Source organism: Glycine soja, chromosome 20 (genome assembly GCF_004193775.1).
Source record: "Glycine soja cultivar W05 chromosome 20, ASM419377v2, whole genome shotgun sequence".
NCBI classification, from domain to species: Eukaryota; Viridiplantae; Streptophyta; class Magnoliopsida; order Fabales; family Fabaceae; genus Glycine; species Glycine soja.
Genome location: NC_041021.1, coordinates 45,562,659 through 45,625,394, shown reverse-complemented (window position 1 = coordinate 45,625,394; position 62,736 = coordinate 45,562,659). Strand labels below are relative to the sequence as shown.

Here is a 62,736-nt window from a genome sequence, read left to right as displayed (position 1 = left end):
CCATGACTTTTTTATTAGGAGTGTAAGTAGGTGTTGTCACCTACAAACTCGAATTGACCAAATCCAATTCAAATCGTTTGTGTTGAATAATTTTTGTGTTTGATTCAAACCCAAATCAAACTAATCAAACTTGTTGAATTTTTGGTAGGGTCATAGGTTTTAACATCTGAACCTGTTGACCCATTGATTTGTATTAAATTATTATTATTATTATTAATATGTGTAATATATAACATATATATTTTTAAATTTAAAAAAAATCAAATACTATTAAATATTGATTACATAGACTTATCGACCTGGATTGAGTAAACATCAACACATCTTTAACCTTCAGGATCAAAGCGAAGAGTTTTATTGATTAAAGTCACTTCAAATGGACTTCTAAAAATATTTTGAATCTATTTACAATAAGTAGACCTTGTAATATCCCATTGATTTTGATAGAAAAAAAATATTTGAAACTCATCCTCACTATGCTTATTGAAACTCCTTATCTCGAATATGGTATGCTTAATTTCTCATCTCCCATTAATAGATAAATAGATCAGAGTTAGTGAAATAGAGTCGAGTGCGGTAGCATCACAATTTTTTTTTTAAAAAAAAATCCAACAATAAGCAATTGTGTCTGATTCATTTAATAAAAAATTTAGCTTATAAAAAATATTATGTTTAAAAAAAACATAGAAAATTAAATGTTTTAACCCGTTGACCCAACCCAACCCAAACTGTTTACAAACGGGTTGGTTTGAGTTGGGTTTCATTTTTTTCTTAGAAAATCGACCCAAACTAACCCATTCAAATTTGATTGGGTTGAGTCATAAGTTTAACCAAATCGACCTGCTTACACCCATATTATTAGATTGATTTGGTATTAATTATAAATATTATTTTAGTATGAGTATTTCATAAGATAAATGCTTATTTTTATGTAATGAAAATTGATAATAAATAAATATTTTTAATATATAAGAATATTTTCAACTTGGATGCTTACATGAGTTGCTTAATGAGTTGCTTAATCAGTTGTTTATATTTAGATATTGTTGTTCATTAGATATGATCTACGTGTCATGTTGGGTTGCTTAAAATTAAGCTTTGGTTGCTTCTATAAGCAAGGATTGCTATAAGTATAAAAAAAATCATTTTATTTAAGGTTCATTTAAAAGGAGTCATTTAAGGGTTGCTTAAAATTATATCATTAAACTAAAATACATGTGAGTTGTTCAACAATGATGTGATATTGTGTGGACCAATTAGTAAAAAAACTTAAAACAGATGCTTTAATTACACCCATTAGAAATGCTCTTAGTAGTGTATTGCTTAAATGAATTGCTTAGAGCATCTCCAATAAAGATTTCTTAAGTGAAGAAACTTTTTTTTACCATTTCTTTTCCATCGAAACAAATCTATGTGACAGAGAGAGTTTTTTAAAAATAAGATTTGTATCTTTTGCAAAAGAAATTATTTCTTAACAATAAAAAAATATTTATCTGACATATAACAATATTATAATTAAACTATTATTTAGTGGAAAAAAAATATAAAAGTAAATTTCTTGAAGTTTCTAAGAGTTTCTTACAATTGAAATAAAATTGTGTATGGATTGCTTATAATAGCATGACGTTGTGAGGACTATAAAAAATAACTTAAGGAACTTATTTAAAAAAAAAATGATTAAAGATGCTGTTAGATAATTACTGATTTGTATCAATAAAGAAATCATTTTTTAAGTCACAAAATTTAATGTAGCTCAATCAATTACTTTTAACAATTTAACATTAGAATAAACTTTTGTGTAATTAAAGTTCTTAAATGTAGCGATATAAACCATATAAATTTAAGATAAATAACTTATTTAAACAATCATGCATTATATTGTAGATGTTCTAAATTATATTATAATTAAAATTTATAATAAATAAATAAATTTGAATATATAAATTGTATTCTGGATTTCTAATAAATAATTTAAACTATTATATAAAATTAATAAAAGATGATAGATTGAAATCAATAGGTGGTACATAAAGACAAAAGGAGAACAATTTGATATCATCAGAGAAATTTTGTAGCGAGTTGCTGGTAATGTGTGAAATAATGCAGACAGAGAACAATTTGAGGCATTCATTAAATTATATATATTATAATTTATAATATAGGAATAGATTAACTAAAATGTGAATTAATATAAGATCTGAATTGAAATTACCTTTTCAGTGTATCTCATATAAATGAAAAAAAAGTGTAAAATGTATATAAAATAGTGATTAGGAAACGCAACTTAAGAAGCAAAAAAAATTAAAGTTTGAGAAAGAGACAAAATTAAAGTGTGCATTATTCTTGTGAAATTCACGTTAAAACGTAGAATTATCGTAGGTGTCTCGATCGACTTGGAGAAACCTAAGAAAGTTTTGGTTTGCCTTTGCTTTTATGTTAAGGTTACAAGAATATTCCTTATCATAATTATCTAGGGGAAGCTTAATACACGTACCGTACCCTTTGTCTATACGTTGTTTTTCCTAATTTTAAGAGAACATTAAGGGTCACTTGACCTTAGATCCACTCAAGGGACAGATTTAGCTTGACTCTTTACAACTGTACTCTTCCCCGAAAAAGAAAATCTCCATTGGTTCAAGTCCATGTTCTAATGATCCAAGTCATACAATCAACAATAACTAAAATTATAATACCATCGACTTATCAAACACAATTAATATTTTTTAGGCCAACACGTGGTTCAATCAGTCATCAAAAAACAAGTCCTTCACGTCTTCACCCACTATAAATGATTGAGATCTCGTATACGATCTGAATATATCTAGAGAAAAAACCTGTCAATTTTGTGTTAATCCAACACTTTAATTAATTAATTAAAAATAGGTTAAATTACAAATTTAGTCTATATGTCTAATACTATTTTCTTAGTCTTCATATGAAAAAAATACACTTTAATTTCTACATATAGATTACATGCATTTTACATTTTATTGTATTGGAATATACTTCATTAGTTATGACTTTACTTCTTTGAAATTACCACAAAGATTAGTATAGAAATGTATCACAAGGAATTCGAATAAGGAATTTCCTTCACTAATGAAATTTACACACCATGCGTCCACGCATATATATGTCCGCTAGCTAGAAAGCTAGATACCACTCTTATATACACCAAATTAATACCACTGCTAGGTTAAATTTCTGAATGATGGCAGAACTAGAAGGGTGCCTAGGTTGGAGAGATCGGAATATGTTTGATTTGTGACCGTTACCTAAAAGAAGATAATATAAAGTAACAAAGGAAAATATACTATGACATGCATTCATTAGATATTGATATTTAAAATAATATTCCTCTCATTATCCTCGAATATTCCTGATGGGGACCATATATATTGCCCATAGGTGACTTTGACGACAATCCATATATATATATATATATGTGAGTTGTTTTCTCCTTCGCTACGTAGATGAAGCTATGTATATGCGCAAGCGTAATTAAGCAATACATTATGATACTTGGTGACTCACTGCTAATAAGGGCAAATGCATAATTAATATATAATTGAGTCTAGTTGGTACATGAATATTGAATTCTCAAATTAAACTTTCCATTTATATATATATATATATATATATATATATATATGGCACCCAGATCACCGCCATGCAAATAATAACAACATCAAATACTGCAGTGCAACATTTAGATTAGTTTCAGACAGTTGCTCAATTGCCAGTTTTTCTTACTTTTTCTTCGGAAAAAAGATGCTTGGAATAGGGGAATTTGGGTTCTCAAGAATAACAGTTCGTGTGAGAGAGAAAGTAAAGATTTTGTATTAATTTTATTTTAAAAAAACAGAATTACATAGTTACCCCTTTTATTTATACTGGTTTAAATAAAGAAAAAAAAATGATGTTTTTGTAAAAAGAAAAAAGTGTTGGACGGTAACATAGAACTCTTAATTTTTAAGTAGATTTATGTTAGTAAATTCCTATATATACTTTTTTCTCTAATTATAAAATTTGTTCAACTAATTCACGCTCCTTAAAAAAAATAATTAATCATATTAAATATATCAATTTTTTATATTATTATTCCAAAATTATCTTTTTTTTATCTGTCTAACTACTTAATTATATCTAATTAATATTTGGAAAGAAAATAATTAACTAAGAGTATATAGGAAAAAAATTAATTAATACACTTAGAAATTAGAAAAAAAAATCTTATAAAAAGAGACAAGCAAATTTCTAAAAAAAATCTTATAATTAGAGATAAATTGAGTATATTGGAACCAACAAGATCCAACACATCCAACACAGTTAGTATTTGATAGATTATTGGATTCCTTAAACATGGTAACAAATATTTAATTTTTTAACCCTAATTATGAAGAAGGCTTTATAACTTTATTGGAAGAGATAAAACTCACTTCAAGGTTAATCTGATTACTTTTGATTATATGGTACGTTACTTTCAAAATATATATATATATATATATATATATATTATAAATACTGGAAATTAACTTTAATTAATTGATTAATCTAACTAATAGAGATTGATTAATTTTATCCATGTGATCGGAGGGAATATTATTGAGTATCCACACCTAACTCGCAATATAATTAGAAAGGTTGGATGATTGAAAGCTTTGACTTTTTGTGTGCTTGTGATTGTGCATGTACACTTGTTGTGCTTTTAAGGTCATTTTGCATAAAGTAATGTATGTAGGGTGATTAAAGAGGCAATGCAAAGGGTGCTGAGATTGGAAAAAAAAAAAAGAAAAAAAAAAAGAGGAGGGCAGGGTAAAAGAATATTATTGACTATTCAGGGGCAAGTAATCTTGTAAAAGATTCTAGTAATGAGCAATGGAGCTCCAGATTCAAATAGAAGTAGTTTACCCAGCTAATTCTTAAAAAAGATAACAAAAGAAAAAATAACCAAGGTTTTGTTTAGCATACCTAATAATGTAAGACCAGATGCTATCTATTACTTACTGTTAAGTACCCTCATACAATGCACCAAATACAACTTTTATCTGTTCATATTGGAGAATGTCAGTCACTTTAGACAGGTAATAAATCTCAATCTGAGGAAGAAAACAAACATTTCCTAAAGAGATTTGATGTGACTTAAGTTGTTCATCTAGAGTGGATTTGCACTGCACGTTTGCATTGTTTAAAATATAGTTTGGTAATCTATCATAAAAAATCAATAACTTTTATACCAATAGTAGATTATAAATTGTAGGGTAAGATTAAATGAAAATTAAATTAAAAATGATAAATATCTTGTCTTTAATTTTCATCATACATAACATGTTAAAACATCTTTAAGGCTCATTATTTTTAAATTGTATTACTTAATTCTTTTTATTATGAGATGCGATTTACGTGTCATACTGGATTGCTTAAAATTAAGTCATGATTACTTATATAAATAATGGTTATTTATGAGAAAAAATATTTTCTTGTCATTTAAGGAGGTAATTTAAAAGTTACTTAAAATTATACAATTAAAGTAAAATATGAGTTGCTTAACCAATTAATATAAAATAAAGAATTCAAAATGAGTTGTTTAAATTACATCCATTAAAAATGCTATTAGAGTTGTAATTTTATAAAATTATTTATGTGTATTTATGTAACTTATGCTGTTAGATGAAAAAATATAAATAGTTTTATTTACGAATGATTTTACATTACATGTTTCATACAAAGTACCAGTTTGCTTAAGGAGAGCATACAAAGTGGTTCTGGTCCATATCATCCTCCATGCATCGCTGCCATTCTAGGAAATGGCGCTGCTGCTACCTCGTTAATTTAGTGGATGATTGTCTTGTTTAAGTCATTTTCCTTGTTTCTATTAGGCTTGTGGCCCCGACAAACAGTTAACAGATTAGCTTCATTTCAGAAATTTTAAGTGGAAATTTAAAAATAATGAAAACAATATAAGAAATCAATTACTACAATAGTCATATTTTGCCATGTAAAGACTAAAATGGTAGTTTGATGAGGAATCAAATTTAGAAGATTCCAAGGCAGAATCCTGCAGTGCAAATGACTTAAATATGTATGCAAATTTTGACTGCTTGTATTTATTTGGCAATCTCTTGTGCAACTTGCAAGCTCATTTGGGGCCACTCAACCAAAAGGAGAGACAAGGGCGAAAAAAAATTAATGAGGACCCTCCAGCAAAACCTAACCTTTGCTGTAATCTTTAATAATCCACAACAGTCACTTGGTCATAATCTTATTAGTTTCATAACTGACAGTTCTAAGGAAGGTCTTCAGAAATACTATGGTAATTCACAGTTGCTGAAATTGGCATTTTCAAACCTGACACATGTCTGCATCTTCTTTTTTCCTATGTAGGTTGCGTTCGTTGCATCTTCCATTGGATATTCTTAGATCCTCCTTCATAGTCATCATGCTACAACTATCATATCATCCATTAATTCTCACTCCAACCAAACAGCCAACACAATGTAGGTGCTTAGGTGGACCACTTTTAATTCACAACAAATAGTGGTGTAATTAATAGTTTGCTCAATGTGTAAGGAATATGACTAAGTCAGAATAGTAACTTTTAATTTGTCACAATCTTGAGAAGCTGGACCAATTAAAACATTGAACATGCTTCCAAATTTAAATTTTGAAATTTCAGTTCACCTTCTGTGCCAAGGAGATAACATGGTAACCAGCTAGCATCGAGGGTGGGACTTTATTTAACATCAAAACTGTCACTTTCTGTGTAACCTCTATGATTTAAATCCCAGATAACAGGAGTAAAGAACATTTTAGTACAAAAAAAAAAGTCAGAAGAAAAATATCAGAGGACTTTCTACAGCAATTTTGGTCACAAAACTTGTGCAACATCTTAAAACTCAGTAGCCAGGGGAAGTAGAGGTATGTGTGGAGGAGGATGAGGTAGGGGAATTTGAATGAACAGCTCCTTCACTGTGATTAGCCCTATCATCTGAATTTGAAAGCTCAAACAGCTTTACTTTCTTAAACTGTGGCTTCTTAATTGAATCATCTGGTGGGTGTGAAACAGGTGTAGGATGTGTGGCCACTGGTGCATAAATTCTAGCAGGTGCTGCAACTGTGGCCACTTCTCTTGATGCTGTTGAGGTAGCTACAGCTGCATATTCTGGTGATTGGACAAAAATGTTCCCTACAAGGACAAAAGGTGCTGTTTGTGGATCGGAACTGTTGTGAACCATGGGAATTGGCCTTCTAGTGTGCAAACGGTATTTCTGTCCAAAACCCCAAAAGATAATTTTAGACTATGGATTCAGAATATGGAACAGTTGGAACCCAAGAATATATTAAGTTACTGTAACTCTGTAAATTCCACAACAAAAACTTATCACTATTTAAGATTGGAGGGGAGGGTATTAAGAAACAAGAAAAACAGTTAACGATGGAAAGAACAGGAGAGACCAATAGCTAAGACTCCAATTATGATTTTACTAGTTAAGCCAAATTTGATAGCCAAACGATGGGAAATTGGGATATATAAATCGTCTTATATAACTAACATACCTGCAAATGGCTTTTGACTTCATCATTTGTGAGGCCATCAACATTCATCAGCTCTCTGATTTGCTTTGGTGTGGCAGCTGCAGAAACAGCCAAAATTATCAATAAGCAATTATAGTAACATCTCAAACACAACAATCAGGACATACTATATATTCATCATTACCAAAAAAAGAACATACTATATATTGAGATACTCACAATCTGCACCCCCAAGCTGCTGAAGGGCATGCAAGAAGCGCTTATGCAAGTCCTGTGACCAGCACCTGCGAAGCTTTCTCTGTCCCTCATTCAGAGATTTTTCTTCTGCGGGTTCTACAGCGCTAGAACTCGTCGCAACTACCGGGGTTGAAGAGGGTGTTTTACTCAATGATTCACTTGGCTTTGAACTTTTTTCTTCCTTGTGGAGTGGCTGGAAAGCACCACCACCACTTCCACTTCTCTTCAGTTCCACCCCACACACTATCTTACTCACATCCTGAACAATTTTCCACGGGAAAATAGAATTTAGACACACATAAACAAGTCAATTCAACTCATCTCTTCAACACAAAGCACAAAACTCACTCAATTAAGCTTTTGATTGACAAAGCACAAAAACTCACTCAAACAATGACAAATTGACAATTAAGCTTTTGATTTCCTTACCTCCTCAGCTGGGGGATCTGGATTCCACAACTGAACAGATCTAAGCCAGTCTGATTTCCTCTTATCACTGTTATTATTTTCCTTTGAAACCCTTTGCTTGTGAGAATGTTGCTCATCATCTTCATCACAACAAGGGGATGATGATGATGCCCTTTTCTTGATTGGAATAAACTCCTCCAAAACAGGCCCTTCCGTTGACGTTGTCTGCTCCGAACACTCCGAGTGGCCATTCAAATTATACTCACTCGTAGTTCCAGACAATTGCTGCTTGCAAGTTTCAATGGCTGACAAAAAAACAAAAAAAATCAACAACAAACCCCAGAAACGAAAACAAACCCAGAAAAGAAAGGAGGAAACTTTATGATCCTCATGCCAAACAACAAAAGGGTATGATTGGTTTGGTAATTGGGTTACCTTGAGTAACCAGTTCCAAGGAAAGAGGAAGCTCTTTGGAGAACACCTGAATCTTACGGCGTTCTTCTTCTAATGTTTGGATGTAGTCAGGGAATCCCATCTTCAAACTCTGCATTTTCTCAGTGAAAAAATACATTTTATGGAAGCCAAGGTGGCGTTAAGAAGAAGAGCGAGAAGAATAGTGAGAGGGAGAAGGGATATATAAGGAAATGTCGTTTTGTGGAAGCAGAGAGAGAGAGAGAGAGAAGAATATGGAATCTTAGAATCAAATTTAGGAATAAATAAAACAGACTTGTAAACCAAGCAAGAAAAAACAATTGAAAAAAAAAAAACAAAAGAAAGAGAAAATTCCCAACAAAGATGGAAGAGAAAGAGAGAGACAGGTCGAGAAAACGAGAGACATTGAAGCGAACGGCTCGGGAAAATATCGCGGTCGAGGCGTCGCATACAAAACAAGAATCTTTGATGCATTTTATATTGCTTTTTTTGTTTAATATGTTCTGCTGCTGTTCTTGGCAGACGGATAAATATTAAATAGTTTTTTAGTTTTGGAAAAGAATGAGAAGATGAAACTGCTATTTATAAAATAAAAATAAAAAATAGAAATTAAAGTATATGAAAAAAAAATTACTAACAAAATAATTTAGATAGTTTTATAATCCCTTAAGTTTGACTCAATCATATTATTTTTAGTCCATAATTTTATAAAAATTTATTAATATAAGTGTATCAAAATAAGTTTGAATAATTAGATATATGTATTATATTAGAATGTCATTAAAAATATATTTTAAAATACTTAAAATCAACTCCAGAAACTAAGATTAATAAAAAAAATGTAAGTACATAATATTTCATAGATTTATCTCTTGAAACAAAAATAAAATAGTATTTCATAGAGAGTGATATAATATTAATAATGATAATAACAAGTAATCAATAATAATCGATCAATAACCTCTTTCATTTCTCGGAATGCCCCCTTATGATTTAAATGTACTATTTTGGTGTTAAAAAAAATCAAACAATAATCTCTACAAATAGGAGGGAGAGAAAGATATTTTATTCGCATTTTCATCGTGCGTTAGCAATTGCGTTACTCTTTCCGGTCTTGTCTATCTATTCACTAATCACTATTCTAGTTTAAGGATAAGATAAAAAAATTCTCTCCTCTATCCTTTTTCTGCCAACCTTTCTATTTCAATATTACACTAAATCATCTTATGAAAAGTAAGTTTTTGTCAAATTATACTAATTAAAAAAATTATACTAAATCAGTTTATAGCTAATACATTCACATTTTCGGTGAAAAATAAATTTATATTATCATTTAATCATTAATTAATATTAATATATTAAATTTTAATATTATTTTATAAAAATTGATAAAATTCTCATAAATAATAAATTCTAATTAGATAATAATATAAAATTATTTTACTTCATGTATAATATTTTTTTATAATAGTTTTCATTATTTTAAGTTTAATTTTATATAGTGTGATCATAAAAAAATTATATAATCAACCAATTAAAATTATAATAAATATGACTTTTAAATTAATTAATAAAATTTATTTATTTTTATCTCTAAACCCTTTTTGAATTTTTGTTTTTAATTTTAATCTAAATATTAATTTATTAAAGTTTCAAAACTTTTTCTTTGATGTGACTTTCTATCTTTATTATCAGATAACAATAACAATGTAAAAAATGAGATAACAATGACATTAATAATTAGACTAATGTCATCAATTAGTCTAAACAAATAAGAAATTAAAAATTATATATGACTGTTTCATAGATTCATTGGATTAGATTACCAATGTGTGTTATATTATTAATTAATTTTTTTACAAAATTAATTAATATTGTTACTTGATTAAAAAAAACACTAAAGTTGTTAATAAAATAAAAAATACAGACACAAATAAGCCAAGAAAAATCATTGTTTAAAGACTAAGAATAAAAAATAAAAAATGCTTAGAAAGATTAAACCTAAATATATGTTGAAAGATATCTATCTCTTAATCTCAATACTTAATACTTCAAGAGGTTAATTCTAAATTAAAAAAAAAAAATACATATGCAAGAATATACCCCCATGAGTTCCAAAGAAAAGGGAAAGACCACGTTGCAGGCGTGTCTTATGCGGTAGTATTATGAGTGGTAGGCAAGATGCATTAAATTGGCCTTTCATGCGTTCCAATGGCCAACCCTATTGCTATCATTCTCAATGCTCCTATGATTCTCTCGCGAACCGCTGGTACCAGCTGTGCGTGACTTTTGTTACGTCTCGGTTTCTAAAAATATTTAGGAATAATTGCAAATTCGCAATGACTTGACATTAGCTTATTATTATATTTTTGGGTGTCTAAAATGACTGGACATTAGCTTAGTTTATTATTACACACAACAGTCCTGTTTAGGGCATGTTTAGATGAATTAATTTAGTCCTGCCTACGATTTGCTTATTCTAAAAATTAAGGGACTAATCCTTTATTTGGGTAATGAGAGAGAAGTAGAGAAGGAAAAAAAAAATAGGGGAGAAGAGAGAATGCGTAAAAAATAAATAAATTATTAAAGTTTTTTAATTGAAAGCAATATGAGAGAAGTAAAAGAGAAAGAAAAGTTGAATTTTTTCTTCGCTCATTTGGTTAAATAAAAAAGTGGAGAGAAAGAAAATAATTTTTTTAAAAAGACATATTTACCCATAATTTCTGTTCATATCCATTTCTCTCTTTACAACTTCTCCCTTCTCATTTTCTACTAATCTTATTAAATTATATAGAGTATTAAACTTATTTTCTCTAATCTTTCCAAATACTTTCAATTCAATAAATTAGCTTATTAGTTTTTAACCTTTCAAATAGTTTTTATGGTTTAACTAGCTTGTAGACTAATTTTACTAAATATTTAATAGTTTTATGATTCTTATAAGTGATGATTCTCATACTTTCTTGTACTAAATGTTCCACTAAAGTATTTTATCCCTTCTCTCTATTTATCTCTCTCCATATAGATTAAAGATATAGAAGGGATAACAAGTAGATGATTGCCTTTCTTTGGGAAATGAATGATAACAAGTAGGATATTTCTGGTGTTTTATGTATATGGCAGTTCCACTGCTACAAATATTATGTTTTACGACACTATTTCTAAGGCGATTCTTTGTGGATCGTCTTAAAAAGTATCGCGGTGACAATTTTGTAATTAGTGAAATTAAAAAAGCTTTTTACGACTGACATTCTAAGGCGGTTATTAAAAACCGTCTTAAAATGTATGTTAGTGGAAATCCTATCATTTTATGGAATGAAAACTAGGACGGTTTTACTTAAAAATTGTCTTCGTTCTCATCCCCAAAATTAAAACCCTACATAGTTGTTCGTGTTCTTTCACATTCTCTCATATCTTAAATACACTAAACCCTAGTCAAACAAAACGACAAGGTGGAAGAGCGTTGCTGTCGCTGCCAAGAGGCCCTCCTCCTCCCCCCTCTTGCCCTCGCCTCGAACCCTTCAATCACAAAAAGGTACTCATTGTTCCATCTTCTTCTTCTTCTTTAAGAGGAAAAAGGTTCGACTTTTCTACTAACAAAACCTAACAAACTAATATTTTTCGATAAAAATAAATAAAAGTCTTCCTTCCTTTTCTTTCAGACACGTCCGTTATTGTTGATAGTGTTCACCAAGATTGGGAGTCACCATTCCATGGAAGACTTTGTCGTCAGAGGCAAAGAGTCCAAAGATGAGGTTCAGATTTACACCTGGAAGGACGCTACTCTCCGAGAACTCACCAATCTTGTAATTTCTCAATTTGACCTAATGTGTCTTCACTCCATTTTTTTTCTTCCTTTATTGCCTTTTATGCTTATGGTTGGCTCACTCAGTGTGTTTTGCAAAGGTCAAAGAAGTGGCTTTGACTGCAAGGAGAAGAAACGCCAAACTCTCCTTCGCCTTTGTATTCCCCGACAAAAATGACCGTTTCAAAGTTTAAGAGGTAATTCGATCTTCTCTCTCTACTTAGGGTTTGTTGCCATCACTTTTTTGTTTTTTTTCCCTAGCATAATAATAATAATAATAATAATAATAATATACTATGATTATGTATCCAAGTTTGAGGATGATGTCCCATAATAATAATAATATACTATGATCAGCATTTTTGCTCTCACGAGTTCTTCTTTGCCGTTACCCTCTTATTCTTTGCTGTCTTTGGAGCCTTCTTTTGTGTGGAACAGAGCAGATTTCACCTCCCGGGGTTTTTTGAACCGTGCCCATGTCTAAAGTTTTCATTGCTCTGCATTGTGTTAGTTTGTTTTATTTGAATAATAATGCCCTGCTTCTGATATTATAGTAATGTATAAACAAAAGATTTTTTAATAAATATTATTAAGTATAATTCACGATACAAACATGCAAATAGAAACACATGCATTACCTTTGTTCTATTCTATTATTTCTTAAAAGAAAAAGAAAAAGATCGGAAGAAGAAGAAGATATAAGAAAAAGAAAGCTGTGAGTATGTGTATTATTTTTTTTTCTTTCTAACTATTCGGTTTTTATGTCAGAGTATATTATGGTTTTTATGAGTGAAGAAGTATTACTCTAAAATTTTTATATGCGTGATAGAGAGACTATTTTTTTTTTTTACATCAAATTTTGCGAATTGTGGTTTGTACTAGGAATGAAAATATTGAAAGATGTATAAATTCAATGATTGTATATGTTGTGGATCAGACTTTAATTTCCGAGTCCCGTGAGAACCATGAAAACATAGAATGAATTTAAAGAGTTTAGGGTATATAGTTATTTTCGTTTTTAAATGTATAAATTGTTGATAAATTTATTTTTGAAAGATTAAAATTTAAAAATTAGTCTTCTAAAGTGTAAAAAATACGATAAATTTATCGGACCATTAACTTTCGATCATTATCGTTAATAAAATAGTCTACGTAATACAAATGAATGAATTTATCACAAGATTGATTGTCAACGTAACCATGTTGAATAGATTAAACGAAAATGTTAGTAAGTTACTATTATTAGACCTAAATGTCAGTAACTTTTTGTTGGACGATAATGTCTATAATATTTTTTTGGACAAAAATATTAGTAATTTTTATTTTTGGAACAAAATGTCTGTATGTTTCCATTTGATAAAAATGTCAGTAAGTTATTATTATTGGACCAAAATGTCAGTAATTTTTATTGGACTTAAATTTCAGTAATTTTTTGTTGAACCTAAATATTAATATGTTTCTATTAGTCTAATTTGTTAGACTCTAAATTTTGTTTCATTTAAAGGTAAAATATAATTTTAGGATAAATTTCTCCCAAATTTTGAATTTAAATCTTGCAAAGATAAATTTTTCAACGATTTACACATTCAGAGACGAAAATAGTTATTTATCATTTTTTTTATTGGTAACTCAAAAGGCGTAACTCATTTAGCTTGAATTTGTAAAACTAATATGATATACATTAAACAAACTTGGGAAGGAATGAAAAACTTTCATTGTGACTATGTTTAAAATAGGATTGTAAGGTTATGATTTAAGAAAAAAGATATACCTGTGCATCAAAAAAATTATCTAAAAAACAAATAGTTTTAACAAATTTACGCTTATTATTATTTAAAATTTAGATATACTCATTGATTTCAAGTAAACTAAAATGATAGTTAAAAAATTATAAAATTTAAAGATGACTTTAATATATAATTACTTTATGAATTTATTTCATCTTAATTATGTTATACTTTCATTTGGAACATTATATATATATATATATATATATATATATATATTGCTTTATTGAAAAAGAGTGGACTTTTTTAGATATTTAGTTTTAATATTTGCATATATATTATTTAATTTGTTTCAAAATTTATAATAATATAAAATATCCAAAGAAAAGTGTCCAATGATGTTAATTGGAATTTTATTAGAAGAAGTCTCTTATTTAATGTTTAATATTGTATTATATTTTAGTTTTGTGTTAATTTTTTTAATGTTTTATATAATCATATTAGTATATTTGTTTTACTAATAAACATCTAGGGTCTAATAAATTAGTATAATAGAAACATATTGATATTTAGGTTTAACAAAAAATTATTGACATTTACGTCTAATAAAAAATTATTGATATTTTGATACAATAGCAATTTACTGACATTTTGATCTAATGATGGTAATTTATTGACATTTTTGTCCAATGGAAATGTACTGACATTTTGGTTCTAAATAAAAAATTATTGGCATTTTCGTCCAAAATAAATTATTGACATTTAGGTTCAATAATGATAACTTACTGACACTTTCGTTCAATCTATTCCCTATGGCTACATTGGCAATCAATTTGTGTCAAATTTGTCAATTTGTGTCATATATGTTATTTTATTAATAGTAATGAATGAAAGTTAACGGTCAGATAAATTTATTACACTTTCGGAAACAATATTTAAATTATAATATTTCAAAGATAAATTTATCAACAATTCACACATTCAAAAATAAAAAATGATTATTTACTTAATGAGGTTATTAGTAAAAATACGGAGACGCAAAGAAGAGAAAATAGATAACGGGAGAAAGAGAAACTGCTCATACATTGCTTATACAATGATGCAAGATGTTCTAGCTAGCTAACAAGCAACGAGTTTCCATCATCAAAGGCCTATTCACAGGCTTAGGGAGCTACCACTGATCACTTACTATCAGTTATGATGGATTTGATTTTCCTTGAGGAAGTAGGATAATGTCCCACTTTCATTTGGGTCAATTTCTTAGGCATCTATCTTGTCTATAATGATCTCTACATTCTACCACTAACTAAAACTCTTTGGCATTTGTTCATAGAGAAGAGATTAACCAGGGTGGACAGTGGAGGTAATTTCAAACGAAAATGATAGAAGGAGCACAGGGGTTGTAGAGAGGAAGTTGCGGGTAATTGTCACATATATTAATCTTATGTTTGGAAGAGCAATTTCAAAATTTTAAGAAATTTGAAATGCCTAGAATTTGAATTGTTTTGATTTTAATTTTCTTCATTTTTCAAGTGCTTTGTTTGGATAAATCAATTCAAATTTATTCAATTTTAAATTTTTTGTTTGGATAGGGCAATTCAATTTCCTCCATATGCAAAATTTCAATTTTATATTTTAAATAGATGAAATTTCAATAATAAACTTTATAGAAAACAAACACAATCTAATTTTGAAATACTAATTAAAATATTTTTCAATTTTAATAATTTAAAAATACAAAATATTGATAATTTTAACTAGGGTTGTTTTGCCTCACCACAACTAGTGATGTTTTTAAATCGACATCAACCAAGACTATTTTTCGGTTGACATCAAATAGGGTTTTTTTGGCAAAGTATGTCGAGAATATTTATCAGCTGACGTCAGTCGGGGCTATTTTTCGATTAACGTTGGTTGAGTCTATTTTTCAGTCAATGTTGGCTATGTTTTTTTAACCAACATCGGCTAGAGTTTGTTTGACTGACACCAACTACGGTCTTTTCAAATAACATTGACCAAGGCTATTTTTAGCCAATGTCGACCTAAAAAATCCTAGCAGGCGTTGACAAAAAAATCTAGCCAATATCTGCTAAAAAATAACTTGGTCAATGTCGACCAATAGAACCTACCCAATGTTGGCCAAAAAATATCATTGGTCAACGTTGATCGAAAAATCCCTAGTCGAAGTTGACTAAAAAACAGCCTTGACCAATGTTGGACAAAAAACCCTACTCAACATCAGCTATAAAATAGCCTTGACTGATGTTGGCTAAAAAATAGCTATGGCCGATGTCGACCAAAAAAACCTAGTGGATGTTGACTGTAAAAACCTAGTCGATGTCGACTAAAAATAGTCATACCCGATGTCGGTCAAAAATACCTACCTGATGTTAGTAAAAAAACTCTAGCCAACACCAACCAAAAAACCTAGCTAATATGGTTAAGAAATAGCTCTGGCTGATGTCAGCCAGAAAACCCTAGTCGATGTTAGGAAAAAAAATTCTAACCGACGTCGGCTAAGAAAATCTAGTTGACATAAGCCAAAACACCATAGTTAGCATTGACTGGAAAATAACCCTAGCCAATATTGGCTAAAAAATAGTTTTTGCTGATGTTGGCTGGAAAAACCTAGTTGAAGTCAGCTGAAAAACTCTAGCAGACGTCTACTTAAAACTTAGCCACGACTGATGATAGTAGAAAAAATCTAATCAACGTCGGCCAAAAAAATCATTGGTCAACATCAATTTAAAAACCTGAATGAGAACGACCAAAAAAATCCTTGACCGACATCAGCAAAACATTCCCATAATTGACATTAGTGAGAAAATAACCCTAACTAACATCATTTAAAAAAAAAATTAGCTGATATTGGTAAAAAATAGCTTTGGTTGAAATAATACAAAAAAAATTCTGACCAAAAAAACCTCGGCCAACGTTAGTAAAAAACAACTTAGGTCGATGTCGACCGTAAAAACTTTGGTCACCCGTAGTTACGAGTGTTGAGCGAGAAAGAGTCACGAGTAAGAACGTGAGTTAGAATGAGCATCTCTGAAAAAAAAATTCAAGTTCTATATTTTTTGAGAGAATTTGAAATCTCACTATTTTAATCAATGAAAATAATTCATAAAAATATCAAAAATTAAATGTCCTTTCAAATATTCTATTCAAACAAACTATTTTATCATGAATCCTTTTAAATTTCTTAAAAAAATGAATTTTCCTACTAAATTGTTCCATCCAAACACACTATAAGACTTCGATACTCAAATAAAAAAATAGTTAGATGACCAACTTGAGGCAAACCACGTCTTATATACATGTAGAATGCGTCCAAAAAATTGTTAGTAGTTGAAAAAATATATATAAGTAAATAAAATAATAAAAATAATAATTAATTAAAAAAAATACAAATTTTTAGATTTTTTTTTACAAATATGAAGGAACACATTTTATATATTACATATACATATAAATAGATTCAATTTTATGCGCAACACACACAATACAGATCAAATTTTGAAATGGGTAAAAACACTAAAATCATGGTTTCTTAAAAAAAAATTAATAAAAGAAGAAAATTACATTTTTGCCTAAATTTATTCGTAATGGGTCTATCAGTTCTGCCAAACAGATTGGATGAGGCCCACTAGAGTTGGTAACGTTAGATGGGTCAGCCTTGTGTAATATGCCACCCATCCGGACATGGCCGATAGAGTTACGTTGCCATCAAATTTTGTCTGTTTTTTAACCAAAATTTCTTTTTATCGGTTTGGTTTCCAATGCAACCAAGCAAATAACAATAACATGATTTTTTACAATCCCAATTTTCATACGCTAGTCGTTGAATTTTTTTTACAGACAAGATGGTAGTATATAGCTTTTTTTTGGGGAATGAGTATATAGCTTAAAGCAGAATCGGTCCAATAGTAAATTAGACCTGAAACAATTTTTTAAAAATTTATTACTTTTAATAAAAGTTATATTTTGAACCTTTTATTTTTCAACGTATGTGGTCTTTTTATTTTATAAAAATCAAAAATATTTTTTTATTGGTGTACCTAAAGCTTGAGTTTCAGATATTTTACTCTTGGGTCAATCCTGACCTAAAGGAAAGAAAAAGGAAAATTTAATGAATAATTACGGAAAAAGAAATAGACATATAAAGATACAAGATAAATATGATGTAATATAACACAAAACCAGAAACGAACACCCTCTGTCATTGCTGCATATATAGCTTGAGTCAAGTTCTTCTATTTAAGAATATGGTTTACATATAGTACCGAAAAAAAAAACAATATGGTTTATATTGCGTTGCTTTGACTAATAATATCGTATTGTAGAATACAAATATGTTGCACGTCTGATTTTTAAGAAGAACAAAAAATTAAAAAAAAATACAAATCAATTAATTATGAGTCAATTTTTTTGTTCCAAATAAAAAATATTAAATAGATTAAAAAAATCTAATTTTTTATTTAATAATTATATTTTATCTCTTCTCTTTCCCACCATCATAACTTAACATTATCAATATCCACATTATTATCATCTATATTACATACATACTATTATCATCCTTTTAATTGTCATCTCTACTGAATCATTGTTATTCTTATTATCGTAACCACTACAACCCTAGACTCTATAATTACAATTACCTCCATTGATATTGTCATTATTGTAATTGTGATCACTACTACTAGTACAAATACAAACCTAAATGCATTTTATTTTGATAGTTTTGGACTTAATTGTGTAACTTTACTAAAAAAAAAGTTATTTATACTTATTTTTTAAAATGTGCTCAGATAAAATCATTTCAATTGATTAATTAACATGTTATCATCAAGTTCTATAATTATGAATCACTCGTGGGTTATTTGTTTTTCCTTATGCCTTCATGGAGTCTGTGTGATCACTCCCTTTTCTTTAGATCAGTTGAATGGTAGACTATTGGAAGTTGCGACCCTTTAATTTGGTGGCTCAGTTTTGCCTTACACTATACTTGCATGCTTACAGGCTAACTGGTACTTTTAGTTAACTTAACTGACCACAGGAAAAGAAAGAAAGATGGTGATTAAATTGGAGGGAAATATCAAAATAAGAAGGAACACTGATTGAAAAATAGCTGCAGAGGGCAACGTGAAGTGAGGAGCTAGGCAGTGACAGATGAATGATGAGGAGCTATGAAAGTCTGAGATTCGAAGTTAATTTCCTTTCTCGTACAAAAACAACAAAATGGCAAAGTTATCTTCGGCTTTCCCACATTCAAGTCCCACTTAAACCTAATTCACAAAGCATACTCATGCACCACCTACAGTGCTCCTCTGTCTGTACTTGTTTGGCTCATGTCATTCAATCCATGTGTTGGATCGAATCCAAAGCCTCTCTTGGCCATTCATGCATCTTCTAATTGGTCTAACCCTAGAAAGTTTTTGCTTTCACCTAATTAATTATCACCACAGCTAGCATGTGGAATTCCTGCTGTGAAGAATTTTATCATAAACATGCACGGGATTTGAATTGACAAATGTTATTTCCTATGATTTTGGAAAGGACAAATTTCTACATATGGCCAGTTATTATGTGGGACGTTGGTAGACTAAAGTATTTCCAGCTATTTTGGAAGGACAAATTATTAACTCATTGAAAACTTAAGTAGTTTTGTCAATGGGATAACTAACTTACACAAGATTCTAAAGAAATAAAAGACATCCAGTTGAATAGACTAGCACAAGCTTTTAAAAAAATAATCATAAGAAAAAGAACTTTAATTACCATTTGTATTGTTTGGAATTGTTATTTCTTCTTATAATTTCTGTAGAAAGTTTTGACATGTAATGTTCAAATAATCTCATGTGGAAAGAGGGATAGGTCAGTCAAAGGCTTTTCAAACATTAATGTGTACCTAGATCTTTCATTTTGTCTGTTGTAGATATATTTAATAGGAAGAAGGAAACCCATCAAATGGTACTTGGTCACTGACAACTCGCATCACGTGGAAAGAGAAAGATTTATGTTCCTAGACGTTCAACACATAAAAATGAAATTGGTTGCCTTTAAAGGCAACCAACAAAGACACGTTGTAAATATATGCTGGATTGGTAAGAATCCTCTGTACCTGCCATAAACAATGTGTAATGTTGTATGTCAAGGTTCTAATAATTAAGCCACAATATAGCATAAGTAAATTTTGTTATAGTTAAATTCATGTTTCCGCTGGCAAAAAAAATGTATATACTACAAAAGCCTCATACGAAACCTTTATTTCTAACAGATACCACAATTTATATAAGATTGCTAAGGAAGAACTAAACTATTAATTTGTAACATGTTTGTTTAATTTCAAGTGATGATGAAAAAATGAATTTGTAAAAAAAAAAAAACCCTTAGGCATGTTAGTTTAAAATATATTTCAAAACTTTACAAGAAACATCTTGTAAAGAGACTACTTAAATTTTATTTTAAAAGTCACTTTTTATGTTAAAAATGTCAGAAAATAAACAAATCAAAACATCTTTTAGACAAAAAAATAAAAAATCAACTTCTAAAGTCTAAACCAGTGAAAATATTATACATGAATTTGCTAATTAGTTCAACCAAACTCCTAAGCCTAAAAGGTAATTAATATAGTCATTTTAGACAAATATATTAGTTCAGATTAACATGAATTAATTTTCTTCCCCACAAGAATGATATTTCTCACAATTTCTACCCAAAGAAGATATTTTTTATATTAAATAAATCAATTTACCTTAGTTCAGACAGTCAGGTGTTCAGCACTCTAGCTACATTGGATAAACTTAGTTGTCCATGATCTGTTTCTTCTTCTCATCAAACTAGAGTAGTCTGGGAGAGTTGATAGGAGAACAATTATAACCTAGAGCCTACAAGAAATTAATCTCTAGGCAGTAGGTATACTGAACTAGCTTAGATCAACTCAAATTGGAACTTCTGCCTAACCTTTTGCTACCTTTTTTAGTTGGTGGATCACCTGAATGAAGGCCAAGAGATATAGGTTGGTCATTGATGAGATGATTGACCAGTCACTCAAAGATTCTAAGTTTTAGGGCTATGTCCAATCAAAGACATGGCCTACCAGCCCTTTACTTCAGCCCATTAATGCTGCCCCCTATCAATTTTATCCACCATCGATGGTACTACACTGTTCACGAGATACTTCAAGTTAAGACCTGACTCGCCACCACAACAATCTCCCCATATTTCTGACCTTTTCCTAGACATTGTGAATTTCATCATTTTGTTATAATATACCTTGGCGGCAGCTATTCAAAATTTACTAGGGTGATTTCACATGAATTATAGTAATTACTTAATTACATACGTAGTATGGTCATGGATATTGAGTACTTATTAAAATGAGTAAACTACACTCATCATTTTTTAGGTCTCTTAAAATTACACAAAATTTTCTTATTTTTTTAACATATATTTAGAGCAACCTTTCTGATAAAGAACCACGCAGAGTGTGATATTTTTCAAAAATTTAAAAAGACTAGTGTAGAAAATTAAAAAAGTGTCATATGTAATATTTTTTAAATAATTAAGATGATTAGTGTAGGGATAAAAAGGCAATGAGAATCCGTGTATTCGATCTTATGAAACTTTAAGGATAACTAGTATAATTTACTTTGTTAAAATTTTGCAGTGCAATTTTATACAAACATGCTAGATTAGTTATATGAAAAATGATTATTATCTTGATTTATGTGTGTATATACGCAAAAGCTACACGTACAGATGCTAGATTTCTTTCTCTGTAGGAATTGGCCGGAACAGTTAAAGTTGATTCACTCGAGTTTCATTACATGCAGTACTTTTCCATCACTATCGCAATTCCTTTGATAAAAACTAAGTGAGAGAGAGAGGGACACATGTCTCCGCTTCTACAGTTCTCCATGTCTACTTACTCTGTTCCTATTACCACTCACACTTATAGTTTTGCGTGTTTACTGTCTGTATCTGAAATGGAAAGAGACTGTACCATTGCACACTCACTCTCACTTTTGGGTGTGTGTGCATTGCATATACAGATAGTTTTTTTTTTCAAATTAAAAAAAAGAAGAGAGATAAATCAAAGAGATGCTATGGTAGCGAAGGAAAAAATTGTCATCATATATATCCAAAGAAAATCTAAAGGTTTTTGGTACACTTAGCTTTTAAGTCAATAATTGAATGAGTTTGTGTACCCTATCAATAACAATATCAAAATCTTTAAATTTTTTAAAATGTTGAGTTTCTCAAAATATAAAGAAAAAAGAGTCAACCAATACTGGTTGAAAAATTTATTTTACTTTTGTAATTTTTTACAACAATTTTTAACAATTAAGATAGAGAAAATAAATTTAAGTAAATAATATGATAAGAAAAAGAATATGATACATAAACATATGTTATTTTAAACATCTCGTTAATATTTTTTTCTCTCTCACACAAGCTATTGAATAACAAGTGAATATCCATCTAGTGATTTGGTGCAGAGTGAATGGTGATCGGTGAGACGAGGGAGAGGTGAAGGATTAAAAAAGAGGAAGTGCCAGTGCCACTGTCACCAGCAATCTAGTAGATTCCTCTGCAGTTTTATGTCAACCCTACTCTTGCGTGTGTAACATTATAATAATTATTATTGTCTGAAATTCTATTAGTATCTTTTGTCATCAACACACTAGCATAGTTAATTAGTAGTAATAAAAATAACTGATGGACGTGATATCGATAGATGCTAACTGTAACTGATACCGTGTAAGAAAATTAACTTGCATTTACGTCTGTCGCGACTGAAATTAAACTTCTACCTAAAATACTATTTGTGCTTCTATTCTAAGCTTTGCCTCCTCCACTCTTCTGTCTTTGCTGGTGCTGTCAACTCCATTTCTAAACATGTCAAAATGCACACATCGTTATCATCCTTATTGTTTCCTTCATTCCACGTGCGCCTACACAGATGACACGTGCCTCCTCTCCTCATACATATACATTAATATTACCCTCTTTCTCTATGCTACCAAGCATAGTAATCCCACAGTGGAAAGAAAATGAGAAAGCAGACAAATATTTAAAACCTGAGTTTAATAAAGAAAAAACTGTTAATTTTTGTTAACTGGTAAACTTTTTTCTTCAATTTCTTTTAACATTTTATTTAATGAAATAAAAGAAAACACACTATTATTTGTATTTTTTGTTTTTTTTTACTAAATTAAATGTATAAAATATTTATCTGTTTTGTCATGATTAACCTCTCTTAAAAAATTTAACTAATCACTTCTAATAAACTGTTTTTAATCACACTTTTCCTGTGTACAAGTTTCAAACATTTCATTTAATAATCCAAGTTTAGTTTCACTTATAATGATGTAACATCAGTTTCTTTTTTCTTTTCCTTAAAGCTAGATAAAACACCATAAGATAAAACAAGTACACAAAAGCAAGCATTTTCTTATTAAAAATTAAAAACACTCGAATAAAAAAACACAGATTAATTATGTTTATTTATGGCCTTTCTCGTCCCTCCACATTGAAATTCTCAAACCAAAACTCAACCCTCTCCCTCACTGCTCTCTCTCACCAAATCACCATGCAGAAAACATACTCTTTCTCCTGCATATCCTCTTGTGGAAGTGATAGTGCCTGCTTAGAAGCTGACGAAGTTAACAATGAAGATTCCATTTCCCTCTCCCTTGGCCCTCCTAGTCAGCACAAATTCAAATCCAGAGCCTCTAACCCAAAACACTCTTCTACTATGCGTGATCATCAGCAAAAACCTAGCTCCGATGACCTGAGTGGTGTAACAGTGGCCCTCCACATTGGTCTTCCCACCCCCACCGCTGCCACCAAACCTTCTTCCCCTCCAATTCACGGTCGATATTGGATCCCTACTCCTCAACAAATCCTCATTGGACCCACCCAGTTTTCTTGCACAGTCTGTAACAAAACCTTCAACCGTTTCAACAACATGCAGGTTAGTCAGTAACAGCTGAAACAAAACTACCTACTTAGCTTTTTTTCTTTCTTTATTTTTTTTTCTGTTGAATACTGAACTACCTAGCTAGTACACATTGGTAAGAGCTAGCATTTATTAGACTCGGATGAATAATTTCAAAATAGTACTTTCGTATCGTTAAAGACTTACCACTTACATATATTTATATATACACAGCAAAAGGTAAACCCTTGCATTCTCTATTGAAAGTGTAATTTAAAATCATTAGCCATTTGAAATCTCAAAGAAGTCTTGCATTTCATGTGTACAATAATAATTATAATCATACCACGCATTGCAAAATATATAATTCTATTTTTAAAATTCACCAAATGCAAAGCAGAAATCTTGTATATATGGTTGCTCCATCCAATTTTAAAATATCTACCAGTACCATAGCATCATTTTGTTGCACTTTATTTTGCTCTCAAGAATGGGCTTACATAATAACTTTATAATGTGACTCACATCACATGATTTTCTGTAGATGCATATGTGGGGACATGGATCCCAGTATAGGAAAGGATCGAATTCATTGAGAGGGTCAAAAGCAGGTTCTCTAATGCTGAGGCTACCCTGCTATTGCTGTGAAGAAGGTTGCAAAAACAACATAAACTATCCAAGGTCAAAGCCACTGAAGGATTTCAGGACCCTCAAAACACACTACAAGAGGAAGCATGGAGAGAAGCCATTCGAGTGCAGGAAGTGTCACAAGCCATTTGCAGTAAGAGGAGATTGGAGAACACACGAGAAGAATTGTGGGAAACTTTGGTTCTGCGTCTGTGGTTCTGATTTCAAGCATAAGAGGTCCCTTAAAGACCATGTTCGTGCATTCGGCAATGGCCATGCTTCACATAACTTGAGTGAAGAAAGAGGGGACGAAGGTGGAGATGATGACAGTGAAGTGGCTGTTTTTACTTTCAAATAATAATAATTCAACGTAGGTGTATGTTAGGCTTTTTCTTTTCGTTGTAACTAGGACTTGGATTGATCCATTAAAAGATTGTACCTTGTCTGTGGTCTGTGGTGGAAGAAAAAGGAGTGCAAGACAAACAGTGAAATGAAAGCTAAGGTTCTTGCATTAAAGGTTGAAGTGGCAGGCAGTCTTATCAACTTAAAAGGACGTTTTCTTTTGATGCTTCTTTTGCTGTGATATTCAGAGAGAGTAACGTAATGGAGGTGGTCAAGACTGAAGAGTAATCAGTGAGTGTGAGTGCAGATGAGATGAGAAAAGGGACATGCAGACAAGAGCAGTCACAGATTCTATTGTTCTTGACTTTGCATTTTATTGCCAAAGACAATATGCATCTCTATATTATAAATAAGGTTTAAATACTTTTGACTCATATATATATATATATAGTTGCACTTACTTTTCAGCTGTAATTTAAAACATGTCAATTTAATTTCTATAGTTATGTTTTTATTTTTTTTTTAATTTGATTCTCGTTATGAAGTCACTGTTAACGCTATTCGTTTGATCATGACGTGACTTTCCACCTTTGAATTTTGTAGACGTAACTTTTCATCGTGCTTGAATTTTAATTTTAAGGGAGGAGCTAAGTGTGTTTGTAACGTTAGGAAAGGGGTTAAGAGAAGAAACTCTAGAAAGTGTGGATATGGCAGGTGATGGTGAATTACGATTGTAGAAGGTTGGGGTCGACCTTGGGGTTGATGCACAATAGAATGAATAATATGTCATCAAGGATGGAGAAGAGGACTTCAGCTAACAGTGATATATCGTGGTTGAACAAACAACGTTAAGGTGATTTTACGTCAAGAACTAAATTAGATATAAAAAAATGTAATTGTAGGGATTAAATGATCATATTTTAAACTATAGATACCAAATGAAAAAATAAGTGTAATTATAGGATCAAAAGAATATATTTAAACCTATAAATAATTAGAACAATGGACATCCTTTAATTACAAAGTTTTCATATTGACTTATAACATTATATTATTTATCATATTTATATTTTTCTATTATTTTTTATATCACTGGATATCAAATAATATAGTGTCCGCCATCTTTTTTTATAACTTAAAATAGTTAAGTCGAAAAATGAAAATTTTATTCTACACACAATAAGTGAATGAATTGTCGAATATAGGCCTCTAACTTTAGATTCAATCACATTCAAATAATAGGAGTGGTCTCTCTTGATTACTCTATGATAAAATTCAAAATAGAGAGATGCAAAGAAGGAAAAAGAAAAACTGAATATTACTTAAATTAATAACTAATTTGTAAAAAGGTTGAAGAATATAATATATCAATATCAAAGGAAATGAGAATAAAGTCTAAAAAATTGAAATATAGGTAAACATGCTGGAAAATACATTGATCAAAATAAAAATTTAGAAACAAATCAAAATGTAGGTACACTTATGGTGTATCTTTTAAAAACCTTTGATCAACATTGATTTTTTCAATCTTCTTCCAACCGTTCAAAGCAAACATCAAAGCTTAACCATCAAGGAAAATCAACAACAAGGTCATTTGGCAGATGTTCAAATCATCAATCCATGAAACTATTAAAGTTTAACCACCAAGTAGAAATTATACCTCAAAGTTTAACCACTTAACAGAAACAATAAGGCTTAACTATCAAGAACAAAAGTAAAACAACAATTCAATGTTTAACCATCAATGAAAAAAGTTCAAACAATACTTAATCATCGTGAACAAAATATTACATCAACATAAAACATCAACAAATAGAAGAATACAAAATCTATCTTCAATTAAGACTTTTCAAAAATATTTGTGAATCAACAATAACTAAAGCTTAATCATTTATAATAAGCAAATTAAAATTGTTCTAGTTCCTCTTCTCCTTTCCCTAATATCCTTTATCTTCACAAAACCTGTGCGGCACTAACGAAATTGAGATATGCAGACGCAGTCTCTAAGAGTATGGAAGGAAGTTTAGAGCATACAATGCTTCGCCTAGCAGATCCAGGAGAAGAAGAAAGGGAGAGCGCACAATCGATGTTGCCGCAGCACAGCGCGGTTGGAATGACGTCATGTCTGAGCGTGACTTCCAGAAGTTGTCGAGCGCTTTCTCAGGGCACATAGTTAATTGAGAAATTGCGGGACCAAGCTTTGATAAAAACACAGAGCAAAGATAGAGAGAAAAAAATAACGAAGCAGCGGAAAAATTATGGATGGAAGGTGGTATTGATCTGATTTCATGATAAAAATAAAATTTAAGGTAGAAAGATAAAAACAAGAGAACAGACAAACTAAATATTATTTGAATAATGTTTAAAATAAACAAATCAGTTTTTATATAAATACATTAAATTTTATATAATTAAACTTATAACTATCTTGTAACTAATTAAAATAATAATTAATTTATAATTAACTAAATTAATATATATCTTTAATACCGTAGGTTACAAAAAAAGTATCCTGTTGTTTACTTGTTTCTAAATGACTCCTTAATATATATGTTTGACGTAATATATATATAGTGCATATGTCTATATATGATTAGCCTATACGTAAAAAATGTGTGGCGAAAAAGGACAGAATGGGTGATGAATGGGAGGTTGGATGAAGTGGTAATGTGTGTGTGAGTTACGATGGAGCACTGATACGTGCTGCTGTTTTTGGGGTTTCACCCAAAGGCCTTTCTTTTGCCTTTTCAGATCAACTACAATCTGATACTATGAAACATTTTCAGACGCTCTGCTTTTACAATTATTGCCTCACTGTTTTACCCCCCCTCCCCACACACACACACTGTATTAACTACTACAATTATATTTATAAAAATAAAATATTCAATTACAAAAGAGATAAAAAGAGAGAGAGTTGTATTTCTTTTTTTATCAAGAAAAAAAAATTCGAATAAAATGATTGATGTAATGAAAGAGAAAAAAATAATCTTATAAAAATCTCATATAAATAATATAACTCATAAATTATTAGATCAACTCTAATATTTTAAAACACCTATTTTTTAATCGTATCTTTACATTTTATAATTTTTTTAATATTATTTTTCATTTTATGAACAAACTTTCACACATACAGTCAGTTTGGTTGGGATATATACTAATCTCTTTTTTTCTTGAAACTAATTTCATCTCTAATAATCGTGTTCTTATATCTTCCCTCCTTGATTAATTAAAAAGTTGTTTTTATTATCTTTTAGAAAGAAAATCTTTCATTATAAGAAACGATTAAATATGATTTTAATCCTTCAAATATTAAAATATATTAGTTTTAGTCTTCCAAAAATAATATTATTGTATTTGATTCTTGAAATTTTCAAAAAAATTATTTTAAAAGTTTACAAAAATAATTGTTTCAACATTAACATTTTTATTTTCATCCTTAACATTCCTTAAGATTCAGTGTGTCCAGCAAGAATAGAAAAAACTATATTACAACTCTCTTATTCCAAAACAAAGACATACAATTAAACTCATATATATTACTTTTAATTTGCTGTTGGTAGAACCAAAATTTAAAAATAATCATAAACACGTGCATTAACGGTAATTGAGTTTTAGTGACATTGTCTGCAACAAGTGAATAGCTTCTATTTAACAGATAATTCTGAAATTTTCAAGTAGCAAATACAATGAAATTGTTTTTGAAGGATCAAAACTAATATGGCCATACACTTACATAATGCATGACCATTCTCAGCATTTTTCTTTGCTCGAGGCTGTCTTGTGTGCCTTTTGCGTTGAAGCCTTTTCCCCTTTTTCTTTTTCTTCCCCTCTGGCCTCTTTCTTCTTTTATGTTACATGAAAAAGTAGATTGAAAACGAACCATATATAAAAAAGATTGGAAAACCTATATAAGATCATTAAATAAGTAATTGTATATGCACCATGCAGGCTTGCATCTTGAAATTGAAAGTGCGCGCCTTTTTTCATGCTTTTATTTAATTTTCATTAATTAATAATGAAAAACAATAATGTTATTTATATGTCATTTTATTTTATATCCTTAAAGAAGGACCAAAGTTTTAAGTGTAACAAAGTCTTAAATAAAAAATTAATCTCAGTCAGTTCAACAGATCAAACCTTGTTTATTGGAAAAATAAAAATCCTAATTCAGTGGTTACCAAAATATGTCATTTTATTTTACATTTTTATCTCATTTTTATATAATGAAATAAAAATCACACATTTTATTACACTCTTTTTTTCGCGTTAAAATTGATAATAATAAAAAAAATTGAACTATATAATATAACTTACTAGTAAATTAGAAGGTTCATTAATTAGATAACACTTGGAGACTTGGGGTCTTGCGGGGATATCCTTGGAAACCATAAGTTATTTAAAGGTGTTAAGATAAACTCCTGTATTCATTCAAAAAAAGATAAACTCATGTATATTGTTTGAAAAGGAGATATGATTCTAATTAACACATCATTTCTATTAAAAAAATTATTTCTCACCCTTAAAAAGAATGAGATAGTGTACCAAAAACAAAAGAATGTGATATGATAAAGAATATGATGAAAAAAAAAGAAAAAATAAATGGAAGAGAAAGAAACATGAAAAAATATATATTATTTTTATCATAACTCTCGATAGATATTAATTTTCAAATAGAAAAAAGGAAAAATATATAAAAAAGCTATTACCCATTAAAATTGTCCATATGAGGGTTTAGCCCGCCGTTTAGGTAATTTATATGCGATGATAGATTCATGTACCTAAAAAATTAAAAATTAAAAACAGTTTTAATTTTATTTTTTGAAATAAAGCTTGGTAAAATTCCATCCCATCTGGTTGCACAGAATATTAGTTTTGGACTGGGCAATCTCAGAGTTTACATAACTCATTGACGTTTGTTTTTCGCAAACATTTTTTTTACTTATAGAACTAATATTTTTCAGAATTTAATTTCCGAAATGTATTTAATTAAAAACCAAAAACATCTATGATCTATCTTGAAAAGGAATGTGGCGAGGAAAAAAAAAAGTTCACATAGAATTACCAAAATAATCAACATAAATTATATTGTCTTTAAAGTATATGGTTATGAGTTTTATCCCTTATTCATGTGTATGAAAAAAAAACAGATTAATCGCTTAAATGGATTTCTAATACTTCAAAGAATTAGTATTTAAAGAATTAGTCTTTATTTTCGACTGATATATACTTTGATTTCATTTAAAAGATAATTAATTACCAAAATAAAATAAGATGGGGAATTTACTGAAAGGCCGAAAAGCCCAAAGTCCATTGATGCACTTATTTTCCGGTTGGGCATGCCCAAACGCTGCTGGCACTCATGACCCAAATGGAAGGGGGGAAAATGCCTTGTTGACTTTTTTTTTTTAATCATATGTTTTCTTTTGTGCGGGGGGTTGGATGCTTTGATTTATATAATATAATAAAATTTTTATTTTTGGATTAAGTAAAAATTATCATACTTTTTTAAGAACTTGACTTTAGTTTTGTATGATATTTTTATATTTTTTAAAAACGATAAATAATTATTTACTTTCAATTTTCACAATATTTTTTTCTTAAATTTCAAGTTTCTTCCCGAAATATTTAATTTCAATTTTCTTCCATTTAATTTACTAAAATAATTCTACTTTATCCTTGAGCATTTATACTTTTAAAATAACTTTTTATGTTTAAAACTTGTCCTTTTTCTATAAATTTGAGCTATTAATATTTGTATTTATTTATTTAAATAATAATGTAATTATTCTCTTATAAATGCATGTAAAAAAATATTTAGCTAAAAATTACTAAAATGTTATGTTGTCTGACAATATATTTTAAATCATTAACAGAACATATCAAAACTTAAAAATAAATCTGCTAGGTGTGTGAAAAAAAAATGAACTAGATCCTAACCAAACGAAAACCCAACCGGGTTTTAGTGTTTTATCCAACTAGTTTGAAAAAAGGTTATCCTGTCTTAAAATTAATCAAATTATTTTTACAAAATCAATTTAGAATTTGGAATTTTTGCCTGTTGGATTTTGAACCAGTTTTAAAAATCAGCCTGATTTTTAAAAAATAAAAAAGTGTGGTTGACAATCAATTTTTAAAATTTCTGAAACCGGTTTTAGTTTTTAAAAAACCAGTCCAGTTTTTTTTTAAAAAGCCTTGTTTTGAACCGATTTTAAAATAACCAATTTGGGTAAGGATCGGTTTTAAAAAACAAGTCCAATCCGTTTCAAAAAGTATCCCTTTCAGAACCGATTTCAAAAGTTCGTTTCGGAACCGGTTTTTAAAAATGGGTCCCCGGTTTCGAACCGATTTTCAAATGCAGTCCAATTTTGAAACCGATTCAAAAAATCAGTCCCGTTTAGAACAGGTTTCACAAAAGTAGTAGGATCCAGAAACCGGTCCAAAAAAGTTCGGTTCAAAACTGATCTTGAATACCATTTTGGTTTTGAATCGGTTTAAAAGACCAGTCCGATTTTGAATCTAGTTCTTGAAAATAGTCTGATTTTGAACCGGTTTTTGAGAAACGATGTGGTTAGAAATGGTTTTAGAAAATCAGTTCGATCCAGAAATCGGTTCTAAAAAAGTTCGGCTAAGAACCGGTTTTACAAAAGTAGTACAGACCAAAAACTGGTTCACAACCGGTTTTGAATATGAACCGGTTTTGAATATGAACCGGTTTTGAATAACAGTTTGGTTATGAACCGATTTTGAATACCAGTTTGGTTATGAACCAGTTTTAAAACCAGTCCGGTTTAGAATCGGTTTTAAAACCAGTTTGGTTCAAAACCGGTTTAAAAATGAGATCGATTTCAAATTGATTTTAAAAAATGAATCTGGTTTCGAATCGATTTTCAAATGGAGTCCGAATTTGAATCTGGTTATTGAAAATAGTCCGATTTTGCAACCAGTCGGATACATAACCGGTTTTAAAAAGTACGATTGTGAATCGGTTTTTGAGAAACAAGGTGGTTAGAACCGGTTTTAGAAAGAGCGGTTCAATCCAGAAACCGATTCTAAAAAAGATCAATTCAGAACCGGTTTTAAAAACGAGTCCGGTTTCAAATCGATTTTCAAATGCAGTCCGTTTTTGAATCAGGTTCTCAAAAACAGTGCGGTTAGAACCGGTTTTAGAAAAAGCATTACGGTCTAGAAATCGATTCTAAAAAAGTTTGGTTCAAAACCGGTTTTACAAAAGCAATACGGTCCAGAAACCAATCTAGAAAACCAAACTGGTTGTGAATCGATTTTGAAAAACTAGTCCGGTTCGGATCCAGTTTTAAAAAGTTCGGTTATGAACCGGTTTTAAAACCAGTACGGTTCTCAACCAATTTAAAAAGCACCGATTTTAAAATATCAGTGGTTCGGAACCAATTTGAAAGTACTTCAACTATTTTGATATAAAACAACCGACTAAAACGGTTAGGAATACTAGGTTTTTTACTAAATCGGTTTTTGTACACCCCGGAAATCTGGCGTCTGTTAGATCTTTGTATATCTAATGGAGACATGATTGATCTAAAATATAACTCTTATCTATATTTTGTTTTATAATTATACAATAAAAAAGAATTGTATAATATCTGATAATTCCCTATTACGGTTAGGGTTACTTACTTGAACATCTCTGGAGAGAGGTGCAAGTCGAATCCAAAATCTAAAATATCTACGATTTCGTTGGCGACCTTCTTCTTGTTGGCATCGGACACCATCTTTGATCTCAAACAGTAGATCGAAAAAGAGAGAAGAAAAAAAAATCTAGAAAATGATCCCAGGGTTTCGCACTGCACGAACCCAAGCGAGTGCTTAGTGTTCGAGGTTGGAGTAGAGAGTGAGGCAAGTTTGGGATATTTACATAGAGAGGGTGATTGCGTGTTGGAGTTGGACTCAAAAAAATAAGGTCAAATTGTAAAATTTGTTTTTGCACAATGATGTTGTGCGTCTCTTTGATTTTATGCAACGTGATAAATTTTATTGGAACAATTTTAGTGAAATGCTTTATAGGGTAACATATTAGAATTAACTTTTATGTTTGAAAAACTATAACTAAAATGCTGTTACCTTAAAAACTAATTTTATCTAAAATATAAACAAAAATCTAATAGCATCTCCCAAACATCAATAAGTTGACAGATTTTTTCTTATTCCAGTTCACTCAGTAGCTTTTATGGCATACTTTTCCCTCATGTTACGAATCATTGACAACTATGTTTCATGGGGTCTAATTAGAATTCAAATACGTTTGTAGGAAATTTCAAAAATAATTCTACATTAAATTCATGAATGTAAAAATAAATAATGACGTTTATTTTTAAGGAAATAGATAGAAATATGGACCAAAACAAAACACAAAACTTTAGCTCCAAATACATGCGCGTTCAAACGCGACAAATATTATAAACCAAATAGGGCTAGACCTAATACAGTCCCTAATCATATGCATAGAATGAAGAATCCAAATTCAACTTCCCTCTAATTGAAGTTTCGAACAATAATTGACGCATTTAAAGAATATATGGACAGACTACATATTTTTATATTAATTTTTTTAATCACATTTACAATTTAATTTCAGTATTTTTTTACCAAAAAAAAAGTTAATATTTTTAGCCAAAATATTATAATATTTTTTTAGTAATAACTCAGTATTAATTTTAAAATTATATTTGTTGCACTGAGTCATAAGAATAATTATTTGAAAAAAATATGAAATGTAATGATATTTATAGAAAGGAGTGAGTAAATTAAATAAACCCTTTATTGTCAAACTTGAATTTATTATTTTAGGTCTGCTATTTTAAGATCTACAAACACGAAGTTTGATTGTTTACATAGTCAATATAGAATTATCTTTTTCTTTTCTGTCAAAAACTTTAACCAATATTAATAATAACAGTTCATCAAAATAAACATAGTTAGATTCTGGGTTTAGTATGCGAACCGGACCATCCTAGTCTTTGTATTGCCATATTTCTGTGTATATTTAGTAGGTTCACACAGGCATCACAATTTTATGGGCAGATTTCTGGACCAACTCACTTTTTTTTGAAAAAAAAAAAACAAAACTTGATTTATGGTTTGACCAACTAAATAGTTTATAGGCTAACATAAAATGATTTTTGATTTCAAAATTTAGTATTATTAAAAAATCTATTTAATATAAAAATATTTAATGTATAAACTAAAAAAATATTACTTTATAAAAATATTAAATAGAAAATTAAATATGTTTAAAGTAATAAAAATATGTACAAAAAAAATCAATATATTAGAAGATTTAAAATATATAAAGAGACTTAGAAAACGCATGTTCTTTTGTTTTTCTTTCAAAACCGATCGAAAGCGATGCAAAAAGTTTGAAAAGGCAAACAAATGCATTTGCCTCCTGTTTGTGGCCAACAGCAAAAGCAAAAGTTATTTTTGCTTTTAAACCAAAAATGCAGGGGTAAAAATCTTTTTTTTTTTATTATTATCAAGAGCAATGATATAAAACTTAAAAAGTCATCAAGGTGGGTTAATATTGGACCTACTACATTGTATCTTCAATTGACACAATAGAATAGGTCTAATATTAACACGTCTAATGCTTTTAGAGGAACTCAATACAAGGTAATTAAGACTACAATAAACCACTTTAATAGTGTTCAATTATGGACCATAAATGTTGATTCTTGATCTCACGTTCACAATGTTATGGTGCACCCCTCTACATACTATATCATTATCTTTCTTCTTTTCCCCAGTAACCTCCACCATTGACAATCATTTGTCGTCACTAGAGATAATTTTCGACAGCAGCATTTCAGTTTAACTTTTCTCTCTTTTTTTCATGCCGTGGAGAACGAGAAACTCATGTGTAGGAGTGCAACCTCTTCTCCATCACCTACTATAGAACGCCATTGTCGTGCGCCATGCCTCCTAACGCATCATCTCCATTAAACAAAAAGTGGATATTAGAGGTAACGAATACCACCATCACCATCATCCATGCTACCAATTGAAGGTCGAAGCTAAACTCTTCAACATCTGCATAGGTGTTAAGAATAGTCCTACATCGGGTAATTCATGAACATGATAAGTGCTTATATAACTGGGTAGATCACCCCCTTATGAACCGGTTTTTAAGGGGACCTTTCGGATGTCTTGGCTGCACTATAAAATTTAATATGGTATCAGAACCATCTTCTACTTCTGTCCAGTGGGTGCCGCCAGCCCTCGCTTTGTGGTGACGAGCCCTGGCTCGAGGGGGCGTGTTAGCTGGGTAGACCACCCCCTTATGAACCGGATTTTAAGGGGACCTTTCGGATGCCTTGACTGCACTATAAAATTTAATAATAGGAATCATCAAGCTCATCCTCCTCGCTCCTTGTTTCCTTCGCTAACCACAAAGTTGAAGTTTTTTGATTCATTATTTTCCTAAAAAATAATTAAGTTAGCAATTTATTGTTGAAAATGCAAGTTTAATTAGAAAAAGTAGGAAGCAATGAACCGAAATGTAGCCACCCACAGCATGTGTCATCCCTTTTAATGGAATTTCAGAACAAATAGAAAATTCACTCAAGTTTTTTTTTTTCATTTTTATAATGTAAATTTGTTTGTTTTACTCAAAAAATTCATGGTTGGTTCCTCTTATGAAGCAACAAAATTTGTTTTTGCTAGGAACGTGGTAGCATTGACAGATACGTGTGTGCAACATATGTATTTTTCCTCTCTTTGGATCTCCTTTGCATGCATTGGGGTTTGCTGGTGCTGCTGAAAATCATTTCTGGCGGTGGTAAATAGTTGCTAACCGCGAAGGTAACTGGAGAGAGAAAAAAAAAGTAATGATAAGATGTACAAGATACATCATAATATTGTAAACATGAGATCAATCTAAGTTCATTATTTATGGTTGATAATGAATCACCTATTAAGGTGGTGCACGATAATCTTTGTTTCAATACAACATATTGAATAAAAATGAATTCAGAAGTGACTTAATTTGTGCAAAGGAGTATCTTGTTATCTTTTTTGATTTGATGGTTTACGGATATTTTGTTATCACATGAACCATTTCATAAATAATGATACAGTCGTCAATGCATCTGTTTCATGTTGTAATTAACCTTGCATTTTCAATTAATTGAAAGCTTTACCGGTAAAAGATAATCACAATAACGGATCCAGCTGACCAGGTTTTCAAACGAAAACAAGAGAGAGAAAAAAATCAGCAAGGTTTGATGCAAACGTAAGCGTTTGTTTAATTGGCTTTTAACACACGAAAATGAAAGAAATTAACATCTATTAGAAGATGGCCGAGTGTAAGATGCGCTTGACCTTGTGCACCCATCATTTCTAGTCCCAAGACTATGAAAACAAGGACGGATATGAGTATGACAATTCGTTTTGAAAATTCCAAATCGTGTCATTAATTATGCATGGCAGGTAAATTGGAATTTATGAGAGACTACTTGCCATTTCATTTACAGAAATTCTTAATGAATGAGTAAGCGCAACAACACTGAATTGTTTTACTACGGTGAAAAAATAATACTGTTTCCTTCACCCATGTCACCTCATAAATAGAATAGAATAAATTAGCAATTGAGATTTTATGAAGCAGAAGGTTAATCTAATGAGTTTAATTAATTTTGTTTTGAAGGGTTTTTTATAGAATACTTCCACTAGTATGATAAACAATTATACTCATCTAATAGTTTACAATGAATAACCTTTTTTTAGAAGCAAACTGAATTAATTCATTTAAAATAGAATTTACAATAATTAATAACAAACTAGATGGTGTGAAGATATTAATTAAGTGGGTATAAACTTAAATCCTAACCTAAATTAAATTGACATATCTGTCTAATACGTTGTAATAACTTGCATGATGTTGAAGATTCAAACATTCAATGAGAAAAAACTTGGAGGTTTGTGGCAGATCGAATCAGAGGAAGTCATATATGACTCTTTCGCAGACTAGATGGAACAATATGATTAGAAGAAGCCTGAATGTGGGACCTAAGTAGTTTACAAAGTAGCTGAACTATTAATATCCGACGTGAAGATTCAATTCCAATTAACACATGAGAAAAGGATGGCAATAGCCATATTGTTTGAGTTTGAATTTTGATTGTTGGAAGATTAAGACTAGTCGTGGCATAATGTTCATGAACACGAATGAAACAATTGGAACAAGAATAACGTTTTGTTTGAGTTTGAAGTTTGATTGTTTGAAGGAAAGGTTAAGAAATTTTGTATACGTAATTATTCGATAACTAGAATCAGGGTCAGTCGAACCGTGAATAAATTTTAAAATAAAATTTAAGAAAAATATTTACTTTAAATATAATAATTATATAGTAAATTTTTTTTCGTCAAACATACATAAATTTCTTACTAACAAACTAACATATGAGGTTTCTTTACTTTATCAAAAATAATAATAAATATTTTTTTTTAAACCTAACATTTAAACTTTAATTATTTTATCGTTAAACTGATTCAACTGTAATTAAAAACATATTGTTTAACATTTTAGACCATATCATCAAATAATCAAGTTAGGAAATATAATCTGTATATCCGCACAAGTTAATATATATGTTTGGTGCTTTTTTGTTCTCATTCTCATTTTTATATCCGATAAAAATTTATAAACAGGAAGACGTACGGAACAAGCCCTTCGGAGATTCCTAGACGATGGAAACAATTTCCATCCTTTGTATCTAATATTGAATTTTTTTCCTATTATAATAATAATAATAATAATAAAAAAAACATTTTTCCTGAACAAAATGTGGAAGTCCTTGGGCAATAATAACGGCAAGATTTGAGTTTAATTGATAATCAATTTTGATTAAGAATGATTAAAATTCTTCTATTCTACTTATTAACAGCAATAATAACGAGGATTTTAATATTTTTCCATTTTTGACCAGCATAATTCAAAAGAAGAAAATTACATGTATTTTTTCAGGAAAAATTAATGCAAACACATGAAAAAAAAGACTTGAAGAAAAAGTTAAAGATAAGGCCAACACACATTTAGCGGGAAGACTCCGAGCTCTCTAACGAATATATTCAAAAGCCTCATCTTCTCATATAGGGAAAACCCTCTATCTCTAGCCATCCTCTCATTCTCCTCTATTATCCATCCCTTCCCTTCTTCTATCCACATCATCTCTTAAAATGTAAAGCCTCTCACAGCAATTGAGAGGTTAAACCTCATTGTTTGGGAGCCTAACAGGTCAACTCTTGTAATATAATTATTTCCTATTATTTATTCAATACAATCCAATTTTTATTACTTTTTCTGTACTTTATTGTTTATTGATTATGATCTGATCACCCATGTTCCTTATGTATCGTTTAGGAGGTAATGCATTAATTTTTTTTTAAGAACTGGAAAAGGACATCTAAATGAAATCATTGTTAGAAATAGAGTGAAATTTGTTTAATTTATCTTATGCATCTTCAATCTTAATGCAATTTATTGTTTTTATCTTTACAAAGAGATTTGGAAGAGAAAAATAGATGAATTAAACTTTTCATGCAAGAAAAATTATTAACATAGAGTATCACAGTATATTTGGGCGGAAACACATTAGATAGAGAAAAATTATTAACATTACATCACTAAGTAGTTTTGACATACTAGGCCCCAATATATTTTAAATTCTGAATTTATCTTTAAGCATTCAAATTTATTATCATTATCTTTATCTTCTACTTTTCTTATCTTTTACCTTAAAATCTCTTATCCATTTTATCTTCTATTTTAATTTTCTTATCCTTCTTATCCTTTACTTTCTTTAAATTTTATCTCTACAGTTCCTTATCTCTTTTACTCTTCCTCTTGCTTAAAAACTGGAATATACACCAACTCAAGTACGAATAAAGTTCAGGATTCGACAATGAAACTTTCGAATAACTGTACTAGTTGTGACAATTTGATATACTTGTCAATGAGTTAACAAACAAATTATGATTTTGACGTCAAACAATTTCTTGAAAATTAAGTTTAGTGACATGCTTAATTATGAATTTAATTATTTCCACTATCCCAAAATAATTAACCATATATTCTTTTACATAAATTAAGAAAAATTAAAGTAATAAATAAAAAATAATTTTATAAAATTAATCTTACATTATCATTAATTTAATTTTAGATTTTATAATTTATCATTAATATATAAAAGATATAAGTGAAAATATAATAAAATTATATTAAAAATTAAAATAACAATTACTTAGGAATAATTTATTTTTGTTATATGATAATTATAATCGGACAGGAGTGGTAGAATGTATGGATAATGTAAATTTCTTTAATATTAATATTTTAATTAATTAGTTGTGTTTCATAAAAAGAATAAAAAAATATTATACTGTGATTAATGTGTAGTAGTCACAAAAAATCAATATTTGATCAATCAGTATTGAAGAAAACTGGACAGTTTAATTAGCAGGGACAAAAAACCAATAAAAACAGTCAATTGGTAACTAATGCGGCGACTTTCCGTAATCGCATGTAGAAGTCGCGAAGAAAGTTTCAGAAAATATTTGATCAATGATCACAATAATGAAAGATCAATATCAACCTTTATATATATATATATATATAGACACACACACAATTTCAACCATATACGCGTACGTGTATCACCACTCATAGAAGTATCATTCTTTCGGAAGTGTCAACTACAATAAATATGAAGTTTGTGTGTAAGATTCACGGGAATGTGCTTATTAAGGAATCCATAATAATAATATAATAAAGTAAAATATTAGGATGCCAGATTCTCTACGCATGTGGTTACGTTAGAAATCTTCGGTTGCATGCATACGTACGTATGTGATACGTATATCCAAACCTTGCGTTCGAAAAAAATGAATTGAGCATGAAGCCCGTAACTGGATTGTGAGATGGCGAAACTCATCAAATAAATACTACTACAATAAATGTATATTTTCATATTGTGTATTGTATAAAATAAATGCTTGTTTTCATATATATAATTTATATTATATGAAAGTCAATGTTTATTTTCATATAATTTATATTATAATTATACTTTACTTTACAATAAATAAATATATTTGATCTTATAAGTTATATTTTAAATTTAAAATAAAAAAATTAAATTTTTCTATGGTTTTATATATTTTTGAGCTCCTGACAATTTTTTTAAAAAGATTATTGAAGTTTAATTTTGAAATCAATACTTCTATTTTAAAATTACTCTTGTTACAATAACTTAGTAGTAATATTGGAAAGTATAAGGTTGTTAAACATAATTTATTAGAAATCAAGGGTAAATTTAGAACAAGAAATAATCAATATTGTTATAATAAAACTTTTAAAGTGACTTATATATGTAAAGGAGTAATAAAAAAAAATTAGAATATAACTTATAAAAAGGGATAGAAGGAATATATGAAAAATTACATTAAATAAAAAAAATGAAGTTAAAAATATGTAATTTCTAATAAATTTGAACCAATGATAAAGAATGTATATCTAAACAATAAATAATATTAGTGATGATGATAGATATTACTAAAACATTTAATGTCAATAGTTAAACATTTATTTTTTAAAAAGTTTAATCTGGTATAAAAAATAATAATGAATGATTACGCGCGTTGATGCATTTGTTAGTGAAGAAATAAACTAATACTAGTATTCTAGAGTGTCACTTTACACGTATTAACGTTCCACGTATAATTCAATTTTCAATACTTATACATAGTTCGTTCATAAAACCAGGTTTTGAGTTGAAATCTGTAGGAGCTCCAGTTAATATCTGACAAAGATAGATAGATACTTATCCTAGACCATTCATTTCAGTGACAGTAAGCAAATGAAGATGTCCTAAATGTCTTGTTAATAAATAATGTGGTCATAATTAATTACAAAAGCTCCAATATTAGTGATATTCCTTTATTGACCTGTGAAATGTTCTACCTTTTTGTTCAGTTTCGCCGTTTATTAGTTGGATTTTATAATTATGGTTGATTCGCTTGAATGATACAACTTCTCATATTAATTGAAAACTTATGGTGTGCTTCTTCTTTTTTTGGTATAGTTATGGTGTGCTTTGGAATGAGAAAGAAATTAGAGAAAAAAAGAAAATATAGATAATGATGTTTCTTTATATCGTTGAACTGTTGAAGAGAAAAATGAAAGAAAAGTGAGAAACAATAATATTTAGAAATATTTTTTCTCTTTAATTTAAATTTCTAAAATGTTTTCTCTTCTTATACTTTTTTTTCCTAAAGGAAGAGCTTGAATGTGCCTCAGATATTACTTTTTTTTTTTTCTGAATTGGCCTCAGATATTATTAATGAAGAATAGACTAATTCTAAATTATATTATTTAGTTATAATTATATTGCGATATTGTCTAGCTACAACTTGCAATCAGAATTTGTATTTTGAAATACTATAAGTTATATATGAAATGTAATGTTTCTTTAATTTAAATTTCAAAACAAAGTATTCTCTCCTTACTTTTCTTTTTTTCTAAAGGATGAGCGTGGATGTGACTCAGATATTAGAAAAGTAAGAATAGACTAATTCTAAAATGTATTTATTTATGCATAACTATATTGTGAAATTATACCCAATTTAAATTTGTATTTTGAATTATATTGTAATTAAGCTATATATATATATATATTTGATATTGAATTAATTTATATATTTTATAATTTATTTTAATATTTACATACTCTTTTGACAAATCTATTCAATTCAAAGCAAAACAAATTATATTAAATTTAATTTTATAAAACCGATTAGATATCTAAGAAACAAAATTTAAATGCTCAAAATCGACTCAACTCTACCCGCAAACCCACTACATGTTATAAAGTATAATTATCAGCTTTCAAATAATATATACAACTATACAAGCTGGTGTAAGTAAGTTGTTGTATAGAACAAGGAAAATGAACCTAGGCTCAACATGTTTTTTTAACCTGAAAAAGGATCAACATGTTTTGAACAAAATCCTAGATTCCTAGTTGCAGGTTTTCCTCTCTTTTTCAGGGAGCGAGTTGAGAATTCTTTAGTGATACAGAACGATGCAAACAATGTTAGTTTCATGGACAGTTGACCATTCCAAAAACAAGGTACTCTAGTAGTAAGGTCTTTAATTTTAAGAATGTTAGAAAAAGCTATGGGCATGTACAGTACGCCATACCCACTTGCCAAGTAGCTCTTAGTTTCTTTCTTTATTGGACAAATGTCTAATTATCAACTTGTTCACACTTTTCTAGGTCATGCAATGGACCCCCCAAATATATACATGTATTAACTTTCTGATGAATTTTAGCCGACCTTTCTCCTTCGGAAAAAAAATAATATTTATTTCATAATCATAAAAAGTACTATAAAGAAAAAATACAAATGTAGAAAGATAAATGACAAGATAGAGAAAGTTAATAAATGTAGAAAAGTAAATGATAAGATAAAGAGAAGAAAAAAAAATGCAATAATTTGTCGTCCAAAACGAAAGAGTCATGCTCTACACCATAAAAAAATGTATATTTAATTCAGTTAATTTTAAGAAAATAATTATTTATTTTTATTATACTTTTTAAGTTTTTTTAGAAAAAAATATTTAAAAAAATCATGTTTAAATATACACTAAAATCAAACTAAAATATTTTTCTTTTGCAAAATCATATATATTCTTTACAAAAAATAGTCTTGCTCAAACAAGATAAACCTATTGTAGAGAACGAAACTCTATTTACAAATATTTATATTTAGCATAATTCAATATTACTACTATTAGGTAAACTAGAATATCTTCATATGGGTTGGTAATGCAAGCTGAAATCATGAAAATGGAAAGCACCGCACATGTGATTACATGAACAAGTTACAAAACAAACTTTAAGTAAATCTCATACAAGGAATTGATTTATGATAAGGCGATGAATTTCAATTAATTTTTTTGTCGGAAATATCTGTTCACAGTTAATGTGCCTGTGTCTATAAAATTTACTACTTATAGAAAACATTGATAAGAAGAAGAAAAAAGTACAAAAATAAATAGTTGCACTCCATGTTCCTTTCTTTTGAAAAAAACCTTTGCATTATACAATTCTTCTTGCCCTAATTTCTCTTTTTTTTTCCCGTCAAATTAAGAATATACACGTTTTGTGAGTGGCAACTTGCAACAACAACGCCATCACCATCTCTACCTCACGAATTCAACAGTTACAAAATTAACAAAAGAAACTCAAAAACTATGTAATGTTACAAAGCTCCAATTACTTTTAACTTCTTGCTACATTCAAATGCAAACAGCTCCATCTCTTTTCTCTTCCCGTCACAGCCAACCCCAATACCATCCGAACCGGGTACGGGTAGTTTCAAAAGGTCGACCCCGAAAAGCCGTACCATCTGAACCGGCTCAACAACCGGTCCAACCGGAATAAACAAACCGGCAGCATTATTGTTAACCTTACCACTCCTCGCCTTGCAGTCTATATATAGTTGCCGGTCCAGTCCGGTCGACTTGAAGAACTGAACCGCGTCACCAGCTCGAAGATTCTTCTCCTTAACGAACCGGCTCCATCCTTTGGTAAGCACGTAGCTCTGGCTACTGTTCCAATACGAGTAACGGAACCGCCACACTTTCCCTCCAACGTCCTCAAAGTTCAGCAACATTCCCTTCGCCCCCGCAGCCGCCGCCATGCACGGCAAGGCTCCGCCGCCGGATCCGCTTAACGGAAAGTGCTTCTCCGCGTGCTGCTTTGGTATCACTAATCGGTTCAGCTTCCCGACGTCGCTCGGCGTAACGGTTTTCTCGAACAGCTGCTCACGCGCCTTCGCGTCGAACGCGCCGCTCGACGCGGTTTCGGCGTCCCGGCGGCGCCTGCCGCCGCGGGTGCTCTGCTGGAGCTCGTTGTCGTAGGTGTGCTTGCGGAGCATGTCGACGATCTCGGACTTGGAATGCGTGCTGAGGAACTCGGCTTCGGCGTCGTCGGCGCCGGCGAGAGGCTTGAAGTTAGTGACGGCGTCGCGGCCGCGGAAGCGATGCGCGGCGATGTCGTAGGCTCTGGCGGCTTCGTCTTCCTCGTTGAAGGTGCCGAGCCACACGCGCTGGTGCTTCTCGTAAATCTGAGCTCCCCAACGACCGTTCGGTTGCGGCACCACGCCTTTGTATTTCGAGGACGGGAGTTTCCGGGATTCGGCTTCGCCGGAGACGCAACAACCGTCGGGGTAGACGACGGCGGTTGCGCCGCTGCCGACACGGCTGAGAGGCGGCGGAGATAGATTCGCCGGAACGGAAAGAGAGTTGCTGGTTGTGGTGGTTTCGTCTGTGACACTGCCTCCATCCATTTTGTGTTTGTAACGGTTAACGAACTAACTTTGGTTTGTGTGAAGTGAGTGTAGATAAGGGTTTTGATTAGGTTTGGTTATTGTTGAGTATTTTAAGAGCTATAGCATGAAGAAACAGAGGTGGAAGGAAAATGAGAGACAGAGAGAAACTTGAGAATAGGTATGGTTTGGTTTGAGCCAGGAGGATATATATATATATATATATATATGTATATATGTGAGGAACCTGACTTAATTAGTGTTATTTTATGTGTAATGAGATTTGGATGATTTAAGCATCATGGGAGATTACTAATTTAATATTATTTCATTAAATGTGAGCGTGTATGGGTGGGTCAACGATTTGAGACGGAGGAAGATTCATTGTGTGTGTGAGAGAGAGAGGATCCATGAGAAAGGAGAAAGGGATAAGATCACTAGATGTGTGTCACTTGACAAATTCAATTTCATAATGGGGATATCATTAACTCGGTTGACAAAATGAGGTAACAAGGGTAGTGATATTCATCTATTTTAATTTTGGAGTGTATGGGTAAAAAAAGAAAAGAGAAAGTCACAAATTTGATAAATGATATGATGCCAATGGAAGAGAAAAATAAAATCATAAAACAGAAAGTGAATGTATAATATTTATTGAGAAAAAGATGTTTAAACACCCAAATTATACTTTTGACTACCGGAGACAGTGAAAAGAAGAAGAAAAAAAAAATATAAATATAATATATGATATGACGTGAAAAAGAGGATAGATAAAAAAGAAATGAAAGTGTTAATGATGTATTTAAAATATAGAGGTATTCATATATATATCTATCATTTTATTTATTGTAAATATAAATATTGCTTGATTTTTTTTTCTCTCTTTATGTATCTTTTATTCTTCCTTCTTCTTAAAGGAGATGGAAAATAAGTATTACTAATGTTTTTTTTTTTATCCTTTTTTTATTAGGAGAATTGCACTTCTCTTGAGGTCTTTTTAGATATTGGCACCTCTTTACTCTAGGAAACACTCACCTCTACTAAATAGCATTAAGGAAAGAGTGAGTGTAATCACTTTATTAAATAAAATAAGAAAAATGTTAATTTGATGAACATCCATTGACCTATCTAACGCTTAAAAAGAGAGATAAAAATAAGAAAAATATATATATATAATAGGAATTATGGTGTAAAATGAAGATAAAAGATAGAGAAAAATAAAAAACTTTGATGGAGTGTTTAAAATTAAAAAATATTTATGTATCATTACTCATAAAATAAGAAGTGTCTTACTCACATTAAATATACAAAAGAGGTAAGTGTTTGATTAAAAACTAGAGTAAATATATCATTTAAAAAGACTTAGGTTGGCGGGTGTAGTTTTTTCTTTTCTTCTTTTATCTCCCTCTCTTCTTTCTATTCCATGCACCTCATTTACCGTGCTCATGAGATAACACGCTTTTTATTATGATTAAAATTTATTAGATATCACAAAATTATGTGTAATTTCTACATTTTATTTAACCACTTTGGTTCATAATTTTATATATTTTAATAACTTTTAACCAATATGTTATTAACACTTCCCTTTTGAGAACGTCTTAATTAATAATTATAGAGTATTGTTATTTCCTTGTATACAAATCCCCTAATTATCTTGTTAAAAAAACTTTATATTATTTTATAAAGAAAATAACAAATAAAAAAATACATTTAATATCTTGAAATTATAAACACATTCAATACTTATTAAATAAGAAAATGAAAAGATTTAGAATTATTCATAATAATAATGATTAAGTTTTTAAAAGCATATTAATGCTATTTTATAATTAATATTTTTTAAAATCATAATGAAATAAGTTAATATATAAAAATAATTTTTAATGCAAAATAATTAAATTAATTCATTATGGTTTTTAATTTTAGTTTTAGAAGTAATTAAGAAAATACAAAAAAACCTGAGTTAGTCCCAATATGGGATGATAATCTGTACTAATAATGAAATAATTTAATATAAGTAATTCTATTTAGCTTCAGCAAAATTCTCTCTAGTAAAAGATGCATATAATCTATAAAAAAAAAACTCAAATTAAATATAACTGGAGGTAAAATGACACTTCCATTTGAAACCTGCAAGAGTCACTTTATCACAAGAATTTTGTCTATATCCGAATAAAAATTAATCTTACAAAAAAAGATATATAAAAACATTTTTATGATCTTATCTTGAAAAGGGTAAGGATAAGAAATTTATATATATGTATATATATAGCATTACCTCATAAATTGGGCACTATCTCATTAAAGCAGTAAAAGTACAATTTAAATAAGAGAAAAATAATAAGTTACACAACTAAAGGAGGTACATATATTCATGAATATTTTATAGAAACAAGACTTATTTGGTAAATTTATAAAATTTTATCGTGTAGGGAATTGCATGCATGCCTTGGAGTTGTGGGTTGTGTATATGTGAGGCAGGACCCACATGAGGGAGGGGTGTGGACCATGAGTTGGTGAAGTTCATATTACCCAACATGATGGGGTTCACGAGGGTTGTGGACCTTGATTTACTGATGAAGTTCATCCCCCCTAGCTGCTACTGCCATGGACAACCACTCAACATGCCTCTCTCTTCTCTTTTTATATTCTTATCTTAACTCAACTCTTTCTATTTCAAAATATTTACAATAAATACATTAGCTTCATCAAAATCTGCTCTATTATTTGTTGTTTGTTAGGACGATATACAGTGATATATTGAAATTGCAAATTACCAAACAAGAAGGAGATGTAGTGAAATAAGCAGGCAGCACCCAATTATTTGAGTCTAGCTCTCCATTATCGTGCGTAAGGAATTATATATGAGTTCCTTTCCTTTAACTTTTTAACAAGTTTAAAGTAAGGAAAATTATTCTTGGACATTCAATATGGCATTAGATGCTTAGTAAGAAAAACTAAATAATTTAACATAACTGTTTAATTTGTTGAAATCAATATTAAATCATTTGAGTAGGATATCATCGAATATAATCTTTTCATGAAAATAATTCTTAATCAGATTTTATTTATTTATCTTTAAACTTTAAATCAATTAAAAAAATTTCCTTTAATGAATGGAAGAATTAAGAGAAAAAAAAATTAATAATAGAAATTAAAAAAAACTATTATAAGAGATAAAGATAAATGATAAATATTAATTAAGAGAGTTTAAAAAAAATTCCAAATATCATTCCTATATAATTTCTCAACGATCTTCTCACACCTAAATAATGTGAGAGTTTATCTTTGAATTTTTTTGAAATACCTAAAACAACTTATACAATAGAGCTGGAGAGGGAATTTATTATTTTATATTTAATTTTTGTTTATCCGTGAGTCATGGATAGACTTTAAAAACACCAGTTTTTTTTTTATTTAATCATTTTTTCTATAAATATTATCATCATCGTTATTAAATAATAATAGATGGGGTATTTATTATTATTATTATTATTATTAGTGTCCAATTAAATTTTATTTTATTTTTAACCTAAAAGATACATGCTCTCAGCCAAAAACAAATTCTTGCCCATCCATCTGTCCCCACCTAATTTCACATCTCAGTCCTTACCCAGTTTGAGTTTGTCTTTTCGACCAACTTCCCTGAATATTTTTTAACAAAAATAGAAGAAAAAAAAGAATAAAGAAAAAGCACATCGATCCATTGCACAATCCTCCTTTTGCTCACGATAATATTGATGATCCATTTCTCTTGTTTGTCCCATGATTTCTTTATCCAGAATCTTATTTCTTAGAATGACTAGGATTGTGTTAAGACACAGATCATTCAGACAATTATTGCCATGCTCTGTTACTAGCCAGCTCTATATAAATAAATTTTCTCTTTAACTTTTTGGATTATACAATTGCATTACGTACTATCCTTACATCACTCACAATTCTATTCATATAGTTCAAATAATACTAGTGAAAAAAAGCTTAATAAATATATACCTATACTTATTGATTCAACTATTATTAAGAAAGATTTTTATATTTTTCATTATTATTATTATTATTACTATAGTAATTAGAATTGGTTTTGGTAATATAGGTATGTGATGAGTTGTGCAAAACATTAATGTAGTCAATCATATATATAACAGCCAGACCCAGACATGCGATGAGCACGGGAACAGTTTCAATCATAGCATGCCACTGTAATGTAAATATATAGTACGTTGATTTTGATAAAAAAAAAGAATAGAAATCCATGTTAGTAGCATATAGAACAAAGTTCCGTTTATTGGGCATATACATGGTGTACGGAAGAGTCCTTATAGCATTGCATTGGAATGGACCACATATATAGGCAAGTTGATAAAAACCCGAGAGCTCAAGACGGTGGCCCAGTTGTTTTCTTTTTTCATGAATTCTTCTTTGATGGTTTACTACTTCACTGGTTTTGGTTTTCTTCTGTTTTTGTGAACCCTCCTATAATAAGAGAATCCCATAATATTTTTTTAAATGTTATTTGAAATGATATTTTTTAAAATACTAATTTCTAATTTTTTATATTTTTTTTTTCATTTTTATGCTTAATATATTTATTCAATTTTCTAGTTATATTTTTTAAATAAATTATGATTTTATTATTTTTTATCATTTTATACTTTTAAGCTACTTCAATAGTTTATTTTATCAAACATTTATAATTTAATAAATTAATTTTTCAATTTCATATTATCTTTTAACGATCATTTAATTTTTCAGCTTTTGAACTAATTTTTATCTAATTTTAGCAAACATAACTAAGTCCTTACTCACCTCAACTAGGAGCGTTTATTAATTTTAATATGTGGCTATTTCTATCCATTTGGATTTTGCTTGCTTCTATCGGTCTCCAACTTGTGTTTTTTAAATTCCGTTGACACGACGCATCCCAAACCAAAAATAAATTTGAAATAATTTAAAAAGTAAAATAAATAAAGTGTTAATTAATCGATTATTTATTTTATTTCAAAATATGATATAAATATATATTGGAGGCTAGAAGTAATTAATGAAGCCAGATGGGATGCCTTCTAAAAGTCTTTGACGATTGCTTGGTTGATTTTATTCCCACGCGGAAACAGATTATTGATGGTCAAACACGAGCATACTGACCTATGCAATGCGCAACACATTAAGCCTTTAATTAATGGAGTAATTATTTTGACACTTATCTTAATTCTTAGCGTAAATCATAGTACTATTATGAGATTAGGCTTTTATGCAGCAAGATACTACTATAATAGTACTGCCTCTGTTGTTTTTAAATTGTTGAATTTCAGGAAAAAAAATTCCATTAACGAATAATACATCGTTTGTAAATTTCAAGCTTACATTAATTAAATTATATAGAGAGACTTAGATGTAATTATGATTTTCTTATTTTATTTAATCCTTTATTTTAGTTCTTTCAATTTAAAATTGATATATTTGTTTCTCTTATTTTTTAAAAATATGTAATTTTAATCCTTCCATTTAAATTAAAAATATTTGTTTTTTTGTTTTAGAAGATTTATAATTTTAATTAAATTCTCAATTTTATCAATATTTTAATCTTTTCGTTCAATTAAACCCTAAATTAACATATTCATTTAAGGTATTATCTATAAATAATTTAATTATTTACAAAATAAGAAATAAAAGGAATAAAATGTATGCAAAATTAGATATTAAATCAAAATTATAGATTTTCTAAAATATGGAAATTAAAATTGTATTTTTTTTAGAATATAGAGACCAAATATTTGTATTTTCAAATAGGAGGATAAAAATTATGAATTTTTTTTAAAAAAATAAAAAACCAAATATCTCAATTTTAAAATAAAGGAATCAAAATTGTGAATTAAATAAAATAGAGGGACTAAAATTACATTTAAGCCATATATATATATATATATATTACCAAACTACACTATTGCTTTAATTATTTTATGTACATGTCATAATAAATCAATTGTAAATCCTATTATATATAGTGCAAAATACAACCTTCGTTTTTTTTATAAAAAAAATTATAGTATAAAATAAGCTATCACCTAATTCAGGATATATGAGATAGTAGTCTTTTATAAATGAATTTATCAATATTTTAAAAACTATTATATAATAATTTAAATTATTTATTATAAATTAAAAATATAATTTATATATTCAAATATATTTACTTATTATATTTTAATTATCATTAAAATTATATATTTAAAAATATTTATTTATAATTAAATTTAATTATATAAAACAAACATTTAAAAATAGTTTATTTATGTTTTCTTTATTTCTCTCAATTACTATTATTTAATAATAATTAATCTCAATTTAAATCTCAATTGAATTTTAAATTCTGATACATCATATCAAATGAATATAAGTAGAGAATATGAATCTTAATTAAAAAAAATTCATAATTTGTCTTTGATTTCAAAAGAATTGTCTTTTTTCATTTAGTTATAGAATTAGTTGATAAAATAATATTTTGATCAGTTCAGTGTTTTTTACCAACATTTATATTACTTTATTTAAACTTAATGCTGACCATATAATAATACACAACACACTTATGAACTTAATGCACATCATGCACAAGAAACCTTAGAAAAAAGAAAAGAAAAATTAAGACACAGAGTGTCCTAAAGAAAAGAATAATTTTAAACACTCTTACTATTATATTTTAAAATTTTTACATGGTAAATTTAAATGCATTTTATATTTTTTATCATTAAATATGTTTATTTTTATTTAATACTTTATTGATAACTAGATCAATCTTTACTGATAAAGAAACAATAATATGTAAGTATATAAACTAAAACGTAAAAATTATAGATCTATATTAACAAGTCAAATAGTCAATGCAAGGAGGAGACAAATTACAAGTGGAGTAACATTGGACCCTAAAATTATGTTGCGGACATGACACGCATTCGTACGTGGAATCAAAGTCAAATAAAATTTGGACAAGTGGAAACCGTAGTTAATTGTTGTCGGACACCTTTGTTGTGTGTTTGCTACTTCCACGGACTCACCCAATATAAAACCTTTTATTTTTTTCCGTCAAACGTCGACATATCATTGCTCAAGTTGCCACTAGTCCATTCCAATATTCCATAGGAAATTTTCCGAATATGTGTATAAATTTTATCTTTCAATCCTTATATATATATATTCTTAAAAATCATTCACTTTTAATCTCTATACGAACACTTTTGAGTGACTTTTGGTTCTATCATTATAAAATAAAAGAATTATAAGATAAAATTTATGTAATGCATTCAAAAGTACAAGAATTAAAAAAATAATTTATAAGTATATATAGACACACTAAAAGGTAAAATTTGAGCGATTATAAAGATTAAATAGTTTTTTTTCAAAAAAATAATAATAACACGTTTAGCAAATAAAACATATGAGAAAGAGCTTTTCAAATAAAACATGTAGATTTTTGTAAGCCGGTGCTTGGACGTAAAATGTTATAAACGCGTAATGATACACATTATGTATAGCTCAGGAATTTGTTGGCATTGTTCTAATATATAATAAGATTAGGTTTGACAATGGTACTTGATATATGTTGACACCATTAAAAACAATGTGTTGCAAAACAAAACAAGCTCTACAAAGTTTATGTTTAGCTGACACACTTGATGGTTTTTAATAACACATATCTTATTACATAATGAAGTAGTACACTTATTGAGTTTGAATCCGTCTTCCGAGTCAAAGCATGGCTGGAAGAGAATATGCATGTTTGGGACAGAGGAATATAAATAAACAAACTATTAACGTATTGCATTGCATCTTAAAAATCAATTTACACTCCATAGTTGGAATCCATCTTTTCAGTCAAAGCATTCCTTGAACGTTTGTTAAAGTCAATTTTCACATTTGTGTTAGTGACTTGAATCTTGATATTGGGCCTGACCAAAAGTTGATGAATACTTAATTAAAATTCTTGTATCTAATTTGTATTGTAACTTCCAAATGTCGTTGTACATACGCTTTTAGGTACACGTACGATAAACTCGGTGGAATGCTATTACCAACTACCAAACTACTTACGCAAAGAAGGTCAAATAGCGATTTCAAAACACGCACATTTAGTTTCCCATGTATCGCAACTCTTGGACAGTGTTCAAAGTTTTATATTGTATGTTTGGTACAGAGGTGGGTTAAAAAATAATTGTGTTTAGTCTCACATTATGAAATATGGTATCTAAAGTTACTAAATATTTATATTCAGAAGTGAACTTTGTAATCTATAATAATTTTACTATCGATTTAAACATGATTGCCTGCTTCCAACAAAGGATATATTTGTCCTATTCCAAAAAAAGTCACTCGGTTCGTTGTTGATAGTTTCATGTTTTTCTACCCAATTTTGGTGCAGCCACAGCCAAACCAAACATGATGATAGTGTATTTGGATTGGCCATAAAAGTTCCCATTCACTATAAAATTATGATGAAATCAACACAAAAACAATTGGAGAATCATGGTGAGTGCAAATTACTGTATTACCAAATATGCTGCAACTAATGTTTATGATTTCGATTCATGTTTTGAGCGCTAGAAAATTTAGATGATAAATAGTTTAGCATTGCAATCAAACATACCAGAAGCACAAATTTGTGACTTTAGATGTTTATTACAGATAAGGCATTATTGGATAATTGCAGTAAAACAAAGCGTTCCGGAATAGTCGGGTGATTCACATCTGATAACCATTAAATTACGGAATTTGTATTGTGAGTTGGTGATGGTCGAGAGAATTAGCCGATGAAAGGGCCAACTGAGACAAATCAAGACAGCCCAAAACAAAACAAAAACTGAAGCATGGGCTGGATAGTAAGTACGTGGTCCATTCAAGGAAAGCTCAAAGGCCCACAATTATAATGAGATTTATTATCATTTATATAATATCTAATATAATTTGCAACATGACATTATCTCGTTAGTCAAACATGCAAGAGTATTATGATATACAGCCTACACACAATACAAATTAATTACAGTATTAACAATCTGTCCGACAACTTAGAGACACACAACTTATCATTCATTTCTTAAGGGGGCTTTTGTCGGATGAATGGCCCAAAGGAAGGACATTTTTTTTAATAAAAAAATGATAATTGAGCCAACCATCAAATATTGCATTTATTCCTTGGGAATTCGAGGAAGAAAATGAGGTGTTTACAAGTTTTTTTTTTTTGTTTAAAATATAAGTGATTTAACACGTTAGAAGAATTAAATCTAAGTTTGAAGAAAAAACTTTTTAATTAAGTAGCCCGGCGGATCCAGTTCTCTTCTTTGTAAGTAACAAGTTTTTACTAGTCAAAAGCTTTCAGAAGAATCAACATGATTTACGAAGGACAACAATGATGAAGCATGAAGACAATTGAAAGCAACATGAACATAGTAACCGAAAAATAGCCGTAGTCCTTTTTTCCCCCTTAACAATCAAAAGCAAAAAAAAAAATCTATAAAAGGGTGTGTTTGTTAGACCTTTACAGGGCAGCAATCGACTAAGGTTGCAGATTAACAGAGCAATATTGCCAGCAATTCTAAATTGTAGTTTAAGGTAAAGCGAACAAATAAAATAGAAGTATTTATGTGACGAAAGGTACGAAAATATCTGTATCATGCTTTACTTGGTAAATGAATGGAAAAGATTCGACGGTACATTGTACAATAAAACTCGCTGATGTTTGGCTATATGAATCAGTATAAAGGTTATGTATGAACCAAGCAGAATTGATGTAACAAGAACAACTGGACACTAAGTTGTGGCTCAAATTGTATACATTGATGGGGTTATTCCTATCAGGTATATTCGTCAAAAGATGGCTAGTGATACAACCAGGTATATTCCTTTTTATGATGATTCAGGAAACTATTGTCACAGTGCATGGCAATAAGTATCCTGCAGAATCCTCGACATGACAAAGTTGTAGAAGAAAAGCAGACCCGCACCCCATAAACCATTTTTTTTCTTTCATTCTAGTGCGGCCTTGCCTCATGGCCGAGCCGGGTGCTGCAAGCCTGTAACATTCTATTACTTTCTCTAAGCAATAATTTTGCATGTTTAGCCTAAACCTATAAAATTCAATCTTCCATTTCTATTAAAAAATAAACAGTTATTGTGGAGTAAAAGGTGAAGGCAATCCCTTGGCATGCTGACTCTCCAGCTCAAGAAGCATCAATGATTTCTGCCTCTGATAGCGATTTCTCTTGGCAGCTAATGCTGCAAAAGAAGCCACAAAATAATCGACAATTAGCATAGGATTTAAATATTCATCAAAGTCCGAACATGACCTTTTAATTTTAAAATTCATATAAAACCGAATATCCTATCATTTAGTGGAATAAGCAGCTCAAATTAAACACTTGCTGGTTGGGAAATTCAGTGAGAGGATCCATTTCTATGAAAAGACAAAACATATTATGGCAGCTGCTATATATGAACAAGGCCACTAAAAAAGCTTTGCTTGGCTTCTACTTCTTTAGTTCATTTGACCCAACCCCAATTTGAGATGTAAAATTGAAGTTATTCATAGAGAGAGAAAAAATAATGATCAATAAAGATATGGTACATCGATTCCAATTTTAACTCATGTTTCCAAATTCCTATTGAACTTGTACGTGGACTAACAAGTTATTTTGCAACCTTCGGAAAAAAAAATGAACATATGGTGAAGATTTGAATAATACACATACACATGACAACCGAAGTAAAATCAGGTTTATTCAATGTTCATGACAGGGGCAGTTAGATATGATTGAAATTTCAACCAGTAAGCGTTTCCCAGTAGAAGAAAAAGTAATATAAATACTGCACAAAAATCATATCCTATTTTTTTTTTATCAGTAATCAAATCTTATGTGTATAAAGTAGTATATTTTTATGGAGTTCAAGAATAACAGAGAAGAGCAACTAGTACTCCGAGAAAGCAAATCAAACAACATTAATTTACGTTAGCCCCAGAAAGTCAATACACGTTGCCAGGAATATTATAGATAAAAAATACACGACAAGCACACAATCTCATTGAAATCATACTTACACATTAGTTCATGAGGCAGAGCGAAATCATAATCGTTCCTTTTCCTCCTGATGTAGATATATGCCACCAGCAGTACCACACAGAAAACAAAGAGACATGACAAGGCTATTGCAATTTTACCCCGAGTGGATAATCTACCATGCTCCCAAAACATAGGACATGATGGAAGAGATGGTACGCCGCACAATCCCTTGTTGCCAGAGAGACTGAAAAAAGAACAAATCAAATTGAATATAGAAAATAGATTATTTCTAATTCGATTATATAATTGTTATAATGTATCACACAAAATTTCTTTTTGTATTGCTACCATAGCAAGTTAATTAGATAACAACTAATTTTAGTGTGTCTAGCATTCAAAGCTGATGAGGATTGAGATGATTGACATTTCATGAGTCTGGATGTGCCTTGTGTGAGAGTTAAATTTAGGTTCTCACACACAAGAGACAAAAATAAGCCAAATAGGGATTAGGGAGTATTATATATACAAGCTAAGTTATCCAACATTTCAATCTGAACAAACCATTATGCAGAACCAGATGATAGAGTAGAGCTAGAAGAGTAAAATGACATACTCAATAGCTCCACCATGCACACCAACCGAATAAAGTTGCTCTGGAACTCGTCCTTCCAATAAATTACCATTCAATAGCCTGGCAAGATTGAATAGATTAGAAAAACAAACAGAAGTATGTAGTATAACTTGTCCAGAGAATAAAAGGGACACCCAGTTAAAACTGCACTAGAGGTCAAGTGTTGCCTATCGTTACCGTCCTAAACATAAAGGAAAATTAGGCTGTTGAAGTGACTAAGTGAGCATTAAGATGCCAAATTGACGAATGAAAGAACAGAATATAAAGGAAAAATATAGTGACAACAACACGATTTTAGGAATTTAATAAAGAAAACAAATTGGCTAGGAAAGATTATTTGAAATCAAATTACAGGACTTCATAACAATACTGACATTTTTCATAAAAGCCCCCAGCATTTTAGCATCCCCATTTCTGACAGAAAAGGATATTTAACTTGAGAGAAAATAACTTGAATAAGTGCTAAAACTAGAGGAAGGACCATACCACTTGCAAAACACTGAAACAGCAAAAGAAAATAACGAGGATTATAGAACCTACTTTTTGTCACGACACTATGCAAGTTAAAGACAGACATATTAATTAATTCACTGGATACTGGATACTTACACAAGCTTCAAATTCGAAGATGCCAAACTATCAGGTATGAATCCCATTAACTGATTGTTGGATAAATCCCTACAGAAAACATTACATAGAAAAATAAATAGAATTTCAATTTTCAAATAAATAATTTAGATTTTCTGTTCGGTAATAACAAGATTCTTCTAGTGAGTTTTGAACCCTTGCACTGTAGGTGAAGTCAGCCCACAAGAGTTTGGTTTACTAATTGAGCCACATTTCATGGTTTAGTTACTTTCAATATAGGTGGTATGGATGCATCATAATATTATTACAAATGACTTCAGAATTTTAAATGGCATGCCTTTTAATCTATCAAAGCATCGTGCAAGAGAAACATATAGAGTCTAACTATATACCGTATTCAGTATATGATGATAAAAGTATTTGACTTTTAAATGGATAAAGATACTGAAAATTGATGAGGAAATAATATAAAAACATGTGGATAACATCGAAAAACAGCACAAGTCTGTGAGAATTTGTAACTAACAGATACAATATCTGATCTTACACTTGTATCAGGGATTTTTGACCTAGTCCCGGTGGTATTTCCCCTCCCAAGGAATTAGAACTCAAATTCCTGTAAAATTAAAGAGAAGTTACCAACAATGGAAACCAATATGAACATGAGAAGCAATAATCTAGGAATACAAAATTGTCGCCTACATTCAAATAGAGAGCAACACTTAATTATTAAAAAAGAATGTGGTATAAGACTGAGTCCTGCACTAGAATTTGTAAGGAAATCCAATGCCAATATCAAGGACAAACAACAAATTTAAAAATAGCCTAAGTATGAAATATTGAAATTCTTGCACTTGCAGAGGCCATAGTGTTCATTCATGGGGTAGAATGCAGAACAGGTGCCGCCTACACTACAACATGATTCTATCTAGATGGTTTAACATATCAGAACATAAAATGCTGTATAGCCACCAAAATGAAAAAGAATAAGCTATGTAGAAAGTACAAAGCTGATCATTGAGTGGTTTAAGTTAGAAGAGACAATGATTTGGCAGCTGATACTTACAGGCTTACCAAGTCGGACAAAAGACTAATCTGGTCACTTATGAACCCTTTCAAGCCTTGACTGCCAAGATCTCTGAAACAAAAACAGGCATCAAGACTCATTCTTGCATAAAACCAAGGCAAATGCTAACCAATATCCTAAGGACATTGATTAAGGAACTTAAAATAGAAATATTTTTATTAGGAGGTGGAAAAGTGCACTGCCCATGATATTTTTTACGCTCTCCTATAATTTACACAATAAATACATTTCCCTTTTAGTTCTTTAATTAATGCCCTTAGGGCATTTGGTTAGCAAGACCCTAAAACCAATTAGCAAAGTAAGGCCTTGTTCTTGTTTGGATAAAGGCATAAAGCAATATGCCCTTGTAAAGAAGAAACAAAAAAAAACAAGTTAACATGAATTCAGCTTCTTCCATAAGTTATTAAAACCAATTTAACTTTTATAGAAGCTCTCATTTAACTTATCCAAAGACTGAAATGCGTAAGTTGATTTTAACTCTATAGGTGAAACTCAATTCATTTTACTTTGTTAATTTCTTCTCCTATAATAATTGCTTGTAGATATAACTTTAATACTTTATCCAAACACAACGCAGAAAAACAGAAGAGTGGAAAGAACAGTTACATTACATCTGACTTATGACATGAGCAGTTTTATCATTAGTCATGCGGCAAGTAACCCCCTCCCAAGCATCCCAATTAGTAGGAGCACAGGGATCACCATTCCAACCCATTCTATCAGGAACACGCAGCGACTCTTTCAACGCCTTCATTGCACTCACTACAAACACATTAGAATTCACACAACTGATTACGTTTTCAAATTGGTACGAATGAAACAAAATTAGAGAGAGCGAGAATGAGACCTTGGAGAGGGAGAGTGGAAGGGTCAACAGGGACCAAGGCGTAATTCTCGATGGCACTAATGAGAGGAGCCCCAACAGCTGGCACGAGCTTGAGTGTCAAGACGTTATCGCTCAAGTTCTTGACGGTGAAATTCAAAGTCAACGCGGCGAAAGCACCGACGTGGTTGTATATGTCAAGCCTGGTGACGTTGTCGTCGTTGATGAAGATATCGAAGACCCTCTCCCCTGCTTTGTTGACGCTGGAATCGATCTCCGCGAAGTGCAGCCACACCGTATAGTCCAATTTCGCGTCCACACTCAATTCGTACCCCAGCGGCCCCTCCGTGGTCACCGCGGACTGATACAACTTCATCGGGAAGTAATTAGGCGCCTCGTCGGCGCCGGAGATTGAGTTATCCGTCGAGAGAGAGCGGACCTCGTCGCGATCTTCCGGTATTGTTCGGAAGTCGTAGTCCGGCTGCCAGGAGCGGGAGAAGCGGTCGGTGTGGTTGGTGAAGCCGGCGCCCCAGGGTTTGGCGGCAGCGCCGCAGGAAATGCGGCCGTAGTTAACGAGAATGAGGTTGTTGGAGTTGGTGTAGGCGGCGGGGTGGACTTGGACGAGTTCAATGGAGGAGACGAGAGGGGAATCGGTGGCGAAGCCGTAGAAGCAGAGATCGAGGGAGGAGGTGTTGGGGAGGGAGGCGAAGAGGTCGGAGTAGGCGCCATTGCGGGCGGTGGACTCCGGCCAGGGGGAGCGCCAGCTGAAGAGGACGGTGGAGGAGAGAGAGACGTCGAAGGAGGGAGGGCGGGACTTGGCGTCGTAGTTGTCGTAGACGGTGAATGTGCGGAGGAGGTAGCGGGAGGGGGAAGGGAGAGAAGGGAAGGTGTAGCAGTTTCTCTTGCCGGAGGAGGAGGGAGGGAAGAAGCGGAGGGTTTTCTCGGAGGGGAGAGGGAAATGGAGAGGCTCGGAGACGAGAGCGGAGGAGCCGGCGGAGAAGAAGCGGTCGGAGAGCCAGGTGGTGTTGAAGGAGTCGGTGGAGTCGGTGGAAGCACCGCAGTTGATGTGGTAGGAGAAGGCTTCCACCTGCGGTGTTGAAGGGGTCATAGTGATGAACACCAAAGAGACGAGGAAAGAGTAGGCTCGAGTCATGCTTGTTTGTTTCAGTCAGAGTGCCATTCTGGACATAATAATACTCATCAAATGCCGAGATTAGCGGGAGAATAGGTACGTCCTTGTCATCTCTGTCAATTCAAAATTCATTTTTCGTGCCAAAATAAACCGTCTTTCGTTTCTGCTGCATATACCACATGACCGTTATTTATTTCTCATGCCCATCTACACTCTGACGTGATGCTCAAGTGGCCATATCATAAATCTGCTTTCTCTATCACAATAAATTACCTAAGCAAATAATAATTCTAAATTTTATGACCATTTTTTTATATTAAGAGGATTATAATAAAATATAATATTGTTTTTTATGTTTATTAATAAAGCATATGTCATGCAAATTTCATGTGAATAATTTTTATGATGCTTAATCATGAATTTATAATTAACAGATATTGATAAAACTTACCTTATATATCAAATTATTAATTATAAAAGAGTGAATATAACTTATAGCCATAGTTAATATCAACATTTGAGCCATTGATGACATTAATTGATAGCAACACAGTACGTGGACGAAGTTAAGTTTGTGAGAGACCTCTTTATAGTACAAGAAAGCTTCGGAACAATTATTAGTATAGCCAATTATTTTTTTTTTTTACGAGGAAAGTTGATATCATTTCATTCAGAATAATAAATTCAATACAAGGAGAAGCATAATGAAAAAATTGAAGACTAGCGTACAACTGAAACGTCCTAGCTAAATCATAAGCGACTAAATTTGTTTGTCATCAAATTAAACTCGTACAAGAATTATGAATGGAAACAAGTATTAATATGGACATTTTTAAACTATATTAAAAAAATGTCCTTTATCAAATCAGTAAATTAATTCATTCTAATGTGCCAAAGCTTTTCATTGACCAAGAAAAATCGAAAAATAGGAATAGTTTCATCAGTTTATGTGAAACATGCTTAACTTTTTGCTTATTCCCTATTTGTACTGTATTCACATTAGTTCTGAATAAAATGTAGATACAGTTCTTATAATACATTTTGTTATTTTTAATTAAAATTGATTTTTTTAGTTGAATAATTGGAGCAATAAAGATTTAAATCAAAAGTCAGTAATTATAAGTTACTAAAGAAATCCTTAATTCTAATTAAAATAATAATAATAATACTATTACGAAGAATATTTTAATAATTACATCTAATTTTGTTAATTAGTTAGTTAATCAAAATGGTCAATTTCTGCTTTTTATATTAGTAGCAATGTGTACTATATCTGAGTGGGTCGGTAGTGGCTTATGACTTATGAGTTGCGAAGTGTTACTTTTATTGCGGCAAAAGACGTGGTGTCCACTACCATGATAGTGGGCCCACCACCACCTGCATCTAAATAACACAACCACCATTTAGCCAAGGGGTAGGTGTGGCATGTACGACATAAAATATCTGATATCACTTGAAAAATGATATTTTTGTTAATGTGCAGAAATTCTAAATTGTTTGACTAAAATTGTGTTACTACATTAAAATTGGACACGGATCCTCTCAAATTGGCAAAAACTAGAGGTGGCTAGTTTAACTATTGTGTACGTTAGGATTTAAAGGAGTGACTGAGATATATTAATCAAAATGCACCGTTTTATTAATTAAATTCACTAAACTGACCAAAGGGTCCAAATCTAACCCTCAATTCTAACTTTGTCTTCTTTTTTTTTTTTTTGGTTTTTCCTTTTCCCAAATCAACGGCAACAGAATACTCAGTCACCCTTCAGGTTCGTACTGTGAATCAAAAGTAGAAATACTACTCAAGATTTTGGAGTGAAGGGATAAGAGAAAATCTTTTTTCGCCCAACAGAAAAGATGTCAACTTGATTCATAAGGAAATGCAAAAAATACGTTAGAGGAAGAAAGAAGGGACGTATAGATCCCTTAGTAACAAATTATTAATTAACATTTGTTGATAAAAAAAATTATATGTTAATAACTGAAATAAAATTATTACAAATATTTTAAATAGGGAAAGGGAAGAGATGATTGATGAAAGAGGCCAAACCTAAAGAGTAAAGAGTGAGTCGTAGGGTAGAAACAGGGTGAGTAGATTTTCGCTTTGTTAGGGTTTGACTTAAGTTAAGAGTATATGTAATGAGTTTGACTTGTTCATCCAAGATTTTTTAAGGATTTGTACTTGATTTATATAAAAGTTTGTTCTATCTCCAAGTTTATTTAAGAATCTAGTTGTGATAATTTAAAGCTAACATATTTTTAAGGTTTAATAAAACACTGGTAGTAACTTATTTAAAAATCTATTTCACATTAAGATATTTAAATAAGACAAAATTATTTTCAATAAATTTAATCATAAGTTTTTACGTAAATTAACATTTAAAAAAGATAAATAAATATAAAATTTTAATGTATTATAACAAATATAATATAATAAGAATATTAGCAATAAATATTTATCTATAATTTTTTAAAATGGATGAGCTTGTTAGATTATTACGACATAGGACCTGATGCATTTTTTGAGGCCCGATTTAGGTTAGCGGCATGATCTATTTTCAGGCACAGCGGCGCGTGGCAGTGGGTTCTTCTTCCCTTATCATTGTTTGTTTTCGTATTTGGTTTTGGTAAAATGTGTTGACTTGTTTAGAGCATTGAGTTCATTTGTCCTATCTAATGGATGGACTCGTCAAATTCGTAACTGTCTATCCAACGGATCAAAGAGGAAGAAGAACTTCATGGATTTCCTGGTCTATCTGACAATGAAAATGATGACGACAACAATGAGAAACTCCGTGTATATGAATTGAGCAAGATGCGGTAAACAAAACAATCATCAATTTGCAACTCACATTTTGGCTTCAATTCTCATGTGATATGCACATCTCTTCTCTTGTTTCCAGGTACTACTATGCTGTGGTGGTGGAATGTGACTCAATTACCCCAGACAACATGGAATTCAAACATCCGCCTCGGGATGTTGCAACCGAGGTGTT

At 30.4% G+C, this 62,736-nt stretch overlaps 5 protein-coding genes across 7 annotated transcripts; 2 read left to right on the top strand and 3 right to left on the bottom strand.

Moving 5' to 3' along the window:
• Positions 1–5,671: 5,671 nt before the first annotated feature.
• On the bottom strand, positions 5,672–8,871 carry LOC114401579 (transcription factor HHO3-like). Of its 3 annotated transcripts, none has more exons than XM_028364129.1 (5): positions 8,617–8,869; positions 8,203–8,486; positions 7,756–8,032; positions 7,558–7,634; positions 5,672–5,880 (listed from the first exon to the last, which is right to left on the bottom strand). In XM_028364129.1, exons 1-5 carry the CDS (start codon positions 8,750–8,752, stop codon positions 5,833–5,835), a joined length of 822 nt encoding a protein of 273 aa, XP_028219930.1. In that variant the 5' UTR covers positions 8,753–8,869; the 3' UTR covers positions 5,672–5,832. The 3 variants fall into 3 exon arrangements, with proteins under 3 accessions (XP_028219930.1, XP_028219929.1, XP_028219928.1); XM_028364128.1 differs by lacking the exon at positions 5,672–5,880 and adding an exon at positions 5,962–6,442 and having other exon boundaries at positions 8,617–8,871; XM_028364127.1 differs by lacking the exon at positions 5,672–5,880 and adding an exon at positions 6,630–7,268 and having other exon boundaries at positions 8,617–8,859.
• A 1,907-nt stretch (positions 8,872–10,778) lies between these two features.
• LOC114402160 (histone deacetylase complex subunit SAP18-like) lies at positions 10,779–12,612 on the top strand. Its single transcript, XM_028364668.1, has 4 exons — positions 10,779–10,882; positions 12,049–12,148; positions 12,276–12,419; positions 12,520–12,612. The coding sequence occupies exons 1-4, from the start codon at positions 10,779–10,781 to the stop codon at positions 12,610–12,612; spliced, it is 441 nt and encodes a 146-aa protein (XP_028220469.1).
• An 11,096-nt stretch (positions 12,613–23,708) lies between these two features.
• Positions 23,709–25,076, top strand: LOC114403071 (zinc finger protein WIP6-like). Its single transcript, XM_028365789.1, has 2 exons — positions 23,709–24,127; positions 24,636–25,076. Exons 1-2 carry the CDS (start codon positions 23,744–23,746, stop codon positions 25,074–25,076), a joined length of 825 nt encoding a protein of 274 aa, XP_028221590.1. The 5' UTR covers positions 23,709–23,743.
• Positions 25,077–43,137: 18,061 nt separating this feature from the next.
• On the bottom strand, positions 43,138–44,615 carry LOC114402429 (AP2/ERF and B3 domain-containing transcription repressor RAV2-like). Its single transcript, XM_028364998.1, has one exon. The coding sequence runs from the start codon at positions 44,444–44,446 to the stop codon at positions 43,358–43,360; it is 1,089 nt and encodes a 362-aa protein (XP_028220799.1). The 5' UTR covers positions 44,447–44,615; the 3' UTR covers positions 43,138–43,357.
• Positions 44,616–54,077: 9,462 nt separating this feature from the next.
• On the bottom strand, positions 54,078–59,896 carry LOC114401679 (receptor-like protein 4). Its single transcript, XM_028364254.1, has 8 exons — positions 58,633–59,896; positions 58,397–58,547; positions 57,765–57,836; positions 57,246–57,314; positions 56,720–56,788; positions 56,093–56,170; positions 55,518–55,723; positions 54,078–54,697 (listed from the first exon to the last, which is right to left on the bottom strand). The coding sequence occupies exons 1-8, from the start codon at positions 59,759–59,761 to the stop codon at positions 54,591–54,593; spliced, it is 1,881 nt and encodes a 626-aa protein (XP_028220055.1). The 5' UTR covers positions 59,762–59,896; the 3' UTR covers positions 54,078–54,590.
• Between the last annotated feature and the right edge of the window lie 2,840 nt (positions 59,897–62,736).

Excerpts from the sequence above, each read along its gene's own strand:
- LOC114402429 (XM_028364998.1), bottom strand. The coding sequence starts at position 44,446 with ATGGATGGAGGCAGTGTCACAGACGAAACCACCACAACCAGCAACTCT.
- LOC114403071 (XM_028365789.1), top strand. The coding sequence starts at position 23,744 with ATGCAGAAAACATACTCTTTCTCCTGCATATCCTCTTGTGGAAGTGAT. Across the intron at positions 24,128-24,635 it reads ACCGTTTCAACAACATGCAG|ATGCATATGTGGGGACATGG; the intron begins GTTAGTCAGTAA and ends GATTTTCTGTAG.
- LOC114401679 (XM_028364254.1), bottom strand. The coding sequence starts at position 59,761 with ATGACTCGAGCCTACTCTTTCCTCGTCTCTTTGGTGTTCATCACTATG. Across the intron at positions 57,315-57,764 it reads TTGTCCGACTTGGTAAGCCT|GAATTTGAGTTCTAATTCCT; the intron begins GTAAGTATCAGC and ends TTAATTTTACAG. Across the intron at positions 56,789-57,245 it reads CAAAAATCCCTGATACAAGT|GGATTTATCCAACAATCAGT; the intron begins GTAAGATCAGAT and ends TGTTTTCTGTAG.
- LOC114401579 (XM_028364127.1), bottom strand. The coding sequence starts at position 8,752 with ATGTATTTTTTCACTGAGAAAATGCAGAGTTTGAAGATGGGATTCCCT. Across the intron at positions 8,033-8,202 it reads CAGATCCCCCAGCTGAGGAG|GATGTGAGTAAGATAGTGTG; the intron begins GTAAGGAAATCA and ends AAAATTGTTCAG. Across the intron at positions 7,269-7,557 it reads AAGTCAAAAGCCATTTGCAG|AAATACCGTTTGCACACTAG; the intron begins GTATGTTAGTTA and ends GGTTTTGGACAG.
- LOC114402160 (XM_028364668.1), top strand. The coding sequence starts at position 10,779 with ATGAGTGGTAGGCAAGATGCATTAAATTGGCCTTTCATGCGTTCCAAT. Across the intron at positions 10,883-12,048 it reads GATTCTCTCGCGAACCGCTG|TCAAACAAAACGACAAGGTG; the intron begins GTACCAGCTGTG and ends ACTAAACCCTAG. Across the intron at positions 12,420-12,519 it reads TCCGAGAACTCACCAATCTT|GTCAAAGAAGTGGCTTTGAC; the intron begins GTAATTTCTCAA and ends TGTTTTGCAAAG.